This window comes from Gadus morhua, chromosome 11, assembly GCF_902167405.1.
Source record: "Gadus morhua chromosome 11, gadMor3.0, whole genome shotgun sequence".
Lineage (NCBI taxonomy): Eukaryota > Metazoa > Chordata > Actinopteri > Gadiformes > Gadidae > Gadus > Gadus morhua.
The window spans coordinates 28533484-28604433 of NC_044058.1; the positions used below are offsets into that span (position 1 = coordinate 28533484).

Sequence of the window (70950 nt, forward strand, 5' to 3'; positions counted from 1 at the left end):
AATCAATACATAATGACCTTTAAAGGAAACACAAGTGTCAACCAGGGCTCGGAGATACATAATATGAAGACGAACTAGCCACTGACATCCAAGGCGAACGAAGAAAGAAATGCATTGGCTTTGTATCATTTGGAATTAAATTAAATGGACTGGTGGAGGGTCCTTTGCCACCACCCCCCAACCGCGGATGGTAGATTAACTACATGCTAGTCTCCTCTGCATGAGCCGCACAGATGGGGATGGCGGCTGCTTGTACTTTGTTCCTCCTGCTCTTGCATGCCGGGACATTGCGACTTCAGAGCTCTCCACAGCGCGCATCGAGGCGCTTATGTTTGATGTGAACTCAGTAACACCCTACAAGGGTTTTACCACAACATTACCTTTAGCACCCTCAGATATTAATAAGGACCATAACCCCTTTGCAAATTAAAGTAATGCTTCACAAGGTGTGTATCTTAATCTTAATCTTTTATCTAAAGTGACCTACGACATACTATTTGAACGACATTAAGGAGCAGAGGATTAAGCATCTTGCTCAACTTAATTATAATATATTTACAGTATGTCCTTTATAGGTCTGCCAATGTCAATTTCACTCCAAATTGTAGATTGAGCCAGCGTGGCAAATGAAGAACATAACAATATTCATTGCAAAATATTGATAGACAGAATACAGAGAATGTTATTGTGTACGTGGTGGTGAACTGTGATATTAGGGTATGATTAAGTAATTGAGGGATCCGAAAGGTAGTGTATTGATCTTTCAGAATTGATTTGCAATAGTGGAATACTTACAGGATGGCCCCACAGGCTAATCAATCATCCCATTTCTTAGAAAAAATAAGCTGACCAGGTAGAAGGGATTGTCTTAGTTCCGTGTTTCGTTAAACAACTCATGTACCTCGAAGAGAAAAACGTGTTTAAATCCTTATTTGTTGCACTGATTTTATGTTCTACGTGGCTGTGAGAGCAGAATAAAATGAGACCATGAATTATAACAGTGTATACATTGTACTAATTTATATAGTTAACTGTGTTATCTCATCTATGCCAAAGGTACAACACATGTATTACAGCCAAGTTATTTCATTGTTTTGGTGTCTCTTGTTTGGCGTATGCGTGGACCTGTGTGTATGTACTGGGTAGCCAAAGGCCGGGTGTGTGAGCAGTGCCTTGTGTGGTTTGTAATCTGTGTATCTCTTATGCTTATTGAGTCTGGTGGAAGCCAAGAGGCACACTGGTGGACAATAAATCCATATTTTACAGAGAGAACCAAACAAATGGATGACTAAAGACGCCTGAATCCATGGCATTGCTTTGGTCTCCTTTCACTGTGCGTCGGGCACAACTGTCAGAGGGAATGAGAGAGATGGCGTGTGAGCCCTTGGACTATGGAGAGTTTTGGGAAAATGATTCAGCAGAAGTTGGAACGCAAAGGCGTGCCCATAAAAGGAGGAAATGTATTTGGTCTACAGAACAGCACCATGTTAAAGGGGGACTGTCAAAATCAACAGTTTTATAATAGAATAGAGCACAGGTACAGAAACCTGTATAAATAAATTGGTGGTTTGCAACATGAACCCGGTTTCTACAAAATTGGACCATTGATTTTTTCCAGATTTGACCAATGGAGAATGCAAATACAGGAACAATGTTGTCAATGGTCCAACTTCTCCATGATGCTTTTGCGAGTGAATGATGCAGATAGCCATATTCGCACAACAGGCTTTTGAGCCATTACTTTTAGACAGCTGAGCGTTACAGCGAAAAAGGAAAAGAGGCTTTCTTGAATCCGCATCAGATTGGTCACAAGGTTGAAGTACAGCAAAGTGGACGCCAAGCAGAAGCATTCTGGGTTTAGGCCAACCCTGTAGGCCTGAGAAAGATGCCACCGCCCTGCTCGTAAATCACCTGTAAAGCATCTGAATTTGCTACAAGTCCCTTTGAATATAAAAAACGATTTCTAAATGACTAATAAATCCGAGGACTGAACAGTCCATCAGATTACCAAGTAGACATCAACCCTGATGGAACATCAATACGATAGACCTTCAGCCCCGGGGGCTTGGCCTTGGTTGTCTGACGGACAGGGAGAACTGTAGTCCTCTAATCCTTAGCAGGAGCCTCTTGGGAGATAGATATGGCCCCAACTATACTGATTGCGTGACCCTAGTTTTGGTTGTAACCTTGGGGAGATAATCTCACTCCTAAAATAAGAACCTTTTTTCTGAATGACAAGTCAATTCAATTGTATTTGTATTAACCTAATCCAAGTAAGGTCTTCATAGACCACATTATACAACACCCCTTAACCATTAACCCGCTAAAGAGCATAACAAGCAAACGAAGTAAAGTAAAACAGTCAAATTAAGTTTGTCAGAAAATAGATCATTAGTCATGTCCATGTGGTGGCTTGTGATTTCGCTGGTGCTTTGATGACGATGACGTCGAAAGTATCAGGGAGATTTTTGACAAATGATCCCAAACCACAGTCAGCCATAGGAGCCTTTTTACCGATTCCTTTGGGAGCTGGAGCATGGGGTTCACCACACACTCACAGACACTCAGCTCAAGACCCGAGACCCCTCGAGAAGGGAGGCTGGAGCTCGGTTAATGTCGTCCCTTGGTGTCTTGCCCTCAGAGGCGCACTTCGTGCTCAAGGACCCGCTGATTGAATGCTGCTCGATTCGACTCGAGGCTTCAGTCTTCTCCACACGCTGGGACGGCGCTGGAGCTTTTGTTCAGATCTCCCCCTCCTGCTTCAATTAGGAGAAGGGAAAAAGGGGCCCACAACCGCGGTGTGGCCTGTTGTGGCATTCAAGTAGACGGGACTAGAGTTGATGAACTGTAAGCCCTGCAGGACCTGTAGGCTAAATACTGATGGTTGGTGGTGGTGGTGTTGGTCAACCCGGTATCACGCTTTGGCGTGATACCGGGTTGTGTTGGTGGGGGCGCTGGACCTCGTTAATCAACAGCGGGGGACGTAGCCGAAGGACACCAATGGATCCAAATGAGCTGTCGAGATGAGCTGAGAGACTCGGACAAAAGAGACGTGCAGCCCTTTGGGAGCAGCCAAGAACAACAGGAAGGCTGGATGGACTAGTGGCATTGATTATAGAGGTCGGACTTTCTGGGGTCAAAATTCCCTGTCCACACTATAGAGGCCACCGGTTGGGCGTTGAGTGTTGAAGGTAAATTCGTAATATAAATTAAATGACTTGCGTATCATCAAGGTTGGTATTGCTAACAGTGTCGTTGCCCCAAGTCCTCCTCCGTACCTGTGTCTTATCTAGAGAACATCTATGTTCTCTGGCAGGACTCTGGCTGCAAGTCTACATTTAATGGACATACCGAGACTGAAAGATGCACTAAATAGAATATCTCGTCAAACGTTATGACTTGATATGGATGAACAATCATAGTGCTATATTCCTTCATACCTCCTTTCTCTATAAAATAGGGATATGTCCTGTGACTCATGGCCATGCTCTTATTAAACATCTACTTCAATGCTTTAACAGCCCTCTAAAATAGCAAGAGACCAAGAAGGAAGGTGTTAAATATATAATACTTTATATCCATTATATATATATAACTCTTTATATATGAGGGGAGAGAGATTGTCACAGAGGAGACGGTGCGGTAGATAGTCTTAAGTGTTGGTTCGTTTAGGAGCCCTGTAGGGAGTTCACACAATTTAAACTCATGTTGGTAATGAAATCCGTCCAGTGAGAAACTGGCTGATTGATATTCACTGTGCAATTTGTTTGAGAAAATAAAAAGAAGTAATTAAATAGCAGGTAGAGATAAAGAGAAAGAAAAGTCACAAAGCAGGAAACAATAATAAACAGATGGAGCCTGAAGGGAGTCGAAGGATAAAGCCAGAGAGAAGGCCTTATACAGCTTGAGTAAGATCATCTTTATTTACAATTTCAACCAACGGTTCATATCCAGCCACTCGGGACATTCAGCCGGTTTCACACTGGACGGATTTCATTACCAACTTGAGTTTAAATTGTCCGAACTCCCTTTCTACCTTACTGAACCAGCCTCCATAGAAAATGGTTTGAATGAAGGAAGTTTCTAATGGCCATTGGAATAACAACTGAGGAGTTGGAGATTGTCATTGTCTGTCTTTTTATTCTTTTACTCCGACAACCATCAAAGTTGCATTGATACAAAACAAATGCAGGAACCTTGGGTTTGGAGCACAGAGATTGATTGGTTCGGAACAGCACATTTTGTTTGTGCACAAATCAAGAAAGGCAAGGAAAAAATAAACCAAGCGGGGGAATTGTTATGGAGAAACATTCATTGAGAAACCAGTAAATATATAACAGCAGAAAAAAATATTTTAAGCACAGAAAAACCTCACTCTACAAAAACGATGTTCATAGATCTGGAATGTCCACAAGGAAAATAGGTCTCTCTCAAATAAGTCCTTGAAATGTTTTGAAAATAACAAACAAAGTATGAAAACTTCAAGGAAAGTTGATTTTGAAGTCACAGTATTGTAGGCCTACTGTATATCCTTCACATCATATGTAGGCCTATACTGTTGAAGTAGGCCTACACTAGTGCGATTTTTGCATGGCTCTTATTAAGAAATAAATTATCTTATATATATATATATATATATATATATATATATATATAGTCATGTTCGAAATTGGATTCATATTAATCATAGCTGTATAATGAATTTGCTCCGGACCGTGCAGACTCAATGAGCAACGGTCGCTGGTAGTAGGCTACGAGCCCCAGCACAAAGAGATCAGGTATGGATGCCTTGGAACTGGCTATGAAACACTTTCTTTACGTCTGCCTCCAGGCTAAATCCCATCCGTGAAAGGTTGAAGAAGCAGGAAGCCTTTCCACTAAGCTTTAGAAGTCTGGGGTTCCTGTGGTATTTAAACCAGTTGACATTGTAAAGAAGGGAAAAAAAAATCACTTGGAAAGGGTGATGTGGACAATCATATCCACTATTCTATATTGGGGGATTGATGCTGAATCATGTATGAGTCAAGCCTGATATACAATTATGATGGGACATTGATTGGCAGCTGTTGAATTAACCATGGCATGAAAAAGCGTTGCGATGCCACTGTTCTCCTATAACAACCAGAATATCGGCTGATTGGTAGAGGCTTCTTGCGTTACATCTGGAGCAGGTCAAGCCCTCATAGAGACTCTCAAACACACTCCCTAATCATCTCCTTTCCTTGCATGCTGTTTTTTTTCCATTTGTTTTTCGTTGTGTTCCATCAACGGAAGGCCTTCCTGATTGGTCCGTGGTGGTTATTCGTGGTCGATGTCTTCTTCCACAAAGCCGGCTAGAGCTCCCATCTCCGGAGTTATAGTTAATCCACAGGTTCATCCCTGGGCTCCTTCTGGACATCGAAAGCAAGGGGGGGCGTGCGAGAGCCGCGTACGAGAGGGGCGTGCGAGAGCGACGTGCGAGAGAGGTGCATGAGAGGGCGTGCGAGAGAGGTGTGCGAGAGGGGCGTGTGAGCATGCATGCGCACAGCGTGGAAGGGAAGTGAGGAGGTGAATATTTTAACGCACCCCGTCGATGGTTGCGTTCTCCCGCTCAGACTCAAAATCAATAGGGAGGATGATTGACACAAATTACACCCCGCTCGCAGTAACGCAGATAGAACCAGAGATCTCCTTTAGCACGGCACATCGTCGAACAAAATGCTCCAATTAAGGCATAACGACCTGCCATATACAGATCCAAGTTGTGACACCTGTGTGTTATCTGCGGAGAGCAGATAACAGCTGTCCTGTGTTACTGGACTGCAGAGCCCGTGGTCATGATATTTATCTTAATAGAGATTCATCAGTGCATGGTGAACCATCTTTCTAGCTCCTCCTCCCACTGACTCTTTGAACAGAACATTTAGGATGAATATATTGAGAGTTTCTGTCATCCAATGGGATTAGGATGAAGAAAAGATGGTACTTTATGATCCCAAATTGGAAAGAGACCCAGAGAGAGCTCTAACCTGAGTCTTCGCCTCCAGCATTGCTTCCAGGCCTCATTGCATTCAAGTCCTGAGCTAAAGAAACCAATTAACGGTATGGGGAGGAGCTACCAACCGTCACACAGAAGATGTGGTAACTGTGGATGTTTGACATTGATGTCAGCTCAGTAACAGCATTTGGGGTTCAACCACAGTATAGCATTTATCAAGAGGTGATACATTTATAAATCAACACTTTGGACTGTAAAATTAATTCTGAAGTGACGGGGGAAATGCTGGCATGAATACCCTTCCCCACTTACCACTGCGAGAGGTGAACACGCACACACACACACACACACACACACACACACACACACACACACACACACACACACACACACACACACACACACACACACACACACACACACACACACACACACACACACACACACACACACACACATTCATGATCAAGATATCATCAATTAAATATTACTTATGCCAAGAATAATAGAGAGTGTCACCTATAAGTAGAGGTAGGTCTATATCATTTCCGAGATCAGAAAATTACATTCCCGCACACCTTCAAAGGCTATTGAGACACTGCACTCTCTTTCTCTGTCATCTAATTCGATTCTAGCTTCACCTCAGCCTGCTGGAACAACAACATATTGTGCAATCTGTCGCCACTCAATTCCCAAATCCCATGTGAATACCCTCACATCAGACATTGCCCTCCACCATTGGTACCCTGTGATCCTCAAGCCATCCAATAGGATCCAACATAAAGCCTTTTATCTTTCCACAGTGACCGGCTCGTTTTAAGCGTCGCTCCACAATCTGATCCTCCCGTTTTCTCCCATGACCTGCAGATCAACCTGCTTCATGGGACGCACGCTACACCACACAGGGGGAAAGGCAGGTGAAAGATGCATTTGATCATGGAATTCAGCAGGTTGATCCGTCATGTTTGGGATCAACTGACCGTATGAGTCGATATCAGACTCGCAATACTTGATGCAAGCAACGTGAAAATCTTTTCACACGTTCTCATGGTGTTTGAAGAAGAAAGTAAATGCACTCTTTTTCCTCATTCCATGCTATTGATAATGTTGATTATTATGGAGTGGTTCATATTTTGATCCTGATTATGTCATATTGGATGTAAATGTTTTATTGGCCTCATAAAATGGCCCAATGGCAAAGAAGAAGGCCCCAACAGCGAAAGACCAGTAGACACAGTCTACTGCAAAAGCGGGAAATGCAGCAAAAAAAGTAAGGTGTTTTTTGTGTTCATAAATTTGCTCTTTAAACTTTTTTTTATCTCAATTATATTTAATTTCAAAAATAAAATTGGTCTCCTAAAACCTATAAAGATTATATTTGCTTTAAAAAAAAATATTTTGATTATAATGCTAAATGAACAGTCCAAAAAGCACAGGTTGCGCACATTTCGTCTAATTTTTGTGGCGCAAAAAGAATGATTGAATTGTATTATTCTATGTGAGCACATTATCAGCAGGCTGTTTCTGATTATTATTAATATATAAGTTTGTCCCGACATGGCTGTGTGCTCTGCGCTTCAGAGTTAAGGGAATGGTGTTTTGGACCAGCACTTCCTTTACGTAAAGCATGTCAATTATAAAGCGCCTTGATCAGTTCAGCTAGGTCCTGCACATCTGCACCAGGTCACTTTACATTTTACGCTAAATTGAGCTGACACAAATGGTGAAAGATCAATCGCGAGGTAACGCTCGTACTGCATCGCTGATGAAGACGAATGTCGTCTGCATGTAACCCCACAGGTCTCATCCTCGAGTGCCCAATCACGAGGCCATCGCAATTTGTTCTGTTGGTCAAGTGATGACGGAGCCTCTTGTGTTGACCCAGGACACGATCAATATGGAGAGGCCGGTGAACCATGAAGGCTGTTTGATTGGACTGACAGCGTTAACATCACAGACAGGCTGACGCGATACACTGTTGTCTCTCTAATGAGGTTCTATACAGAGACGCCAAGTGGGAGGCCAGCTCCGGAGTCTCAGAGGGCTTTAAATGCCACAAGCTTGGTAAAAAGTTTCTTTATTTCAAACTCACCCAGACGATTCCGAAGTGCCAGATGACCAGCACGGTGTGATCCACAAGCTGTGGTTATTTATTGATCCATTGATTTAGTATAAATGCTGGCAGTGGACACAGCGGAGGGAATCATCACCCCCTAGTCACAGACGGACCTGTTAATCATTCATACTTCCAACAGTTCCAACTCGTCCAACCCTCTTGTTCCTGCCAGAACAATCCGCACTGGCAGCCAGGTACATCAATAACCACGCATAACCACAGTAGCCTCTCTCCCGGTAACAGTGGCCCTTTCCTCGTCATAACCAGCACCCCTGCCTTCATAACCAGCACTGCCATCACTCAGAGGAGAGAAAGGGGAAAAATGAGGAGGAAGAGTAAAAGTTAGATGAAGGGGTGATAAGGAGGGAGGATACAGGGCCAAATCGTACTACTACACCTGTCTCAGGAGATATAGCTCATTGGGTTACTGACCGGGATATACTGAGTTACACGAGGTTTGGTTTTCAAACAGGTGAACGCAGTGAGGCGGTACAGAGCTGTTCTTTATTTCATTTGCAAAGTGACATATAAGCACTTTTACTTGAGCCTCGCCACAACGTGCCGCATGATTTCCACGTACATATAGCGGTATCCTGCGGCCTCCGAGAGCCTCAAAGAAACCCAAAATAACTTTCAGGTAATAACCCACTTCACAAACACAGGGGACCTTTTTTCCTCTGAAATGGGAAATGGTGGCAGTTGATAAAAGTAGGGATGCGGTCGATGGCAGTAGCTGCCCTGAGGATGTCAATACCATCTGGAGGTGAGGTAAGATGGACTCAGAGCTCCCTAAAAGGTCTTCAGTTGCACATACAAAGGATCGGCTCCACCGCATCCTTTGCTTGTCCATCTTTCTTTTTACTGGCCTTAATACCTTTAAGGGAAGGACAGTGATGAGAGACAGGTAATTGGTTTTAAAGAGAAAGGGAATGACATGTAGCAATGGAATGCAGAACTAAAAACAATGCCTGGAGTTGAATGGTCTCAAAGGATTCTAGGAGGTTTCAAGTAGGGATGGGCATTAGAATTTGACTAGTAGAAAAAACGAAATACGAGCAAACGTAGACAGAACAGAGAAGAAGTCAACCGTTGTCTATTTTGATTGGTGCTGGGGGATCAATGTTACGATTTTTAAGGTTAATATACTCCGTGGCTATACCGTATGCAACTTTGGTCTAGGCTACTGGTTCATTTTATAATTCTGGTGGCAAAACGTAGGGAGGCCTGATAATATTTTAATCAAATCGAAAACAACAAGGTTGAGTCTAAGCTATGCTGCATGAATCTTAGCAACCGTGCACCACGCTATGAGTGCAAGGCATGGCCACGTACAACTGAGGCACAGGGACATTTCACAGGTCTAGACAACAACAAGGTAAGCGTAATTGGCGCAAGCCAGAACAATGTAATCAATCAACGACCCTAACCCTAACTCCAAATTTGACTTGATTAATTATATATAACTAAAATGACCGAGCCAATATGGCCGCTAGTTGAACGCGGTCTACTTTAAGTCTTCATCGAGCAATTGAGATGCACACTGCCCCTCGAATGTACATCTGCCCCTCCAATCTTTCAGACACTTTAGGTATCTCTGTAGGATTTGGCTGCCAGTGCCACATGCCACAAATAGGTCAAGAAAGGAAGTCGATGTGCGGAGTGTTGGCATCTGGCTGTTTTGGATGCACCATCAGTATTCATGGGATGCCTGGCCGGGGGACGCAGCTGGAGGTGAGGGCCACACCGGGGCCGTTACGCCGTCCTCAAATCAAACTCCAAACTTTCCACTGATGGACTGCGATGAGTTAAAAATGCTTAATGCATCAGATATTGGTCCTTACATTTTTTATGGATTAGAGGATCTTTCAAGGTTGGACATCGATTAAGAATTAATGCTGTAGAAATGTTTTGCTGTGTGTGTGTGTGTGTGTGTGTGTGTGTGTGTGTGTGTGTGTGTGTGTGTGTGTGTGTGTGTGTGTGTGTGTGTGTGTGTGTGTGTGTGATGTTTCTGCAACCATCTTGATATTCTATGAGAACCCATCAGATGATGGAAGAGATGGAAGAGGAATTTAATTCCTGAATACTCACAAGTAGGGAAATACATAATCATGTACAATATTCAATCAGCTTCCTTCTATACACTAAAATACATCCTAGGATTCAATCCTTGAATCCTCAAACACGCTCTCAAATTTAAACTATTATTTGCCAGGTATTAGTAGTGCAGTGCCAGATGTGAAAGATTACTAAAGCATACATTGTCCTGCTGCCGTTGCCTGCTGTTGAGACAATCAAACGCCTGGAAGTCAACATACTGAACACCTTCAGTAAACAGGGACAGTTACATGTGCTGCTTCTCCAAACAGACTAATTTAATTGAAAATAATGGTCACAGAAACCACCAGATGCTGAGATTGTTAAAGCAATTGGCTGTGGGAATTGTGCTAATCCCAGTTGAACAAAGCGAGACAAACAGAATCCCGCTAAGTTACTATATTCATCTTTAATGCATAACAATGAACACTGGCAATTAGCAACAACCAATCAGGAACCGCATTGGGTGACATGTGACCATTGCTCTTCTTTTCCCAGGACCCCTGGGAAAAGGAGAAGGGCTGCCTCTAGAGATGCCTGCTAGGGTACAATATAGTATGTGAGAATAGCATGTCTGAAATCATAGAGAAAAGTACACGAAAAGTATCCAGATGGCGTACTATTATGGGGCCTATCTGTAGCATGTGTCGTTTGGATTACCCACAATAAGGTTTAATTTGTAGCCCATTTGAACTGATAAAAGGCAGACCTATCGTTGAGGAATCAAGCACACCCTTGAAACGATATTGACCAATCAGGCTCCGGTATTTAACTATTTTGTTGCATAAGTAAGGATAACTACTACCTGGTTGAAATGTAGCGTTTCGTTATCTATTGCCTTTGTTAGTTTGTAAAATGGTGACCAAAAAGTGTACTTCTGACTTTTACACTAATAGTACACCCGCAAAACAGTACACATTAAGCATCTTCAACCCGGGTACAGCAGTCGTCCATTAGACCGAGGAGTATAAACAAAACCACAAACAATATTTGATTCAGTGGCAGCCTAATGATGTACCGGGAAAACTACATTGAATGACATTGCCATGACTATATTGGGTCATGCCCTTTACTACCCTGGTTCCAATCAGTAATGTAATTTCACTAAAAGCACCGCACTGATACACTGTATGAGGATCTAGTCCAAGCTTGGACCCTGGCCAGACCTGGCCACTACCCTGATGACAATATGTATTGGGTCTCCGTCTTTATCGTGAAGCGATTCCCACAGCCAAGAGTCGTTTCTCCAATTAACCTTAACAGTCAGGGACATGCTGTCTGAGTAACTAAGTGCTGAGTTGAGTGGGCTCTGTGGTCGGGGAGTCTCCAGCTTTTGGTTTCCAGAAAGGGTGAGGATACAAATGCTCAGAGGAACCGATAAGTGTTGTGCTTGCAATGACAGATGACACAAATCTAAGCAATAAACACATGGCCATCGTCAAAACTAACAGCACACAGATACAAGATAAGAAATTAGGAAATCTGGAGGCATTTCATAATGTCACTGTCATTTTCCATCACTAAGCTACAGCAGAAAATCAATACTGCACTTTTGGCTGATTCAAATGAGCAGGTGCATTCGCTGTAGAGATAAATTTTCTCTCTACTCCTATGTGTGTGCATATGCGTAATGATTAATGAATGTGTGCATGTGTGAATTTGTTTGTGTGTGTGCATAATATGCATATTAATATATGAATGTGTGGATATGTCTATGTGTATGTATGTGTTTCTATGTGTGTGCGTGCAGTGTGTGTGGAGACGTGTATGAATCCATGTGTGCGTGCGCACATTTGCATGTTTGTGTATTTTTGTGTGTGTGTGTGTCTTTGTGTGTGTGTATGTGTGCGTGACTATGACTATTCTCTGTTGAACACAAATCTTGACACGCACATTAGCTGTCAAAGTTTATTTAGGTTTTCCAGCCAAAGCCGTGCATCACAGCGAAGTGCTTCACCTCGGATGCATTAAGGAGATTATACAGCGACACACACACACACACACACGCACGCACACGCGCACACACACACACACACACACACACACACACACACACACACACACACACACACACACACACACACACACACACACACACACACACACACACACAGCTCCCAGGGAGCTGACAGCTTTGTGTTAGCAGATCATCTCACTCAGGACCAATACACAAGCAACCATCCAGAACTAGGAATAATCAGGGTTTAGACATACAGAGGGGTTTTTAGAACATAGATAGATCATTCCAAATATGTTTAAAAGCTTCCAAAATATCACCTGAAAATATAGATGAAATATTCATTCATTCACAAATATTAATTTCTGCTTGTAACATACCCCATCTCCTCTTGTCATAAGAGTAGAAATATAGTGAATTGTTATGTTAGGGAACATGTTGTCATAGTGGTTAGGTTAGGGAACAACACGTGGTAATATAGCGTGGTTATGTTAGGGAACACCTAGCAATATAGAGTGGTTAAGTTAGGGAACAAGATGTAATATAGAGTGGTTATGTTGGAGAACAAGATGTTTATAAAATGGCGAGGCATGGTGCCAAGACTTGTTAGGTGGACTATGTGCTGGCTTTTGTCAACATGGATTAGGAGAGAGCCAATAGCAGAAGCAAGACTTGGCTTTTAAAACTGAGAGATGGATTATTGTTAGTTAAAATTTCTTAATTTGGCGTTACTCAATTTAAGTAGCCGATTTTTTTTATCATGCATCCACTATCGACGACCTAAATATTGGATGCAAGGTTCTGAGCTTTTGTTTTTAAAGGCTGTATGTGTCTGATCTTGTCAAAATTAAAGTCCATATAATGATATTAGTTCCAGCTGTCAACATCGATTTTGGAGACGATTCAACTGTTGAGTGGAGCGCAGCACGGCTGAGCACTGTGGGCTTGCTTGTGTCCTTACCTCTTTTAGACTGGCCTTTGAATCCTTTACGATCGAGTATTCCACCCCGATGTTAGTTTCCTGAGGATTCTCGATGGACGTGGGATCAGTCTCCGTCTTTGTCTTACATGATTCCACCGTTAAGAGGAGGGATGGGTGGACTTAAGCATAGACACACTGCAGTTGACCTGAGGTGGTAATTAAATGAGTTATAAATTGAAGGGAAAACCAATATGTAATATCTTACAGCCTGATGAATATGCCGATCAAGTCATTTAATTACTGGAAGGATGGCTGGTTCAATTAAGATTCGATAAATCAAGTTGTCATATCTTATGTTGCCTATCTATGTGAAAGACTTTAGACAGGGGGTAATATACCAGATTTTACCATGGAAAATCCATTGACTGACTGCATTACCAGGAATGGCCAGGTTAATCTAATAGGCTCTCTATCGACTTGGACCCTGGTTCTTTACTGCCATCTAGTGAGTAGGAAAACAACTGTCGATTTTGTACATTTATACGCTCAGCTGCTTCTGTTCCTAATTACATTTTCAATACAATGTGCTAATGGAAAAATAGCATTTTAATGCAATTCTTATGCAAATATGTCATGACTTACTTCCATATACTCTAACACATTCCCATTTAAGTGAGGACTAAAGTGTGGATGGAGGTGTACTATCCCTTTCAATAAGATCATCAATAAATATATAAATAATCTCGGAATTTACCTCGGAGGTTATGTTATTTCATTTTATCTAATGTTTGCATCATAGGCATATGCTGCGTACATTTAATTATTATCTATAACGTTAACGTTACTGATATTAAATCTAATATATTTATATTTTATTATTATGCATCTTTTTTTTATCTTGATGAAAATGACTCTAAAATAGGCCCAGGGCGGGTACACACCAGAGTGGGCGTGGTTTGGCGTAATGACGTCAGGGAAGGCGTAAACCGTTGGCGCAATTTTTTGAAAAGCGAGCCGGAAGGAGCGTCAAGCGTGCTACCGCCTCCGACACAAACACATCAGTTCATCAGAGTTATCAACATCAAGGCTATTCTGGATTAAAATCCTCGTCCAAAACAAGGTGCGTAAAGCTACATTGTGGTGTACGAGCTCTGGACCGGGTGTTCAAAGTGACGGGACGTTTTTCAACCTTCTAGATAAAGTAATGTAGAAAAACAAAGATCGTCAAACGACGGAGACGGAGAGCGACTTTTCATCGTATTAAAGCGTTTGAATCGACATCGTCTTTGGGTTATTCAATTAAAACTTGCATATGCAATGCATTAACGCTGTCAGTCTTGTTGCGTTATAAGTAGCGTGTTACTGTGTTATTGGTGAGTGCTTGAATTAGACTTTTGGCCGCGCAGGCTCTTCTTCCTTGATGGCCTGACGTCACAGCTCTGATAAACACATTGATGCTCTCATACGTGTGTGTGTGTGTGTGTGTGTGTGTGTGTGTGTGTGTGTGTGTGTGTGTGTGTGTGTGTGTGTGTGTGTGTGTGTGCCGCTCTCTTGTTCCTAAATGAAGTTATATATATATATATATATGCACACTTTAGAGACATCAAATCCTGCTTTATTGTTTAAGTGCATGAGGGTAATACCAAGAGCTTGCAAGTGAAACAACAGTAACAAGAAAGTGCCAATCATCTGGGATCCACCTAAATCAGGGTCTTAAAGCCCCAGTCGTTTGGCGGCAGGATCTCAAGGGGGTGCCCAGGCTGAGGTTCTGACTATTGGGAGGATGCGCCCCAACAACAAGCACCGCCCAGCGTGAGCTCTGACCCCGCGATAGAACTGCTGTGACTGGTCCTTGGGTCTGCGTCTCCGCCCCAGCTAGGATGAGCGTCTCCCCCTCGCCCGCCCCGCGGTGGACCCCCTCCCTGAAGCACGTCAGCAGGGGTGTGTCCCCGGCGTCCTGCAGCACCCCACTGCTGGCGGCCTTCCACATCAACGACGACGAGAAGGAGCGGCGACAGCGAAGGAGGTCAAGGGTCATCGACCTCCAGTCCGCCGGCGACTCCTCGTTCAACGAGTCTGCGTCCCACAGGTAAGGACCGGGGCCTCCCCCCACCTGTAGGTCCACCTTGTTCTGCCGAATGGTGGCTGTTCCCATACTATTTGTTCCTTCCCGATATCGGTCGATGGCGAGTATGTATCGGTACGGCAGCTAGCATTGTAACTGAAGGGTTACGCTGTAGAGGATGTGTTTAAGTAGCGTGTTACTGTGTTATTAGAGAGTGCTTGAATTAGACTTTTTGCCACGCAGGCTCCTCTTCCTTGATGGCCTGACGTCACAGCTCTGATAAACACATTGAGGCTCCCACACGTGTGTGTGTGTGTGTGTGTGTGTGTGTGTGTGTGTGTGTGTGTGTGTGTGTGTGTGTGTGTGTGTGTGTGTGTGTGTGTGTGTGTGTGTGTGTGTGTGTGTGTGTGTGTGTGTCGCTCCCTTGTTCCTAAATTAAGTTATGTATATTCACATTTTATAGAAATCAAATCCTGCTTTATTGTTTTAGTGCAAGAGGGTAATACCAAGAGCTATAGTCCACTTACTTTCTACAAGAACTTTAAATGACAACAACTTTCCAACTCGGACCATTGACAAACTCAGCATAACACCGCACTTGTTAGTGATATTCTTTGCCTGTGTAGTGAATGAGTCACGTGATGTCGTCGGTTCGGTGCATAGACTAGATGTTGGTAAACCGTGTGTGTGTGTTTTTATACAGTGCCACGGGAACACCCGCTTCTATTCCCAAGTTGTCGAACGCACAGATTTCGGAGCACTACTCGACCTGCATCAAGCTGTCCACTGAGAATGTAAGTGTTGTCCGCACTCGTTGGCCATTGAGTTTAACTCCAACATTTTACCATAAGAATATTTGTCCTCGACTAATATGAGTAAGTTAGCAGACACTGTGGCGCTAAGAACAAAGACATACAATATGAACAGTGGATGGGAGCTTTGTTTACCAAACATTCAACATGTCGGATGCCTTCCTCAGAAAATCACCACAAAGAACGCCTTCGGCCTTCACCTGATCGACTACATGGCCGATATCCTCAAGCAGAAGGACTCAGAGATCACCAACTTTAAGGTGGGACTTGACCCGGTTCATTCACTCGCTGTTTCCTCTGCATCCACGTAGGCCTGCAGGATAAATCGTTATAAAATTGCGATCGCGTTTCACCCCTGTGTGGATTTAAGTTAAAAAACTTTGGAGCCTTCATCTAAAGGTGTGTAGAGTTGGTTCCGTAGTCTTAAAAGGCCAGCATTTAAAGACAATGTGCTGCTATATGTACAAAATAAATCATTCTGTTTTTGATACTGCACTTTCATCAATTATTAAGGGCCATATGAAATGCAACGTGCTAGAGGTGCCAAAAAGCTATATTTGGTACTCATTTTTTTCTTCATGCTTCATGTGTGCAATACAAATTACATTTCGTGAGAAAAAAAAAAGAAAAAGAGAATCGTGATATTAATTCTAAGCTAAACATTCGTGATTCATATTTTTCCCCGAATTGTTCAGACCGACATCCACACACAGTACCCTGTCTGCTGGTGTCCGTTCCTTTAAGGTGTGTGTGTGTGTGTGTGTGTAGGTGGCCGCGGGAACGCTGGACGCCAGTACGAAGATCTACGCGGTGCGGGTGGACGCGGTCCACGCCGACGCCTACAGGGTCCTGGGCGGGCTCGGCTCGGAGACCAAACCTGGAGAAGGTCAGAGCCGCTACACTGACCGCTGTCGCCAGTCCCACGCTGTTGATTCACTGATAACATTAAGCCTTGGTGTCCCTACGCCAACGCAACGATGGACGAGGTAGGGGTTAACTGTGTGTGTGTGTGTGTGTGTGTGTGTGTCCTCAGCAGCAGCGGGTGAGGAGGGGGGTGCGGAGGGCGAAGTCGCGGCCCCGAAGGCGAAGAAGAAGAGGCCCCCCAAGAAGACGGTGGAGCAGAACCTGAGCAACATCAACAGCTCCGAGGCGGAGAGGAAGTGTGAAGTCAGTCTCTAGGTCTATCGAAGTATCTATTAGGCCTAAAACATTTTTTTGTTTGGTTCCGGTTTCCGACCGACCCTGTCAATTTATGTGCGACACAAATTATTTTATCAGCTTTAAAAAAAAAACAATTCTTTTTTTATTGTTTTTATGCAAACTATAACCTCTTTATTCTACACAAGGATGAGCGAATTTTCTCGCTTTTAAATGAAAACAACCTACCTATCATTCGCTGCCGCTGTAAAAAATAAAATAAAAAAATAAAATAAATTCCCTACCTACCCATGACCTCGACTGACAACCAACAGGAACCAAACTTTTTATTTTTTTAGGCCTTAGTATTGTTTCAGCCCACACATGGTAACAGTTAGCCTTGACAAAGGGCTTGAAAGGCTTTGTGCCCCCCCCCCCCCCAAAGTGCGACAGAAACTTCTTCTAACCAATGAAAGCAGCCGAGCTGAGGCGCTACTTTGAACACACGGACCCCCGCGGTGGAGATACCCGCTGACGGCCTCCTGTGTCCCCCCCCCCCCCCCGCAGGTGGACCCCATGTTCCAGCACATGGCGTCGTCCTTCGACGAGAGCAGCACGGCGGGGGTGTTCCTGTCGGTGCTCTTCAGCGAGGACAGCCGCTGCGAGCTCCTCTTCCCCTCCAGCCTCGTCCTGCTCCGCTCCGGCGCCCCCCCGGCCCCCCAGCCCCCACAGCCCGTCCCCGCCACCCCCTTCACCGGTACCCCCCCCCCCCCCCTGTCTCTCTGTGTCTGTCCGCGTCTCTCTGTGTCTGTCTGTCTGTCTGTCTGTCTGTCTGTCTGTCTGTCTGTCTGTCTGTGTCTTTCTCTGTCTGTCTGTCTGTCTCTTTCTCTGTCTGTCTGTCTGTCTCTTTCTCTGTCTGTCTGTCTCTCTGTCTGTCTGTCCGTGTCTGTCTGTCTGTCTGTGTCTCTCTCTCTCTGTCTGTCTGTCTGTCTCTTTCTCTGTCTGTCTCTCTGTCTGTCCGTGTGTCTGTCTGTCTCTCTGTCTCTCTCTGTCTGTCTGTGTCTCTCTGTCTCTCTGTCTGTCTGTCTGTGTGTCTGTCTGTCCGTGTCTCTGTCTGTCTGTCTTTCTGTCTCTCTGTCCGTGTCTCTGTCTCTCTCTGTCTGTCTGTCTGTCTGTCTGTCTGTCTGTCTGTCTGTCTGTCTGTCTGTCTGTCTCTCTCTGTCTGCCTGTCTCTCTCTCTCTGTCTGTCTGTCTCTCTGTCTGTCTGTGTCTCTCTGTCTGTCTGTGTCTCTCTGTCTGTCTGTGTCTCTCTGTCTCTCTGTCTCTCTCTGTCTGCCTGTCTGTCTCTCTGTCTGTCTGTGTCTCTCTGTCTGTCTGTGTCTCTCTGTCTGTCTGTGTCTCTCTGTCTCTCTCTGTCTGTCTGTGTCTGTCTGTCTGTGTCTCTCTGTCTCCCTCTGTCTGTCTCTCTCTGTCTGTGTCTCTTTCCTGTACTGCTCTGTTTCTTCTGCCATGGAGACATGCAGAGGGAACGTCTCGTCCTCGCTCCTCTGATCACATTAGACGGTGTTTCCTTCCCGGAGGGGAACAGGCAGCACGCGTCGGTACAAAGGCCAATGTAATACAAATTAGAATTAAAGATAGACCGCAAAATCAATCCATGAAACGGCCACCTCTGACCTCAGTCTGCCGATTCTCTGTTCTCCACAGGGGGTCTGCGGCAGGTCTCGGAGAAGGCCTCCATCTGCCCCTCGCTCAAGGACTTCTCCTTCACTAACTGGAAGCCCGACCAGGTCAGTCCAAATAACAACGGCCGGGAACGTTTCCTCGGTCCACCCCTTCTGGAGCCCAGTAGTGGTTTGGTCCGTCTCTCTCTTGTGTCGCCGGCCGGATGGTGAAGAGGCGAGGTTGTTCGACTCCGTGTGTGTGTGTGTGTGTGTGTGTGTGTGTGTGTGTGTGTGTGTGTGTGTGTGTGTGTGTGTGTGTGTGTGTGCGCGCGCGTGTGTGTGTGCGTGCATCACACAGCTGTTGAGACCTCAATGTGCACAGGTTAAGCAGGCCATCACCACACACCCTCAGTGAGAGGTACTGCATGTAACACCGTCTACAATGAACCGGGTTTCCGACACCACCCCCCGTCCCTGCCTGGAGGAGCCCAGTAGAAGCGATGTCCTCACCACAGCGAGACGCTCCTTACTGACCCCGGTTCAGCGGTCTCTGCGCGGCAGCGTGTGGGCCTCACGCTCCTCTCTGTGATCCTCTCCTCCCCAGACCATGAACCAGATGCTGGAGCAGATCAAGCAGGGCGAGCACGTGTTCGACCTCAACGCCGAGCCGGAGCCCGAGGACGAGGACGACTGCGCCGACCCGGGGCAGGACTTCGACGGGGACTTCGAGGAGGGCGACGGCGGGCCCTCGGAGTTCAGGGAGGGCTGCGCCTTGTCGGGCTCCGGCAAGGGCCGGTGAGCGGACCGCGCCGTCTCCGTCTGTTAGTCGTGGATTAGTAACACTTTGAGAACGCGCTTTGTGGAGGAAACCTCGTAACTTTGAGATGATGTGATCATAACTGAAACTGAAAGCGTGTTATGTAGATGCACTCCCAGCCGACGCGTCCTGGGGTCAAGCTCTAACCACAGCCTGTTCTGATCCTCAACGACACGCTTCTACAATTTAGTTCGGAGAATCTGATCAGATAAATGAGCTGAACGACCAGATTATTAGTAATGTCCTCGTTGGTTGACCTGAGGTTCAACTGTGGAATGGAGTATAGGCCGCGGTTAAAAGTTTAAGCCTGGGGAAAGTTTAAAACGAGCCGGCGGAGTCTGTTTGAGAGGCGAGCGGCAGTGCTGTGTCTCCAGCTGCCTGTGGCGCGCGGCGTCCAGCGTGGTTTAATCAGCCGGGCCCCTCGTGGTCTCCTCTCCGGCCCTCCACCTGCAGGGGAGAACTCCCTTTAGAACTTTAAATTGTTCTCTCTATCTTTCTTATCAGAGAGTGGGGGGGGGTAAATTAATTGGCACAGTCACCAGCGATGAATACGTTTATTAATTTGTGTGTGTGTGTGTGTGTGTGTGTGTGTGTGTGTGTGTGTGTGTGTGTGTGTGTGTGTGTGTGTGTGTGTGTGTGTGTGTGTGTGTGTGTGTGTGTGTGTGTGTGTGTGTAGGGACATCGTCCCGATCGGGGAGGGGGACGTGGCCACCATGTGCCTGCAGCTGTCCTCTCAGCCCCGGGAGTACTCGTACTTCAGCCCCCGCACCATGGCCACCTGGGCGGGGCCCGGCTACTGGCAGTTCAAGCCCAAACACAAGCGTGAGTCTGGGGGGGGGGGGTATGGAGAACAGCGCATTAGGGCTGCTCCATTACGGGAAAAAATCATAATCACGATTATTTTGGTCAATATTGAAATCACGATTATTATTTTCATTTTTGAAACTATGATTTCTTTATTCAATCTCTCCCAAAAAAACCTTTGTAGCTGAGAACTTTGAAATTATGCCCTCAAGAAATAAACAAAACGATGAAAAAGAAAATGTTCAAATCTAAAATAATGTACAGATAATGTATGCAGCTGTTCTATTAGTTTGGTGATCGTTTGACGCTAAACTCGAAATCACGTCAGATTAATCGCCCAGCCCTACCACACACGGAGAACGGGTCTGATGTGTACCGCGGCCGCTGGTGTATTTAGATCTCTTTTTTATTTAGACTTCTTCTCAGTTTTAACCATCGGGTTTATCCAGTATTCTTTGTGTTGCAATTGGCACCCAAATCAAAAGAAACCAACGCCTTTTGCATGATGAAATGCTTTAATTATTCAGTTTAATAATGATTTTCAGTTATTTAAAAGGTGGATTTCTCCTGAGGGCTATAAAAGGTTCTGATGTGGTTGATTTAAGGCGTTTTGATAAAAGGTGATGTTGGTGATGGTGGTGGTTAATTAAAGGTGGTGTCTTGAGGTTCTGGTTGATTTAAAAGTGGTGTTTTGCGGTTGCTGTTAATTAAGGTCTCATTATTGCTCCCCTAGTCGACCACCTGCCTGAAAGGGAGAAGAGCAAGAGGAAGTGCAAGAAAACCTTTGAGTTGGACTACAACGAGGACGTCAACCTCGAGCCACACTTCCGCAGCACCAGAGTAAGTACCGGCCGCAGTCCTGCGGTTCACCCCCTCCCCTGGCGGCCCAGCAGGGGGCAGACTGTCCCCTACCTCATGGGTCTCAAACGGGTGTTATTCTACCCTGATGCAGTAGTAAGCCAGGCTCGCTGTGAAACCTGCCGGTCTCCCCATCCCCCCCCCCCCCTGTTTAGTTGTACTACGGGTTGCTGTGGCGACGGTACATCCGGGTCACCGCGGTCTCCTGTTTGGGTCGACCGATGTGGACTTTTCTTTAGGGCCGATACAGATTTTCGTGAGCAGATATTTGGAGCCGATACGGCTTTTGCTCACTCAATTTACAGCATAAAAATGACACTATGATGATAACAAGTATTACTTAGAAAAGGACAATTTATTGAACTGTCCATAAATCTTTTTTTTTTTTTTTTTTTTAATCGTCCAATGCCGTTACTCGTAAAAAAAGGCAAATATCGGCCGATATATCGGTCGATCACTAGTTTCCTGCACAGAGGGGAGAAACCCTTTTGATGGTTGATTCCATTCCTGACCTGAAGGCCCGACCCATCGTCGGCCCGTCGGGGGGGCTTCTGTCGCCCTGGTGTCCTGGGTAAGTCCCGCAGCGTTGGAGCCAGTCAGCACTACTCCGCTGTCTTTCAGCCAATCAGCTGAATGTAGAAGTGGCTGTGATTGGCTTCTGAGATTCAGAACGCCCTCTTCACCAAGCGGGCACAGACCAAAATATCTTATTTTGTAGATGATGTTTTAGACCAGGGATGCCAGGGTTACGGCCCGACTGTATGTCACATCCGGCCTGCGGGTGATAAGGGGAGAATATATGTATTTTTTTATTTTTTTGGGAATCCGTCAGTTGGTTTGTTGCTGCTGGTCTGTTACGATTCAATAACTGTTCATCCCCCATTCTCCATTCCATTTCGAAACGTGTTTAGAAAACATGCTTGTTTCATTAAAATTAATTCATTTATTAAGGCCGCCACCAGGGGGCGCCCCCAACACTTTTGCCGCCCCCAACGCATTTGCCGCCCTAGGCAATCGCCTAGTTCACCCATGCAAGCCTTTAATAAATAAAATAAAAGTAATTAACAGTTTACACTTACACTTTTACAGTGTTTTGTCGGCGCCTAGTCTATTTTGTTGCATTTCTCATTCATAACTGTAGGCTACTTGCATGGATAGGAAAATGTTACGTTTTTAGCGGGGAGCTGTCTCCTGCTTTAGGCTATGTAATTGTAAGCCTCATTGTGAGGCTATTTTGGGGCCAATGCAATTTATTTTTGAGCGGTAGGCCTTCAAGCATAATTTAAAATAGCCTACCTATCCATGACTTGAGTCAGTGTTTGGCCTTTTCAGGCCTTTTCAGTCCGATAGTGTAATCAGGCCCCCTGAGGTCTCACTTGAAAAAAATCTGGCCCCCTGACCAATTTCACCCTGGCATCCCTGTTTTAGACCCTTAAGCCGTGTTCTTTTTATAAATAAATAAAATTGAGTCTGGTAAATCTCCAGTAGCCAGAGCGTGTGACGCAAGGCTGACCTCTGACCCCTGCCTACCCCTGCTGACCTCTGACCCCTGCTGACCTCTGTCCCTCAGGCCGCCACCACCATCAGCAAGTCGGCCCTCCGCTCCAGCAACAAGAAGACCACGCTGCCCTCGGACTTCCAGTTTTCCCCGGAGACCCTGTCCCAGCTCAACCTGAAGCCCGCCTGCACGGTACGGCCCGCACCGCCGCAGTACTCTGTGTGGCCTGTAGGGGCACAACAGCGCCCCTATGGGTCCCACACCGCCGCAGTACTCTGTGTGGCCCGTAGGGGCACAACAGCGCCCCTATGGGTCCCACGCCACCGCAGTACCCACTATGACCCGTAGGGGCGCTGTTGTTCCAGTTAGCTTTTGGTGTTGGCTTGTCTCCTGATTGTCTAGCTTTTCAGATAAATAATATATATTTTTGGACACAATGACACTTTAACAATGTCAATTAAGTTAATAACAATTCCAACCTCAGTTTGGTATTATATGCCATCCTAATTTAGAGTACTAACCATATTTCAGTCCTTTAATTGTGGATGGCAACAGTACGCATCAGTCAGGCTTGAATGTGTGTTCCCTTTGGAAACTTATGATAATAAGATAAGGGGGCAATAATGACCAGGTTAATTAGTTATGCTATGACTTTATTCCATAACCCATTAAACCTCTTTCAACTGGACCCTTGGAGGACGGGGCCAGCCCTCGCTGTGGGGACAGGACTCCTCATCCTGGGTCTAACCCTCCTCGTGTGTTTGCCTCCAGCTGCGGTCGGAGGGACAGAAGCGTCTCTCCGGGGACCTGGGCGAGGGCATCGGGGACTACGACTACAACAACGCCAACGACACCGCCAACTTCTGCCCCGGCCTCCAGGTCAGACTCCCCCCACCCCCCCCACCCCCCCTCATGTTGGTGGTTATGAAGGGCTGGAGAGCTCCGACACATGGTCACACACACAGGGAGGTTTGACATTCGGGGCGTTCAGCAGACGCTTTTATCCAAAGCGACTTACAATAAGTACATTTGTTGTGTGCACATTTAAAACGACAATATTTCGCTGTCGGTACTGTAAGGATCTATAGAACCAGGCACTAACGATCGCTAGGTTAACCCATTCCCTGTATAATATATTTTATATGCATGTACGTACAGGGCAGTACGCTTACTTTTTAAAATGGTAGCACTGTTGCTAGCAAGCAAAACAATTCAGTAGCACAAAAATAATTTTGGTAGCACACATACTATAGTCAAAAAAAATATTTCATTCAGATGTAACTATATGAACAGAATAGGACGTATATATACAAAAGTAACACAATATGAACAAATTTAACAACAGTAAAGTGACAATGAACATATTAAATAGTAAAGTGACTATGAGAGCCTTTTTTTAAACATCAGCAGCCAGAAGTGGTGAACACATTCAACAAAATTATGAATCAAACTCATGAATCAATGTTCCCTGTTGTCACCTAGGATCAAAAGTGCAAGGTCTGCCCCCCCCCCCCCCCCCCCCCTCCCAATCACAGCACTGGGAGATGTTTAGCAGATGATCAGAAATATTTTATTGCCCATGTGATGAATTTGTTTCAGGTCGTAGTGCATAAGGGGTACGACCGCTTCAGGTTTAAAGTGGACAAGGGATCCTGCTGTTCAAACATCAGCCTCAACGTGAGTTCATGTTCATGTCCCCCCCCCACTCCCTCCACCAGGGCGGCGACAGCGACGACGACGGTGAGGGTTTGGGGGCGGCGGACGACAGCCAGCCCTCGCTGGACGGGGACCCCCAGTCCACGCCGGACCCCGACGGCCTCGCTACCTACGGAGAGAACGACCTGGTGCCGGAGCCGCACAAGGTGAGAACCAGCCAGCCAATCACAGGGCTCCTCTCTCCGATCGCCGTGGAAACGGTGCCTCATACATTCATACCCTCCAATAAACAGCCGCCAGGGTTGGGGGTTGATTAGGTTAGGTTTCTTGCTCAAGCACTCCTTGACACCATACAGGGCTTGTTCATTCTCTCACTGGGAGTCACCCTGCCCAGCCTGAAGGCGGTCTAGGGAGGGGCTTGGTTCACGGCCTTTGAACTCGTCCGTGGTGGTCTTCACACTGAACCTCTTTAACCTCGCTCCTCCAGGTGAGCAAGATTGAGATCAACTACGCCAAGACGGCCAAGAAGATGGACATGAAGAAGTTGAAGAACAGCATGTGGAGTCTGCTGACCGGCAGCCCGGAGAAGGCCAAGGAGGTATGCTTCAAATGCCCTCAGAGGGGACGTCTGTCCTTAGGAGATAGGAAATGAAAGCAGGGAGAGGAATCCTCCACCCACGGCTCATCCTGACGCTCCTGTTTTCATCTCCCCAGGACTCCCAGCCTGCAGAGACAGCAGAGGTGGCCGGCGAGAAGGCCTTCAGTCAGACCACAAAGAGCTTGTTAGAAAGGTATGCCCACCACCCATACCTCCACCACCTCCCCCACCTCCATCCTACACCCCCCCCCCCTCCTCCACCCCCATCAGAAATGGACGATGTAACTCATAAAGTCAAAATACCGAAATTTTGCTGCTTCAGAAATGCAGCAGAGGAAACGTCATCATTTGAACACTGAAGAACTGACAAGAAGCACAGCACGCGGTCCCCTTAAAGGGCAGCCGAGTTCCTTGAGTCTTTGTCGAAAGTTAAAATATATCATGTTCTCAATGTTGGGACCAAATCTTCCTGCTAAGATAGCGCTCCAACGCTCAACCTCCAGACCAGATGAACCGAAGCTCCATAGAGCTGGAGTAGCTCACTCAAACCCAGTCATGGTCTCTAGGTAGGGCCTAAGGTCAACATGACACCCAGTTATAGTCTCTAGGTGGGGCCTAGAATCATCTAAACCCAGTTAAAGCCTTTGGGTCGGGCCTAGAATCATCTAAACCCAGTCAAAACCTTTGGGTCGGGCGTAGGATCATCTAAACCCAGTCAAAGCCTTTGGGTCAGGCCTAGAATCATCTAAACCCAGTCAAAGCCTTTGCGTCGGGCCTAGGATCATCTAAACCCAGTCAAAGCCTTTGGGTCGGGTCTAGGATCATCTAAACCCAGTCAAATTCTTTGGGTCGGGCCTAGGATCATCTAAACCCAGTTCAATTCTTTGGGTCGGGCCTAGGATCATCTAAACCCAGTTCAATTCTTTGGGTCGGGCCTAGGATCATCTAAACCCAGTTAAATTATTTGGGTGGGGCCTAGGATCATCTAAATCCCTGATTCGCCCATAGATCAAGCTCAGACTCCCAAGACATCCCCCTTCTGCTCTGTAGGTAGAAACCTGATGAAACATTGATCTCTCTCTCTCTCTTTCTTGTTCTCTCTCTCTTTCTTGTTCTCTCTCTCAGCCTGCCAAACGCCATGGCCCAGAATCTGTCGGTTCCGCTTGCTTTTGTTGCTTTGTTACACTTGGCCAACGAAAAGGTGAGTGCCATATTATTTTTCTCATGCCATTGTATACCATACATGTATACCATACCATAAGGTGAATGCTTCTCTTCCAGACGTCTTGAGATAACATGCAGGGCTCAATTGTTCGCAACATTATTTAGTGCTACGGCATTTTGAAAGAAGGAAGATCATTTTTATTTATTTTTTCATTCACCGAGATGCAGTCTGAACAGATTTCAGCTGTCCTGAAGTTAGTGGGGAGCTAGAATAGGAGGTGGCCATGTTGGTTTATTGTTTAAATATCATTTGTCCTTCTTTGTTTTCGTAGAATCTAGAGCTGGTGAAGGTGGATGACATGTCTGACATCATCATCAAGCAAGGCCAGTGAGGGAGGAGTTGTAAAGATATTCCATTCTTCTTTGTCTCTTTGTCTTTCCTGTGTTTGTATCTGAGCCCTTTTTCCCCGGTCAAGGTTTTACTTTCCTCCTCCTTCTAGAAGGATGGACAACGGAGTCATGGCCATTTAACTTTTAATTAGAAAACATGAAATCCTCATTAAATTGTTTTTTTTCTGTATCTTTTGCTGCCCTTTAAAATGTATAGACTATAACTCGACTGGCAGCTTCATGCTCTCTAAACATGTACATTATGAACTGAAATAAACCAGTTTTTTCTAAAACCCTGTTTGGAGTCTCATTAACCCGGCCCAGAAGGTGGTTTTAGGCCCGTCTGAGTAAGAAGGGGTTTGCCTCTCATGCCGAGAGGTCACGTGTTAAATCACAACAAGGTGCATCACAAAAACATGATCCTGAAAGGGTAGTCAAGGGCTCATGACGATTGGGTGACCTCCCCCAGCCCCGCCCATGTCCTGTCCTCGTGAGGATCCGTACGCGAGTCATGTGGAGTGGCATCCGACTCTGCTCAAAGCAGCCAATGGGCTTCCTCAGAGCGAGGCCACTTCTACCAAGCTGACTGTTTGGTGGAGGTCTGTGCACTAGTGAGCACAAGAGGGAAACATAAATAAAGCTTAACTCAATAGCCTGAGCATTCATAAATAGAGTGAAATATATCTGTAAATCTTTCCCTACATATAACATTTCTTTTGGGCCTTAATGCATCATTTATATCAAATAAAAACGATATACTGTAAGGGCTGAATGTACCAATTAAAATCCCATCAACACTATCCATAATGTTGGTCTTTTATTTACCCTTTATTCTATTTTTGTCTTTTGGTCGCTCAGAGCAGCATACTTCAATTACATTCCTTGGCCTCGATGCTGCACCCATCTTGCTTGAACCGGTTATGGGGTGAAATTGATGCCAAAAGTGATTTAGTTTTTTGAACTTCTTAGTCACTCAGGTTTACGGACAGTGCCTTATTCCTCAATGTGATGCCATAACCGGTATGTTAAGGCCTGGGACGGTGAATCCAGAGGAGGAGGAACAAACTTGAGGAGTTTGGATTTCAGTTTGAGAAAGAATATTTACCAGGAAGTCACCGAAGAGAGAAAAAACAATCTGTTTCATACCAGGATCACCAATCGATTGGTGCAGGACTCCAGCGTGTGAATAATGGATATTGATCCGGTAGGTGACTCTGGCGTGGAGGTGTTGAGGTGATCTCGCCGCTCTGCTTCGATGGCCCGTTTTCTACATCCAACAGTTGTCTCTTAGTTACCTGGAATGTAATGCTTCCAGTCAAATTATATGTATTACAATGTGTTACTTTATTGATTATTTTATTTGCTAACGCTTATTCGGTGCCCAGCAAGCAGAAGGAAATTACCAAATTTTACTAACTGGTTATAAACCCATTTAAACTGTCAGAATAAGTTATAATAGCCCATTTAGACTAAGTTTACATTAACTACTAAGTATGGTAATGACTTGTTTCATAAAGCTCCTCACTTCTCCTGTATTTGGTGTGAATGATGGAAGCATTCACAACATATGTTCTTAATTTTTTGACCTTAACTACTTCTAGTTCTTACCTGAAGGACTCGAATGGAATTGACGGCTACTTTTTTTCTAGTAATTATAGTAATTTCTATAATTTTTTAATTTTATAATTCTTTTAAAATACTCTCTCCATTCCACTTTTTAGTTGGTATTGCAGAGAATATTTCTTCGATTTTAAAATGTAGTGAGCGGGTTTGTGTGTGACAATGACATCACTTATTGTCTTGAAGACTAAGAATGCCAAAAGAAATGACGTAGGCGGCCAGACATGCTTTTATACGCTGTTGGCCCGTCACTCATAATCACACCGGCCACGGGAGTGTAGACTCCTGAGAACACCAGCAGCCATGCAGACGCACGGCTCTAGTAGTCGCTCCATTGAGAGATGGTTATTGGTTTGAGCCCCACTCACCACCAGCATGAAGGCTCTCTCTAGATTTCTAAACTGTCTGTTCAACTGTCTCTTTTACATATGTCTCTGTTCACCTGTCTCTCTTACCTCTGTGTCTCTGTTCACCTGTGTGTCTCTCTCACCTGTCTCTCTTACCTGTGTCTCTGTTCACCTGTCTCTCTTACCTCTGTGTCTCTGTTCACCTGTGTGTCTCTCTCACCTGTCTCTCTTACCTGTGTCTCTGTTCACCTGTCTCTCTTACCTCTGTGTCTCTGTTCACCTGTGTGTCTCTCACCTGTCTCTCTTACCTGTGTGTCTCTGTTCACCTGTGTGTCTCTCACCTGTCTCTCTTACCTGTGTGTCTCTTACCTGTGTGTCTCTCTTACCTGTGTGTCTCTCACCTGTGTGTCTCTCACCTGTCTCTCTTACCTGTTTGTCTCTCACCTTTCTCTCTTACCTCTGTGTCTGTTCACCTGTGTGTCTCTCACCTGTCTCTTACCTGTGTGTCTCTCATCTGTCTCTCTCACCTGTGTGTCTCTCACCTGTCTCTCTTACCTGTGTGTCTCTGTTCACCTGTCTCTCTTACCTCTGTGTCTCTGTTCACCTGTGTGTCTCTCACCTGTCTCTCTTACCTGTGTGTCTCTCCCCTGTCTCTCTTACCTGTTTGTCTCTCACCTGTCTCTCTCTCCTGTGTGTCCAGGAAGTGGCCCCTGGGCTGGAGCCCGCCCCCCAGAACAAGTTAGAGGACGCAAAGAGGCAGACTGACGGGGTGATCAAAATCATGGGAGAAAACATCAACAGCCTGATAAAACGAGAGGGCAACCTGGAACACCTGGAGGAAGTTTTCGAGGGGCTGGAGAAGGAGGTTGCTTACCGCATCTTCTGTTCATAAAGTTTAACGCACTATTATTTTTATACCGAAATTTGTATTCTTGAATTACAATTCATAAACCAGTTTTTCTTGTCAGTTGTCAGAGAGTGTGCTATTGCTAAAATAAGAATTGTCTGTAATGGATAAGAAATAAAAAAAAATAGGGTCTGGTAAAGATCTTGAGCATTTTTATTGTTATAATATGTTCAAAAAATATATATGATGCAATAGAGCCCAATTCTTAGTATATCCAAAGCATGGACAGCAGTTCCATCCTCATTTGACGTTTTTGAGATTAGTAGTTGGTGAGTAAATACACTGGACCTCTCAGCTGACCTCCCTCCTCTCTCTCTCTCCCAGGCCAAGGGCTTCAGGCGGACGGCCCAGAAGGTGGAGCGCTCCTACTGCCTGAAGAACGTCAAGCTGGTCGTGGTCATCGTGGTGGTCGTCCTCGTCATCATCCTCATCATCGTCCTGCTGGCCACAGGGGTCATCCCTGTGGGGTCCCCCTCCACGCCCCTCTCAATCCCCACCACCCCCAAACCATAAACAAACACACCCTCACATAGACACACGACACACCCTCACGTAGACACACTCGCATACACAGACCTGTTTGTGTTAATTGACATGTACAATATTGCAGGCACACCGTACACGATCATTCAAACAAACATTCAGGGCATTCAGCAGACGCTTTCAATCAAAGCGACATACAATAAGTTTGCCAGAGGAAAGAGAAACAACAATATATCGCTGTCGGTACAGTAAAGATGTTCATAGAACCAAGTGCCAAGCACTAACAATCGCTAGGTTAACCCATTCTCCGTATACAACAAAGATAGCTAGGATAAGATGCTACACAATGCTACGTACTATTTTTTACCTGTGAGGACGTACAACATGCAATAAGTGCATAAAAGGGGTGGGGGGGGGGGTAAGGGGGGTGGCTATGCAGAGTCTAGGTGAACTATGAACAAGTGAGGTTTAACTCTTTTGCGGACATACATCCGTATAAATCCGAGATTTGAACGGTAGCAGTTGAAGATACTCTATGGCCCCAGAGGGTTTGTGTCTGTAAGATGAAGGAATAGGAATACAATTCCATTAATGTTAGGCTGGACAATTTTCACAGGACAACCGAGGAACCACATCAAGGGCTCAGCCAGCTGCCCATGGCAACGATTACCACTTCCTGGTAAAGAGTAGGTCAGCAGCCTTGTTACCACCCTGAGGTAGAGTGATAGTCTGGGAATTAATCTGTTTAATCAATCACAATCAGGTTGCTTTGTGGTCAGTGTACATGGTGAAGGATAGCGCAAAGGTAGGTCTACTTAATAGGCTATTAACACAGTCCTCTAATTACAACCGTGGTGGTAAACTACATTTTTGGACGCATTATTATGGCTTTTATCTGAATATATAAAGAATGCATACCCCTTTACCATAATCCACTTCTTATGGGAATAGCCATTCGCTACACTATTTTACGCTCAGATTAAAAAGTGTGTGAAAAAATTGTATAAATGAATTAACATAAGCTACACAGGTTAGGGGTTGAGTCCATCCTTTATTTCAGTTGTGTGATTCTTATTGGAAAATGCTGCATATTCACATATTTGCATCTGATTCCTTTTTCAGTTCTCCCCTCTTTTTCAGTGTGCTTATCTGATTGGTGCCAATTTACCGTTAGTCCTCTTCGAAGGCTGACCAATCCCAGCAGTTTGTTTGACTTCCTTCCCGCTTGTTTTCATGGACGTGTGTTAATGACGTTATAAGTATTAAAACACTTTGTTCCCTTTTCTGTATCTTTCTCTGCTTTTGTCTGTAACCCATCTATAAACTGTGTGCTCACAAAACATGAACATGAAAATAAATGAATTTTTTTTTCTCAATTACAACGTTTAGATTCTCATTACCTCCAGAGTACAGATGTGACCCACTTGTGGTGGGAAGGAAGTGATTCACTTCTTGTGCCAACGGCTCAAAGTTGCATCAATTTGAATCCTTAGCGGTTGGTTGAGGTCTGGAATTGAGACGGGGAGACGGCTTCAAGGTGGACACACAGGACCTACACCTTACAATAGGTGCGTACATCAAGTGCCAGAAGGGTGCAGAACAACCCCAGAAGCTCAGGCCCCAGATGTGTGTCCCATGGTTCTCTGATATAAGAGGGAAGTTGTGTTCCCTCACACCTGACCCCTGGCGTTCCTCCTTCTGAATCCCTCTCCCCGTCTAAAGGACATTCTAGTCCATATTACTGATTCTCCAACCCTCGGTTCCTCCTAAGCGGGGTGCATCTACAGACCTGTTAACGACATGCTGTAGAGGCTGAATATACCAATCAATATCCCACCAACACTATCCATTAGATAGTAGGTATTTTATTTACTCTTTATATGTTTGTCTCTGGTCGCTCAGAGCAGACTACTTCAGTTACAGTCCTTGGCTTCGATGCTGCCCTCATCTTGCTTGATTGGGTGAAATTGATGCCAAAAGTGATTACATTTTTTGAATTTCTTAGTCACTCAGGGTTACGGACACTTCCTTTTGCATCAATTTGACACCATAACCGGTCGGTTAAGGCCTGGGACGGTGAATCCAAGGACACACACGACCCGTCTGCTGAGGAGGAACAAACTGAGGAGGTGGATTTCAGTTTGAGAAAGAGAATATTTACCAGGAAGTCACCGAAGAGGGAACACACACAGAAGAAAGAACACACACTCCGTTTCAAACCTGGACCACCGATAGATTTGTGCAGGACTCCACCGTGTGAATAATGGATATTGATCCGGTAGGTGACTCTGGCGTTTACATTAACTACCAAGTATGGTAATGACTTGTATAATAAAGCTCCTCACTTTGTATTCATGGGATAGCGAGGAGTTTGAAAGATGAGCGCCCTAATTCACTTTCTCCTGTATTTGGTGTGAATGATGGAAGCATTCACATCATATGTTCTTAATACTTCTGCTTCTTTTTTTAGAGCTTAACTACTAGTTTTTACCTGAAGGACTTGATTGGAATTGACGGCTACTTATTTTCTAGTAAAAATACTAATTTCTATAATATACTTTTAAAATGCTTGGCCCGTCACTCATAATCACACTGGTCATGGGAGTGTAGACTCCTGAGAACACTAGCAGCCATGAGGACGCACGGCTCTACAAGGGGTCGCTCCATTGAGAGATGGTTATTGGTTTGAGCCCCACTCACCACCAGTATGCAGGCTCTCTCTCTAGATGTCTAACCTCTGTGTCCTTTTACCTGTCTCTCTTATCTGTGTCTGTCTGTTCATCTGTCTCTCTTACCTGTGTGTCTCTCACCTGTCTCTCTTACCTGTCTCTCACCTGTCTTTCTCACCTGTGTGTCTCTCTTACCTGTGTGTCTCTCACCTGTGTCTCACACCTGTGTGACTCACCTGTTTCTCTCACCTGCGTCTCTCACCTGTGTCTCTCACCTGTGTGTCTCTCTTACCTGTGTGTCTCTCACCTGCCTCTCTCACCTGTTTGTCTCTCACCTGTCTCTCTCACCTGTGTATCTCTCCCCTGCATCTCAATAAAGTTGTATCTAATCTTATCTTATCTTATCTCTTACCTGTCTGTCTCTCACCTGTGTGTCCAGGAAGTGGCCCCTGGGCTGGAGCCTGCCCCCCAGGACAGGGTGAAGGACCTAAAGAGGCAGACCGACGAGGTGATTGATACCTTGGAACAAAACATGAAGCGCCTGGTTAAACGGGAGGAAAAACTGGAAGGCCTCGAGTATATTTCCATGGAGCTGGAGGAGGAGGTGACTGTTACCGCATCTTCTGTTAATAAAGTTGAACGCATTGGTATTTTTCTACCAAAATATGTATTCTTGAATTACATTGTAATTCGATGCTTTTAATAGTAATTTTTGTAATTGTGTGACTCAAAAAAATGCATTTTGAGTCAATGCAACAATATAGATATTTGGTTATAATGTATTCAAAGAATATATGTGATTTAATAGAGCCAAATTCTTAGTATGCCCGAAGAATGGACAGCAGTTCCATCCTTATTAGACGTTTGTGAGATTAGTAGTTGGTGAAAAAATACACTGGACAGAATCATCCAGAAGAACCCGCACAAGGCCCGCCTAGCGCCAGAGGGTGCAGAACCAGCGCAGAACCCCCCCCCCCCGGTGTGCCCGGGCCTCCAGCTCTCCCCAGGCTGCTGGGCGGTCCCAGGGGTACCCCCCCATCCCTGGAGGACCCCTCAGCTGACCTCCCCCCTCCCTCTCTCCCAGACCAAGGTCTTCAAGCAGACGGCCAAAAAGGTGAAGCTCACCTACTGGTGGAAGAGCGTGAAGCTGGTCGTGGTCGTCGTGGTGGTCGTCCTCGTCATCATCCTCGTCATCATCCTCGTCATCGTCCTGTTTGCCAAAGGGGTCATCCCCAAACCATAAACAACCTCACCCTCACGTAGACACACTCACATACACAGACCTGTTTGTGTTCATTTACATGTACAATATTGCTCGTACACCGTCATGATCATTCTAACATACATTCAGGGCATTCAGACGCTTTCATCCGAAGCGACTTACAATAAATCCATTTGCCAGAAGAAAGAGAAACAACAATATATCGCTGTCGGTACAGTAAGAATGTTCCTAGAACCGACCAGGTTTCTTTGTGGTCAGTGTACATGTTGAAGGATAACGCAAAGGTAGGTCTACTTAATAGGCTTTTAACACAGTTAATTAATTACAACCGTGGTGGTTGACTACATTCGTGGACGTATAATCCTCGTTGTTATATGAATATATGAAGAATGCATACCCCTTTTCCCGAATCCACTTATTATGCGAACTGCCATTCGCTACATTATTTTACCGTCCGATTAAAAAGTATGTGTAAACATTGTATAATTAAAATAGCATAGGCTACACAGGTTGGGGGTTGAGTCCATCCTTTATTTCAGTTGTGTGATTCTTATTGGAAAATGCTGCATATTCACATATTTGCATGTGATTCCTTTTTCAGTTCTCCCCTTTTTTTCAGTGTGCTTATCTGATAGGTGCCAATGTACCGTTAGTCCTCTTCGAAGGCTGACCAATCCCAGCAGTTTGTTTGACTTCCTTCCCACTTCTTTTCATGGACGTGTGTTAATGATGTTATAAGTATTAAAACACTTTGTTCCCTTTTCTGTATCTTTCTCTGCTTTTGTCTGTAACCCATCTATAAACTGTGTGCTCACAAAACATGAACATGAAAATAAATGAACATTTTTTCTCAATTACAACGTTTAGATTCTCATTGCCTCCAGAGTACAGATGTGCCCCACTTGTGGTGGGAAGGAAGTGATTCACTTCTTGTGCCAACGGCTCAAAGTTGCATCTATTTGAATCCATAGCGGTTGGTTGAGGTCTGGAATGGAGACGGGGAGACTGCTTCAAGGTGGACACACAGGACCTACACCTTACAATAGGTGCGTACATTAAGTGCCAGAAGGGTGCAGAACAACCCCAGAAGCTCAGGCCCCAGATGTGTGTCCCATGGTTCTCTGATAAAAGAGGGAAGTTGTGTTCCCTCACACCTGACCCCTGGCGTTCCTCCTTCTGAATCCCTCTCCCCGTCTAAAGGACATTCTAGTCCATGATACTGATTCTCTAACCCTCCGTTTCTCCCGAGCGGGCCGCATCTACAGACCTGTTAACGATATACTGTAGAGGCTGGATATACCAATCAATATCCCACCAACACTATCCATTAGATAGTAGGTCTTTTATTTACTCTTTATCATACGTTTGTCTCTGGTCGCTCAGAGCAGCCTACTTCAGTTACATTCCTTGGCTTCGATGCTGCACCCATCTTGCTGGAACCGGTTATGGCCCGGTGAATAACTGAATCCGAAAGTGAGTTATTATTTTTCTTTTTGTCACTCTGGTTTATGGCAATGCCTTTTGCATCAATGTGACGCCATAACCGGTCGGTTAAGGCCTGGGACGGTGAATCCCAGGACACACACACGAGCCTTCTGCTGAGGAGGAACGAACTGAGGTTTCAGTTTGAGGAAGAGAATATTTACCAGGAAGTCACCGAAGAGAGGACACGCAATCCGTTTCAAACCGGGATCACCAATCGATTGGTGCAGGACTCCAGTGTGTGAATAATGGATCCTGATCCGGTAGGTGACTATAGTGTTGAGGATATAACCCATTTAAACTGTCAGGACAAGTTATCATAACCCGTTTAAACTGTCAGAACAAGTTGACATTAACTACTAAGTGTGTCCTCACCTTGTATTTAGGGGATTGAAAGGAGTTTGAAAGACAAACTCCCTAATTCACTTTTTCCCTGGCTTGTTCTTCATCAAATTCTTTCTGCTTCTTTTTAAGACCTTAACTACTTCTATCTTTACCCTAAGTGCTCCATCGGAATTTTAAAATGTTCAGCCTGTATTGGAATTGATGGTTACTTATTTTCAGCAGTATGAAGGCTCTCTCTCTATACACTATTAATGTAAACACCAATTTAATCTGTGTGTCTCTCTTACCTGCGTGTCTCTTACCTGTTTGTCTGTTCACCTGCGTGTCTCTTACCTGTTTGTCTGTTCACCTGTGTGTCTCTTACCTGTGTGTCTGTTCACCTGTGTGTCTCTTACCTGTGTGTCTGTTCACCTGTGTGTCTCTTACCTGTGTGTCTGTTCACCTGTGTGTCTCTTACCTGTTTGTCTGTTCACCTGTGTGTCTCTTACCTGTGTGTCTGTTCACCTGTGTGTCTCTTACCTGTGTGTCTGTTCACCTGTGTGTCTCTTACCTGTGTGTCTGTTCACCTATGTGTCTCTTACCTGTGTGTCTGTTCACCTGTGCGTCTCTTACCTGTGCGTGTACTCACCTGTTTGTCCCGAAACAGGCCAACAGGGTGCAGGCCTTGACGGTGCGAATGGAAGAGGTTGCTCTGATCGTGAGGAAGAATGTGGAAACGGTCCAAGAGAGAGCTGGAAAACTGGCCGACGTCGACGAGAGGGCTGAGGCATTGAAGGAGTCGGTGAGCGTTACTACATTGTTGGTTCATAAAGTTTTGAGGCATCGTTGCAGAGTGCAGGGCTTGTAGTGTCTGGTGGTCGGCTTGACAGAAGACATAAAGAACCTCTTCATCCGGCAGGGAAACTTGGAAGAGCTCCAAAAGGGTTCCAAGGGACTGGAGGGGATGTTACCACCTTTTCTGCCTGCCTAGCGTCAGAAGGGTGCAGAACCAGTTCAGAACCTGGGGCCCGATGCTCACCACCCCCCTGGTGTGCCCGGGCCTCCAGCTCTCCCCAGGCTACTGGGCGGTCCCAGCGGTACCCCCCCCCCCCCCCCCATCCCTGGAGGACCCCTCAGCTGACCCCCCTCCTCTCTCTCTCCTAGTCCAAGCAATTCGGGAAGACGAGCATAAGGCTGAAGCGCTCCTATGACGAGGAGAACAGCTGCTGCAACCAGAAGAAGCGTAAGCTGGTCTTGGTCATCGTGGTGGGCGTCCTCGTCATCATCCTCATCATCGTCCTGCTGGCCACAGGGGTCATCCCCATGGGCTCCTCCTCCTCCACGCCCCCCCCAATGCCCATCGCCCCCGAACCATGAACATGCACACCCTCACGTCTGTAGCGGCACCAGAGAGTTATGCTTGTGGGAGGTATGGGGGAGCTAGATCGTTTATAGCAGGTGCTAATAAAAAATGTTAACGCAACAACAAATAACAAATACAACTGCATGTGTTATTGTGCGAATCGACCAATCAAATCACACAACAAGCAGCAACGGTCATCATCACTTACGCAAATGAAAAACATGATTTCATAATCCAATTTGGTTTCATATAAGTCAGTCCGATGACTTCATGTATGTCTTGTTTTTAATATTATTGTGGCGATCAGGGCTGTGGTCGCCAAGCGCCACAAAGGATCCTGGGAGGGGCGGCGGTACCGCCACGAGGCGGTAGTGGGCAATGTGATGCGCGTGCGCGTGTGTGTGTGTGGCATTTACATAAATGCAACTCTCGGGGTCGTGCGGAGTGTGGCGACCCGGCCCCAGGAATGTCTCTCTTACGTAGCAAACACGACACTCCAAGACCCGTTCAAAGCCCGGTGGGGCGTTTATTCATTAATAACGGTATATAACCTGCGGGGTCGGTACCCAACGCAGGAAAAACAAGTGACTGTGAGCCACAGTGGCGTCCAGGGAATTGTCTCTCCGGCCGGGCCGGTCTCGACCCTGGCAAGTGAGGTCACTCCCGTCGAGTGATGCCGTCCCGGCGGGTGAGGGTCCTCTCGTGGCCGCTGGGGAAGTCCGTTATATCCAGGAGTCTGCTTCGCCGTATCGGGTCCTGGAGGTACTCTGCTCCGCTCGGTGTCCCGGTTCCCCTATCTTGGAAAACAAACAGCCTTTTAAAGGGTACCTGATCTTCCTCACCCTCTGTCACAGGTGTTCTCCTTTTCGTTGATTGGAGTTACGCAATGGATGCTCTCTGGCGCCGACTGGTGGATATCGGCGTACACGCCCTCCACCACCTCTCCCTCGGGCCGCCTGGCCTGAGGGTTTGGGGCCGGGTTGCCACAGGAGTTTGGGCCACGAGAGTTTCAACCTCCTATAACTGGGGCATCCGTCTGGTCATTCCCGTGCTGCTTGCCCCTTTATTATTAAAAACATTTTTTCCATAAATATCTTTCTTAACCAAACGACATTTGGTTTTTGGAGGGGGGACTTATATGAAGGTATTATTGTAGCAAAAGTCTTTAGCACCTGTAACTGCAGAATTTGAATGCGTACACTAAATTAACAGCACATTTGAAGTCGTGTATATTTATTTTGCATGTGTACTCTAAAGTCACAAATGTGTAACAGTACATTTGAAGTCGTAAAAAAATGTATATATATTTTTTATACCATTGTAAACACAAAATAGGGTCTACGAGTACGCAAATCTGTGTTACAGGTGCACAAATCCTTTTGCTACAATTATTGCAGCGCAGTTGGTGCAAAACACATTCGCACACCCGTGTTTCATAATCTGAGAACATGCCCGAAAAGATGTGCATTCGTAAACCCAAATTTGAACTAATGCATCAGAAGTTGCACATCTGTGAAAAATTTCCTCACAAATAAAATGATAAAGAACGCTATGTTAATTCAGCATTTTAATGAGCGAGCACAAATCCATTTTACAACTGCTCGAATATGCTCCTGCAAGTCTCAGCTGTGGGGTTTTTTGCAGGTTGTTTTGCACCACGTCTAGGTTGTAAATGTGTAGCAAAAGTATTCGTATCCGTAGATGCCAGAGCGTCCGTGGGCGGGACAAAATAGTCCCTCTGCGGCGCGGGATATGTTTCTTTCTGGAGAAGTGGAGAGGGTGTCCTACTAAACGGAGGTGGGTATCCTACATTATGTTAAATGAAATGACTTAGTTCAAGTGAATTCCCCCCAAAGTATTTCATTAACATGCCGCAAATGTCCTTCAATGTATTTGAATGGTCGCCATAACATAAGTTCAGAAATGTTAATGCAATTCTTTGGGGAGAATTCACTTGAACTAAGTCATTTCATTTAACATAATGTAGGATACCCACCTCCGTTTAGTAGGACGCCCTCTTCACTTCTCCAGAAAGAAACGTATCCCGTATGTATGCTGTGATCTTTATAGCTCCATGGCTGGCACGCAGTGGGTCCCAGTGCAATTTGAGAAACGCATCCCTGCCGGCGATTTTCATTGGATTAGGAAATTATGGGCGGGACTATTTTGTCCCGCTCACGGACGATCTGGCATCTACGGATACGAATACTTTTGCTACACATTTACCACCTAGACGTGGTGCAAAACAACCTGCAAAAAAACCCACAGCTGAGACTTGCAGGAGCAGATTCGAGCAGTTGTAAAATGGATTTGTCTCATTAAAATGCTGAATTAACATAGCGTTCTTTATCATTTTATTTGTGAGGAAATTTTTCACAGATGTGCAACTTCTGATGCATCAGTTCAAATTTGGGTTTACGAATGCACAACTTTTGGGCATGTTCTCAGATTATGAAACACGGGTGTGCGAATGTGTTAGCAAAAGGATTTGTGCACCTGTAATACAGATTTGCGTACTCGTAGACCCTATTTTGTGTTTACAATGGTATAAAAAATATATTATTTATTTTATACGACTACAAATGTACTGTTACACATTTGTGACTTTAGAGTACACATGCAAAATAAATATATACGACTTCAAATTTACTGTGACTTTAGTGTAGGCCTACGCATTCAAATTCTGCAGTTACAGGTGCTAAAGACTTTTGCTACAATAATACCTTCATAGACTTAAGGTAGGCCTACGGCCACACCAACCGCGTTGCTCGCGTTAGGGGCGTTGAAAATCGGCATTTTTGCATTGGGAACCATTGGTCTAGGCGCGTTACACGCGTTGAAGCGTTGAAGCGTTGCGTTGGGGGCATACGGAATTCGTATGCAGTAATGCAATTCTGCTGAATTATTTGGACGACTTATAGCCTACTTGTAATGAAGTAGTTTTTAACAATGTGTGGAATCTACAGCTGATCACTTTCACTGGCTAAGCAAAATGAATCCCGAACAGTTGAACCTCTGAATTGATCCTGAAAGCCTTTGTCCGAGAATAATTCATTTGTATTCCGTTTTAGGCCATCTCACTAAATGTCACTTAAATGTAGCCTTTAAGCTACATTTAAGCTCACCAAGTCCAGTATTCAGAATTCAAAGCATTTATTCACAAATAGGCCTACCTTCTATTTTTTTGACAAGCGGAGCCGACAGTCCTGTGGAAGTAGGCTATGCAAATTAGCCATGTGCGCCAAACAGAAGATAGACGCAATGAACTGATTGTTGTGCATTGTTGTGGATATGTAGGCTGGTTAGTTGTGGTTGTTTGTGGTCTTAGTGAAACAGCCTTGCCTTGGAATTGGAGAAGTTGGAGTGATTGTGTGAATGTGCGAGAGAGCGCACCCGCCGTGGTGATGTTTTGCTTGTTGTGGGCTTATATGTGATCAATGATGTATCTGTCTGATCGTATAAGCTGTAGATGGATGGTTAAATAATGTCACAAGATCGGTCATACTGCAGGCTCTCATTTGCAAATGCACTGATTGTGTGCCCGTCTCCGATATGCTATATACCTGGCATTTATTCAGTTCATGTTCTTCTGAGTGCGCAAGAACGGTGCCAATTATTGTCGTGTTTGCATTGTTATGCAAACTTTGCACCTCCCTGTTATAAAATAACGTGCATCCCAACAACTTTAGCCAATGCAGGCTCCTATTGCTTTACCAGTGTGTTTAAAGTGTGTGTGTGTGCGTGTGTGTGTGTTGTCATTTGCCCGTCTCCGATATGCTATATACCTGGCATTTATTCAGTTCATGTTCATGTTATGTAATGTTATGGCCTAGCTGGCTACTGCATATCGAGAACAATCTGGGGATGAGGACATCCCCGAATATTGTCGGGTATTTCGCACACTGCCATCTCAATATATAGCCTAACATATACTTATATCACTGTACTAGACACAAATGTATTTTTCCACTAGCTAATAATGGTGTTCATTACATTGTAGTGAAACTGGTAAAGACAACACAGCTTTATGTTACAGCGAAACATGGAGGCACTGCAGCTCTGATTGGTTAGACAGCCTTCAAACTTAGTGGTCAAGCAAAGAAGAGGGAGGGGCTCGTTCTGCATACCTAATAGCCGGAGTGAATGACTAATAGCCGCGGCTATTAGTCATTCAAAACCGTACGGAATTCTTGCCAAACCGTACGGAATCCGTAGGCTACGGTTTCCGTACGGTTTCCGTGCGGTTTTGCACTTTTACCGCGCCATTCTAGGGCCGGATTATGGCCTTCTTGGCTTTCCATAGAGATGCGCTCGTTACGTGAGAGTCAAACATAGCGCATTCCAACAGGAACAGGTTAAAAATCCACAGGTTGTGAAGTCGGAAGAAGCCAGCGGTAGATCCAGGCGATTATGGTGAAGCCACAGAGCCAGCACAGCGGAGGCAGAGGAGTGGAGCAAGCCGGTTGTAGCTACGCTGGAGACGGGGAAGCCAGTTGGACGGCGCCGGGGGTTAGCAGCAGTCTAGCCGGCCAGCAGGTGTCATCCACCAACAGCTGCACGACTCCACGCACAAAACACAAAACAAAACACGCAGACGTTTAACGTTCAGAAATAAATAAATAAATAAATAAAGAAAACTGACGCAGTTACTTAACTTAACTTTGTAGTCCGATCCGAGGTCCAGAAGGGTTTCAGACAGAAGGTGTTGAAAGTAAGCAAAAGAAAACTGATAAAAAGTTAAAAGACTAGTAAGAAAAAGAAAAAGAAAATCGCGAAAGGGTTAGTTAGGGTACGTTCAGAATGACGTTCCGGTGAGCAGCAGCAGCAGCAGCATTCAAAAGGCAACAAGCCATACAGAGCGGCGACTCGCAGCGTCCCCGTTACTAGGCAACTGCTGCTGAGGAGGAACAAACTGAGGTTTCAGTTTGTGGAAGAGAATATTTACCGGGAAGTCACCGAAGAGAGGACACGCAATCCATTTCAAACCGGGATCACCAATCGATTGGTGCAGGACTCCAGTGTGTGAATAATGGATATTGAACGGGTAGGTGACTATAGTGTTGAAGATATAACCCATTTAAACTGTCAGGACAAGTTATCATAACCCGTTTAAACTGTCAGAACAAGTTGAAAATATTTTATACTTACATGGACATTCAAGGATCAACCCGATCTGCTTCCATATCGACTTCTTGTGGTGGGTGTTGTGGTAGAGCCCATTAGACATGTCGTATATCTCGATATGTTCCGTTATTAAAACGATTAACCGCTCCACCGGCACTTTCCCGACTGATAATTTCGCCATTGTTTCTTGTTTTGGCAGTTTGACAGTTGACAGTTTGACAGCTGACAGTTGACAGTTTCGTTCGTGACAAAGTGTCAATGTTCCACTTGTGATTGGTCAGTTGTCCAAAAGACGCCTGACGTCGGCCGCTTTCTTCTTGAAAGTTGAACTTTTTTCAACGCTCCGTATGGCAGAAAAAAACGCTGGGAGAGGCGTTTAAAAAAGCGGCCTTTTGACTTTTTCCAGAAACGCTCTGCTCCATAGGAATATAATGTAAAACAAGCGCTGGCTGATTTAAAAAAACGCTAGATGTGAACGCGGCCTAAGTGTGTCCTCGCCTTGTATTTAGGGGATTGAAAGGAGTTCCCTGATTCACCTTTTCCCAGGCTTGTTCTTCATCAAATTCTTTCTGCTTCTTTTTAAAACCTTAACTACCGGTACTTCTATCTTTACCCTAAGTGCTCCATCGGAATTTTAAAATGTTCAGCCTGTATTGGAATTGATGGTTACTTATTTTCAGCAGTATGAAGGCTCTCTCTCTATACGCTATTAATGTAAGCACCAATTTAATCTGTGTGTCTCTCTTACCTGCGTGTCTCTTACCTGTGTGTCTGTTCACCTGTGTTGAAGAATGTGGAAACGGTCCAAGAGAGAGCTAGAAAACTGGCCGACGTCGACGAGAGGGCTGAGGCATTGAAGGAGTCGGTGAGCGTTACTACATTGTTGGTTCATAAAGTTTTGAGGCATCGTTGCAGAGGGCAGGGTTTGTAGTGTCAGGTGGTCGGCTTGACAGAAGACATAAAGAACCTCTTCATCTGGCAGGGCAACTTGGAAGAGCTCCAAAAGGGTTCCAAGGGACTGGAGGGGATGTTACCACCTTTTCTGTTACCACAGACATTATTTTCAATCTTTTTATCTGAGCTGAGGCCCGCCTAGTGTCAGAAGGGTGCAGAACCAGTGCAGAACCTTGGGCCCGGACGCTCACCAACCCCCCGGTGTGCCCGGGCCTCCAGCTCTCCCCAGGCTACTGGGCGGTCCCAGCGTAACCCCCCCCCCATCCCTGGAGGACCCCTCAGCTGACCCCCCTCCTCTCTCTCTCCTAGACGAGCATAAGGCTGAAGCGCTCCTATGACGAGAAGAACAGCTGCTGCAACCAGAAGAAGCGTAAGCTGGTCTTGGTCATCGTGGTGGCGGGCGCCCTCGTCATCATCCTCATCATCGTCCTGCTGGCCACAGGGGTCATCCCCATGGGCTCCTCCTCCTCCTCCTCCTCCACGCCCCCCCCAATGCCCACCGCCCACCAACCATGAACATGCACACCCTCACGTCAGTAGCAGCACCAAAGAGTTATGCTTGTTGGAGGTATGGGGGGGCTAGATCGTTTATCGTTTAGCTAATCGTTTTGTCGCTAATAAAAAATATTAACGCAACAACAAATAACAAATACAACTGCATGTGTTATGGTGCGAATCGACCAATCAAATCACACAACAAGCAGCAACGGTCATCATCACTTACGCAAATGAAAAACATGATTTCATAATCCAATTTGGTTTCATATAAGTCAGTCCGATGACTTCATGTGTGTCTTGTTTTTAATATTATTGTGGCGATCAGAGGGGTGTTCCACGAACGGAGGTTTAACAAACACTGAGTTAACGCTGAACTCTAGGTTGATTGACCCTGTGCCGACCAACCCAGAGTTTTCGGTTCCACAGCAGCGGTTATGCATTAGTTCAATCAACTTGGGGTTGGTTAACACAGGGTTGTGCGCGTCCACGCCAAACTTAAAAAGACGTGATGTATGGATCATGGAAACCCTGATCGATATGGCGAAACGGGCCGCTTATTTCAATGAAATGGAACTCCAGGTTCTCCTGGAGAGCTATGACGAGGAGAAGGACATTATCACAAGAAAAGGGAACGCTAAAACCTCTGGAACCCGGAGAACCAACGCCTGGCAGCGGATCGCTGACCGCGTAAATGCGTTAATTACACGTCAAAAGCATGATCCTTAATATTTGAGCCATATAAATATCCCAGTTAAGCATTCTTAAAGATCCTACCACATAACCCCTTTCTTCTAAAACAATATGTACTCCGATTGATTCCAAGCAGTCAGAGGATCAAGTATAAAAATGAAGTATAAAAAACATAGGCCTACAAACTGGTAAGCTTTTCCCACCATCGTATTGGTATAAATTTAAACAAGCCATTTTTTTAAGCCAATCGTGAAAAGGCCGACAGTCGGCAGACTGGATCTGGCCCTCAAATGGTCTTGACCCCGGTGGAGGAGCTGTTAATAAACATAAATTCAGGGCGCCCTGGCATGGAGGGGGTACCTGGAGGTTCCTACCACCTCAGAGAGTCATGGGCCATACCCCACACTGGTTGAATGTAGGTTTTTGTGTTTTCTTGTATTTTTGATTTGTTTTGCCTTCGAAGTAACACATGCAAACCGTGTGCTTGCCACAGCGCATACTAATCCAAATGTTTCTTTTTTTGGTAACTGGGTAGAAAACCTAAAAGTGACAATTCATCAACTTCACAGATCAAGATGGATCAGTGCTTGTAATGAAGCCGCCGGCTACGATCGAACATTCTCCAGTGGATGCATGTCCGTTGGTGTGGTATTTGTGGGTATCGTTTACTTAGTTTAGAATGAAGAGACGGAGCTTCGCAGTATGTTGCTTTATTTCTGGAGAACTAACAGAATCTGCCACGTACACATCACATCCGGTTCCCGCCTCTACTACCGTAATGACGTAAGCAGTACGTGCAAACTTATGGTAAATATTAACATGTATTCAGACTACTGGCATGATCTGAATACTACATCACTTCTTTTTTTTTTTAACTTGAACTCAACGTTGTCTGTTACTTCCACTTCTGGTTACTTTGAATATTCATTAACTAACTAATTAACGTCCACTTGGTCTGTAAACAACAATAAACCATTAGGCAAACAACTGGATTGCTTCAGTCTAATGCATCACATAAATGCTTTCTCAAATATCATTTCACCTATGGAACATAGAATTAACTTTGCAAACACTTTCAAATACAAAATTTGTCTGGAGATAAATCTCTTTTTTTTTCATTGCTGAACACTCTTTTCAAACTTTAGAAAATTCAGTCCATTTCACAGTCCATTTTTTTTTTTTTTTAGGCCGTATCAAAGTCCTTGAGGTACTGTGGAGGCAGTCGGTGCCTATCAGGGTACCTTCCTAACACTGGGATTGTGTCAGCGGTGACTTCTCCATCCTCTACTTCTGTTACAGATGTGTCGCGCAGGCCATGGTTGAGCTTCTTGAAGAATGAGGAGTTTCTTGTCACTCTGTGTCCAGTCCGCTCAGCTGTGACCATAGAGCCTTTGACGGTGGTCACTCTGTACGGCTTAGGATTGTAGGCTGTAGTAAGTTTATTGTGTCTGGGTTGAGAGCACAGCACCATGTCACCAGGTCGGAGAGGGTAAGGCGCAGCGTGACGGCAAGTGTCTGAGTACGCCTTCATTTTGGTTTTGGCCTTGCGGTCTCTCCTGCGAAGATCCTCGTCTGGTCTGATAGGTGTGCTCATTGAAGGCATCTTTGTGTGCATCCTGCGGTTGAGGAGCAACTCAGCAGGTGATGTTGTTGTTGTGCTGTGTGGTGTTGCACGGTACTCCCGTAGGAATGTGTAGAGATGCTGCTTCCAGGGGATGTTTTCCATGTGGGCAACACGGAGGCACTTTCCAAGTGTTCTCATGAACCTCTCTGCAGTTGCGTTTGCCTGGGGCCATAGTGGCGTGATTTTCCGATGGTGAAACCCCATGTAGGCTGCAAACTTGCTGAACTGCTCACCGTTGAAAGGGGGGCCGTTGTCGGTCTTCACCGTTCTGGGGATGCCAAGCATCGAGAAGATCTTGTCCATGACAGGGATGACCGAATTTGCAGAGGTGGAGTGCATGACATCCACTACAGGATACCGGGAGTACTCGTCCACGATAACTAGCAAATGTTCACCTGTCGGCAGTGGGCCGTAGTAGTCTGCACTGACATCTTGCCAGACTGTGTCGGGGAGTTCTGACATCTGCAGTGGTTCGTTGTGTGTTTCTGGTGTATTAGCTTGACATGCCAAACAGTTTCTCACCATCGCCTCAGCTTGTCGATCGATGTTTGGAAACCACACCCTCTCTCTCAGGAGTGCCTTTGTCTTTGTGATTCCCTGATGCGCCTCGTGTGCGAGCTGGAGGACCCTGTGCTCGAGTGCGGAGGGAATGACGATTCTGGAACCTTTTAGTATAATGTCATTTTCATGTAACACTGTGAGCTCGCTCTTCACATGTTCATATTGTCTCAGTACAGTGTCTTTTGTGACTGTGTGCCACGTATTGTTGCGTATGAGAGTACTGACCTTTTGTAGTGTTTCATCTTTGAGTGTCTCACACTTGATTTCATCCAGAGTCATTGCTTTTGGTGTGCTGTTATGCATGATGAAGTTCACGTATTCTTCAGCTACTTTCGTTGCACGGGTGTTCTTGGTAGGTGCTTGTGCTGGGATTGGGTGACGGGACATGTAGTCTGCCGGATTATCAGACCCTTTTCTGTATTCTACTTTGAGGTTGTACGGCTGCAGTCGAAGTCCCCATCTTTCGATGCGGGCGGGCGGCTTGGACCTCGGGTTGTTCCAGATGAGCTCGAGTGGCTTGTGATCCGTCACCATAGTGAACTCTTTGCCGTAGATATAGAGATGAAAATGTTCACAGCTCCATACGATTGCAAGCGCTTCACGCTCTGTCTGAGAGTAGCGCCTCTCTACATCACTGAGCGCTCGGCTTGCATATGCGATGATGTGTTTCTTTTCTTTGTTCTTTTGCAGCAGTATTGCGCCAAGTCCTACTGGACTAGCGTCAACAATGAGCTCTGTTTCCCTGTTCGGGTCGAAGTACGCCATCGTGGTCTCACTGGTGAGACTCTCTCTCAGCGTGCTCAGCGCTGCGTCCTGTTCCGCACCCCACTGCCAGGGAGTGCTCTTCCTCGTGAGCTTTCTCAGCGGCTCCGTGACTGTAGCGAAGTCGGGAATGAAGCGTGAGCAGTAGTTCGCCATGCCCAAAAGGCTCCTTACCTCTGCTGCATCCTTGGGTTTGTCGGCTTGGCGTATACTGTCAACCTTCTTCGGATCAGCTGAGACGCCGCCATCTGAAAATATGAACCCGAAGAACTCTAGTCGAGTCTTGTTGAACTCGCACTTCTTGCGGTTCAGTGTGAGGCCGCGCACTTTTAGTCGCCGGAACACAGCAGTCAGGCTCTTGTCGTGATCAGCCTGTGTCGCCCCGTAAATGATGATGTCATCGCTGAGATTCTTCACCCCAGCGATGCCCTGAAGTGTCTGATGGATGGCGTTCTGAAATACCTCAGCAGCTGAGGAGATGCCGAAGTTGAGGCGCTTGTACCTCCTCAGTCCCAGGTGCGTTGTGAATGTGGTAATGTACCTGCTGTTGGGATGTAATTCCAGCTGGTGGTATCCCGACGTCAGGTCCAGCTTTGAGAATACAGTTGCTCCATTCAGTTCGTGTATGACGTCGTCGATAGTGGGAGTCAGGTGGCGCTCTCTTTGGACGGCTGTGTTTGCCTGCCGCATGTCGACACATATGCGCACCTTGTCTGGATCCTTGGGCTTTGGTGGTGTTACGATGGGCGAGACCCAGGGCGTCGGGCCTGTCACTTCCTCGATGATGTCCTCGGCTTCGAGTTTGCGTAGCTCAGCTTCAACTTTCTCACGTACATGAAAAGGAACTCTGCGATGTGGCTGACATGTTTGTTGTATGTCTGGGTCGATATGTAGTGTGACTTGAAAGTCTTTGAGCTTACCAATGCCATCAAACAGCTCGGGGTGGCTGTTCACGAGCTCATCCGCCACTGTGAGCCTCATTGGGGGAAGGCTGATAGAATGTACAATTTTGATCAACCCCAGTTCATCAGCTGTCTGGTAGCTGAGTAGGGAGCAGCCATCGCCTTTGATCACGTAGAACGTTCCATCTGTTTTGTTCTCATTCCTCGCCTCCACGCTGCCTGTGAACTTCCCCAGGATGGGCAGCGCGTCTTTGGATCCATAGGCTAGTATTCTGAGATCTGTGTGTTGGAGGCGGGGCTGGATACTCAGGTTATTAAATGTCTTTTCACTGATAATGTTTACTGCAGCACCGGAGTCAATCAGAGCTGGCACTGTGTCTCCGTTCAGCTTGATTTTTGTCAGTGGCTGCTTAGTGTCTTTATTGCTTTTAACAGTGTACGCATAACATTCATCACTGCTTGAGGATAACTCACGCTGAGCTGGTTCACTTTGTGTTTCTACCTGGTTGACTCTTTTCCTGTACTCTTTCTTATAGGTCCTTGTGTCCGTTTTCTGCTCAGTGTGTTGTGGTTTCGACCTACACTGTCTTGCAAAGTGGTTTTGCTTGCCACACGCTTTGCACTGTTCGCCTCTTGCAGGGCATTCGTTACTGTGTGGCCACTCGCCACCACAGTTCCTGCATAGGGTGTTGCTGCCACCTATTGGACGTTTTTGGTATGCCTCCTTCTGGGGTCGTCTATGCACTTGATTCACTGCCACAGCGAGACTAGAACCCTGTTCAATTCCTTTTGACTGTAATTCAGACAGTGCCATCGTCCTGCCGTATTCAAGGAGTTCTTTTAATGTCTTATTTGTCTCCCTCAAACCGTACTTGCGCACCCTGGAGGACGTGCAGCTTTGAATGATCTGTGATTTTATTTCATTGCCTACATCACCAAACTCGCAGTGTTTTGCTAGCATTCGAAGTCTGGTATTATAAACATCTAAATTCTCACCAGGCAGTGTGGCTTTCCTGAAAACGTAGACCTCGTACTGGACATTCTTTTTCGGGGAGAAGTAGTCGGTGAGTTTCGTCTTCACATCTCCATACTTGTCTCCTTCCCCCGCCACCGTATCGTATATGTCGTGCACTCTTTCGCCGGCTAGATGCAGTAGAAGGGCTTTCAATCTTGACTCTCCGGTGATATTCACAGCCGTGGTGTAGTTCTCGAATCTCCGAAGCCACTTAGTCCATCGCGGTCCGATAGAGCTATGTTCGCTCTCGGTATCGAACGGTGGTACGGTCGGGCCATGTGCTAACATCATGTTGCCTGTCTGGATGCTAACTGACTAGCACACTTAGCAGCTTGTTACCGTAGTCTCTTTCACTCCGAACTTTTTTCCGCACGCAATATTCCACTCTCCGGGGAAACGTGTAGTACTTCTCCTGTATCCTCGTCGCCAGTGTGGTATTTGTGGGTATCGTTTACTTAGTTTAGAATGAAGAGACGGAGCTTCGCAGTATGTTGCTTTATTGCTGGAGAACTAACAGAATCTGCCACGTACACATCACATCCGGTTCCCGCCTCTACTACCGTAATGACGTAAGCAGTACGTGCAAACTTATGGTAAATATTAACATGTATTCAGACTACTGGCATGATCTGAATACTACAGTTGGGACTATTTTATACTTTATGTTGTAAATGCCTCTCGGCATAGTAGCCTACTCAGACAATATTGCTCTTTGTATGATAGGAGGCCGATACAAATCTTGGATGGGTCATCTGAAACGACTGGAATGTGCTCAGCATCTCCAGCATTATAGCCATTATAGCCTATAGATAAAACTACCATTTGAAAAAAACGGGGGGAGGGCTACGCAAATAGTCTGGAGTGAACTGAGGCCAGGTCCTCGATTGGTAGTGTTGGCTATGTAAGGCTATTTTAATATATTAAAGATTTGCGCGAGAATCTATATCTCTCCACTCCAGCAAAAAGTCATCCAATATGCCAAGATGTCGAGCCGTGGTCTTATCAATCGCTCCCGGTGGATTGCATGTATAATTTGCGCTCTGATATCAGCAGTTCTTTCATCAAAAGGGCATGCCATTGTGAACACATGAAATCTGCGGTGAACGCCGGTGGAAATACCCAAAACCGGGTTATGTTTAAAACTTAACCTGCGCAAAACCTGGTCCGACCAGGTTTGATTCAGAGCATATGTTGCTATAGCAACTAACATACCGTGATCCTTTTGGAACGGAAAACCTAGGGTTACAGCAAACCCTGGGTTAACTTACCCGGTTATGTGATAAAACCGGCTTTGTGGAACACCCCACAGGGCTGTGGTCGCCAAGCGCCACAAAGGATCCTGGGAGGGGCGGCGGTACCGCCACGAGGCGGTAGTGGGCGATGTGATGCGCGTGCGTGCGTGTGCGCGCGTGTGCGTGCGTGTGCGTGTGTGTGTGTGTGGCATATTTACATAAATGCAACTCTCGGGGTCGTGCGGAGTGTGGCGACCCAGCCCCAGGAATGTCTCTCTTACGTAGCAAACACGACACTCCAAGACCCGTTCAAAGCCCGTGGGGCGTTTATTCATTAATAACGGTATATAACCTGCGGGGTCGGTACCCAACGCAGGAAAAACAAGTGACTGTGAGCCACACTGGCGTCCAGGGAATTGTCTCTCCGGCCGGGCCGGTCTCGACCCTGGCAAGTGAGGTCACTCCCGTCGAGTGATGCCGTCCTGGGGGGTGCGGGTCCTCTCGTGACCGCTCGGGAAGTCCGTTATATCCAGTAGTCGGCTTCGCCGTATCGGGTCCTGGAGGTACTCTGCTCCGCTCGGTCTCCCGGTCCCCCTCTCTTGGAAAACAAACGGCCTTTTAAAGGGTACCTGATCGTCCCCTCACCCTCTGTCGCAGGTGTTCTCCATTTCGTTGATTGGAGTTACGCAATGGATGCTCTCTGGCGCCGACTGGTGGATATCGGCGGTATACGCCCTCCACCACCTCTCCCTCGGGCCGCCTGGCCTGAGGGTTTGGGGCCGGGTTGCCACAGGAGTTTGGGCCACGAGAGTTTCAACCTCCTATAACTGGGGCATCCGTCTGGTCATTCCCGTGCTGCTTGCCCCTTTATTAATATAAACATTTTTTCCATAAATATCTTTCTTAACCAAACGACATATGGTTTTTGGAGGGGGGACCTAGGGGGGACCTAGAAGGGCTTTCAATCTTGACTCTCCGGTGATATTCACAGCCGTGGTGTAGTTCTCGAATCTCCGAAGCCACTTAGTCCATCGCGGTCCGATAGAGCTATGTTCGCTCTCGGTATCGAACGGTGGTACGGTCGGGCCATGTGCTAACATCATGTTGCCTGTCTGGATGCTAACTGACTAGCACACTTAGCAGCTTGTTACCGTAGTCTCTTTCACTCCGAACTTTTTTCCGCACGCAATATTCCACTCTCCGGGGAAACGTGTAGTACTTCTCCTGTATCCTCGTCGCCAGTGTGGTATTTGTGGGTATCGTTTACTTAGTTTAGAATGAAGAGACGGAGCTTCGCAGTATGTTGCTTTATTGCTGGAGAACTAACAGAATCTGCCACGTACACATCACATCCGGTTCCCGCCTCTACTACCGTAATGACGTAAGCAGTACGTGCAAACTTATGGTAAATATTAACATGTATTCAGACTACTGGCATGATCTGAATACTACAGTTGGGACTATTTTATACTTTATGTTGTAAATGCCTCTCGGCATAGTAGCCTACTCAGACAATATTGCTCTTTGTATGATAGGAGGCCGATACAAATCTTGGATGGGTCATCTGAAACGACTGTGATGTGCTCAGCATCTCCAGCATTATAGCCATTATAGCCTATAGATAAAACTACCATTTGAAAAAAACGGGGGGAGGGCTACGCAAATAGTCTGGAGTGAACTGAGGCCAGGTCCTCGATTGGTAGTGTTGGCTATGTAAGGCTATTTTAATATATTAAAGATTTGCGCGAGAATCTATATCTCTCCACTCCAGCAAAAAGTCATCCAATATGCCAAGATGTCGAGCCGTGGTCTTATCAATCGCTCCCGGTGGATTGCACGTATAATTTGCGCTCTGATATCAGCAGTTCTTTCATCAAAAGGGCATGCCATTGTGAACACATGAAATCTGCGGTGAACGCCGGTGGAAATACCCAAAACCGGGTTATGTTTCAAACTTAACCTGCGCAAAACCTGGTCCGACCAGGTTTGATTCAGAGCATATGTTGCTATAGCAACTAACATACCGTGATCCTTTTGGAACGGAAAACCTAGGGTTACAGCAAACCCTGGGTTAACTTACCCGGTTATGTGATAAAACCGGCTTTGTGGAACACCCCACAGGGCTGTGGTCGCCAAGCGCCACAAAGGATCCTGGGAGGGGCGGCGGTACCGCCACGAGGCGGTAGTGGGCGATGTGATGCGCGTGCGTGCGTGTGCGCGCGTGTGCGTGCGTGTGCGTGTGTGTGTGTGTGGCATATTTACATAAACGCAACTCTCGGGGTCGTGCGGAGTGTGGCGACCCGGCCCCAGGAATGTCTCTCTTACGTAGCAAACACGACACTCCAAGACCCGTTCAAAGCCCGTGGGGCGTTTATTCATTAATAACGGTATATAACCTGCGGGGTCGGTACCCAACGCAGGAAAAACAAGTGACTGTGAGCCACACTGGCGTCCAGGGAATTGTCTCTCCGGCCGGGCCGGTCTCGACCCTGGCAAGTGAGGTCACTCCCGTCGAGTGATGCCGTCCTGGGGGGTGCGGGTCCTCTCGTGACCGCTCGGGAAGTCCGTTATATCCAGTAGTCGGCTTCGCCGTATCGGGTCCTGGAGGTACTCTGCTCCGCTCGGTCTCCCGGTCCCCCCCTCTTGGAAAACAAACGGCCTTTTAAAGGGTACCTGATCGTCCCCTCACCCTCTGTCGCAGGTGTTCTCCATTTCGTTGATTGGAGTTACGCAATGGATGCTCTCTGGCGCCGACTGGTGGATATCGGCGGTATACGCCCTCCACCACCTCTCCCTCGGGCCGCCTGGCCTGAGGGTTTGGGACCGGGTTGCCACAGGAGTTTGGGCCACGAGAGTTTCAACCTCCTATAACTGGGGCATCCGTCTGGTCATTCCCGTGCTGCTTGCCCCTTTATTAATATAAACATTTTTTCCATAAATATCTTTCTTAACCAAACGACATATGGTTTTTGGAGGGGAGACCTAGAGGGGACTCAGCCTTTTTCAGTCCATCACACTCCCAAACCCCAAGATGGAAGTCTTTCTCAGGCTGAACTGAACAGTTTTGGGCAAGGCTAATGGGACCTGGATGATGGCTCCCTTCAAATCAGAAACCATCTTCAAACGGCCTTCAAACTATGAGTCAGCCCCTACAGTATGTAGTTTTACAGGTCTGTAGATGCGCTTCGCTCAGGAGAAACTGAGGGTTAGAGGATCAATAACATGGACTAGAATTTTCTTTAAGACGGGGATTCAGAAGGAGGAACGCCAGGGGGAGATGTGAGGGCTCCTCGTCTCAACAAAAAGAACACAACTTCGCTCTTATATCAGAGAACCAAGGAACGTATTTCCCCGTCCCCCTCCCTGCATCGTGACGCCTCATCAACGGTTTATTTACCTCCTCAGCTGGAGGAGAGCACAACTCCAGTTCAAAAAGGCTATACCAATCAATATCCCACCAACACTATCCATTAGGTAGTAGGTATTTTATTTAGCCTTTATTATATGTTTGTCTTTGGTCGTTCAGAGCAGCATACTTCTGTTACATTCCTTGGCTTCGACGCATCACCCATCTCGCAGTAACCGGTTATGGGGTGAACTCAATTCCGAAAGTGATTTAATTTGTCATTCAGGTTTACGGTGAATGCCTCAATGAATGCGTCAATGTGACGCCATGACCGGTCTATTTAGGCCTGGGGTGGTGAATACTAGGACATAAAAACGACCGTCTGCTGAGGGGGAACAAACTGAGGAGTTGGATTTCAATTTGAGAAAGAGAATATTTACCAGGAAGTCACCGAAGAGAGGGTACACAATCCGTTTCAAAGCAGGATCACCAATCGATTGGTGCAGGACTCCAGCGTGTGAATAATGGATATTGATCCGGTAGGTGACTCTAGTGTTGAGGTTATAACCCATTTAAACTGTCAGGACAAGTTGTTCTAACCCATTTAAACTGTCAGAACAAGTTGACATTAACTACTAAGTGTGTCCTCACCTTGTATTTAGGGGATAGAAAGGAGTTGCAAAGATGAGCTCCCTAGTTCACTTTCCCGCAGGTTTGTATTTCGTGTGAATGGTGGAAGTATTCACAACATCAAATTCTTTCAGCCTTTTTTTTTTACACCTTTTTACTTCACCTTTGCTCTTTAGTTAACCTTTAACCTTGGTTCCAACATTTAACAAATTACCACATTTTGATCTTTTTACTGATCCCAACAGAATAAGTAAGGACATTTGTGTATGGTAGATATTTTTTTTGTTGTAACAATGCTTCTTGGCAATGAATCTTATATCGTTGGAAAGCCTGAAGCCTCCCGTTTTAAATGGTATCTCATGTGTAAAAAACATGCATTTGTGTAATGAGCAGCAGAGCTGAGTATGTAGGTTGTGCCGAAGAAAAATAGGCCAGATCTTCTATGCCAATGCCAAATAGCCTACTCTGCCATTGACTCTTGTTTGGTGTTTGGTGGATTGGATGATTGAGGTTCGAAGAAACAAGACATATTGGCAATTTAACACTTGATACGAAATAGGAGCCTTATTAGCGTGTGTATTAGTCAGTTTGTTCTTCCCCAGCAGACGGCTTGTTTAAGTGTCCTGGGATTCCTGTCACCGTCCCAGGCCTTAACCGACCGGTTATGGCGTCACATGGATGCAAAAGGCATTCTCCGTAAACCTGAGTGACAGGGGAAAAAATAATAATAATTAAATCACTTTCGAAATCAAGTTCACCCCATAACCGGTTCCAGCGAGACTGGTACAGCATCAGAGCCAAGGAATGTAACTGAAGCATGCTGCTCTGAGCGACCAAAAACAAATTTATGATAAAGGGTAAATAAAAGACCTACTACATTATGGATAGTGTTGGTGGGATATTGATTGGTATATTCAGCCCCTACAGTATATAGTTGTACAGGTCTGTAGATGCGCCCCGCTCAGGAGAAACCGAGGGTTAGAGAATCAGTAACATGGACTAGAATGCATATACAGCCACAACAGCCTGGCACCTCCTCCTAGATAGAGTCACATGTTTTGTTGGAGGCAGTGTGATGGTGTGGGGCGGCATCTCCCTCGCTTGAAAGATGAGGCTCGTCATCATTGGAGGCAACCTCAATGCATGAGCTGTAATGTCATCCCGAATTTGAGTTGTGTGTTCCGCGTCCCGACAAAAAGTCGGCTCGCTAAAATTTCCAACCACTATGAAATGTCCCCTGTTGTCAGCGAACATAGCCAACGTGGTCTTATTATCGCCAGATCATTGACTAAAAGCCACATAGAAAGAGTAAAGCATCCAGCATATGATTTCAACAAAGTGTGAGGGCATATGCAGCAGGGATGATCGCACAGTGGAATGCTTATGGAAAACCAGCGAACGAGCGCTGGGCAGAGATTTCAGAAGCAGGGAGATGAGGAGGGGGTGCAAGGCGTTGATGGCTGTATATGGTTATTCCACATGCTATTGAGAAACCTGTTTCTTAAATTAATCAATTATGAAATTGCCAATATGTCTTCTTAATTCAAAATTCAATCATCAGGCTATCCTGTTCAGCGTCAACCACCGATCATAACGCAATTTGATCAGAAGGTGCCTTTTTTAGTTCCATTAGACCTTCACAACTTTTTCTTTTCTTACTGGTGGAAAGTGTAACCTGTGGTTGTTAATTCTGACCATTAATGATGGAGAGAGTTTAACCGAGAGAGGACAAAGGGAATTAAAACAAAGGGACCACTTTCAGTATCGGTTAACATGAGCATGGTTTCATAGCACCTTCATGGTGAACCATGTTCTTGAGTTTCCCACGGACGGACGGACGGACGGACGGACGGACGGACGTGGGAAACTCAAGAACATGGTTGTTTTTTGTTCCCTCGAGGTTCCTGATATGTATAAGTTTTTTATATTTTGTAATGCTATGTTAATGTGTGTGTGTCATTACCTGCCATATAGTAGATATGTTATGCTGTGTTATGCTGTTTTCTTCCGTCCGGACGGACGGTGTTGTGGCTGTTGTGGCTCTCCATGTGAACATATGTGAGCCATCCCTTCCAAATGCACGAGAGGGAGAGAGTGACTGTGTGGCGGTGGCGGGGGGGTGTCCAGGCAGTGACACTCAGCCACCATCCACCCATTTCCTGGGGATGGTGTTTATGTTATGAGAGAAAGAGACTCATTGGACACCCACACCAGCTATTAGAGATGACTTTAGTACTGTGCATATCAATTATTCTATGCATAGTAACTTAAATTTTAAGATATAGGGCCCTATTTTAACGGTCTTGCAATGTACTTCTTGGAAAGAGGGGTCGAATCCAAAGGAATAGCTTTAACGAGACTTTATTTGTATAAAGTATTTTCGGTATGGTAAACTGATGCTCTGAAGTAAAGAGAGATTGGAGATGTGCCTTAGCACGTGCGAGAGTGTTCTCCTAGCTGATCCTAACCACAAACCCACGTATGGTAATCGCTGCCGGGAGAGTTCTAAAGTTTGTGGCCAGGTGGTCTTCTTTATGGACTCAGCGAGGACCGGAAGACTTGGAGAGGAACCGGTGTGACGTAATCCTCGGTTTTCCTCGCCTGGTCTGTGATGCTGCCCTCTGTGGCTAAAGTATCTATTGCAGCCTTCAGTAATGTCCTGCTTTCCCTTGTGGCTATGTGTAGTATTTACGGCTTATATATTTGGTCCTACCCCCTATTGGTTAAGTGAGGGAAATACAGCTTGTGTTCCTAAAATACGTAACAGTCTGAAACGCAAGTGAGAAGTGCCAAGCGCAAGTAGCTTTGTGGGCGGTTCTGCGGCGATGTCGCTTACCGGCGCGAAAATGATTCTTGCGCCCGGCGCATATCTAAAAAGGGTTGGTCTGAAGTAGCCTAATTTCCCGTAGGTGTGGTTTGGGCGTAACGTGCAACAAACCAATGAGAGTGCCAGCCCCCATCCCCTTTAAGAGCCATGAGCGCATTTGAATCTGACGAGCTGATATTTTGACAGCGCGTCTGCAGTCTCCCATGAGACAGATGCACATGAATTTCAGACTTCAAATGGCTCAGTTTATGGCCAAATAATATGGCCTAATTCACACATGGAATAAGGTTTTCTTCCACAACTTTGAGTCCTCAAATAAATATTGAGTCCTCAAATAAATATTGAGTCCTCAAATAAATTTCGGCAAAGAAAACGTATATGATATAACATATGATATGCGGTAACTGTGGTTCTATTTAATGATATAATACATTATAAACATCGTTTCTTATCAGTATTGTATGCATTATCGTTATCGAATTGTGTTCCTAATATGCATGTGTCCCTCCGTTAATATACAATGCCATGGACTGTATTATGCGTTACGTGTTTAGTTTGCGTGTGTTTAAACAGTTAAACACACGCAAAACAGTTTAAACAGTTAAACAGGCGGCTGCATGCTTCAGCGTTGGTTTTACGTTGTTGCGCAAAATTTACTCAAAGCAATTCATGCTCCCTTTTAGGTTGCGCGTGTTCCCAAGCAATTTACCGCCAGAACAGTAGGTGGAGTAATATGTGGAGTAAAGTTTTTCGTTGAAGACGACCTCGAGAATGACGTCTTTGTCTGTGGGAGTCGTTGGTTTGTTTATGTGACAGATCGTGTTCTCCCCATACACAGTGAATGATGGCAACAGACAGAGGAACAGGGGCAGTGGTGTAGTCTACGTGATACGCAGGTATACGCCGTATACCCACTAGGAACGCACCAGGATTTGCGTATACCCACTTAAAAATATGCACGGATACGTATCAATCGTCTTGTGACAGATCTTTCACTTCTGTGTTTATTTTTCGCAAATATCGGTTGGGTATAAATGCAATAAAATACTCTAAGCAGGGGAAGTTATCTCCTACATTCACACATTCATAAAATTCCCCCTGCGCGCTCGCGCTCTGCCCTGTCTCTGTGCGCGAAGCTGCCCCTGCATCTCTGCACGTTAGTTGGCGGGCCGAGCCCCTCCTCCTCGCGTGTGTGTGTGTGTGTGTGTGTGTGTGTGTGTGTGTGTGTGTGTGTGTGTGTGTGTGTGTGTGTGTGTGTGTGTGTGTGTGTGTGTGTGTGTGTGTGTGTGTGTGTGTGTGTGTGTGTCCAGTCCTCACATATTAATGTGTAAACCACATAATAAGTAGTCAACAGAAGACAATGTTTTAATCCCACTTTATATCTCCTTGTTACTTTTAGATGAGAACCCCCTGGTCAGCCTTTCAGACTGGGTGTCAGGCTAGGGAATTTAAAAACAGGCACCCTTGGTTAGAGTGGAGGGAAAACAAGTTAGGTAAATGTCAGCCAACATACAGTTGGTATACACAATTGAAATTCATAATGTTAATCACTATGCAAATGAGAGTATAGCTAATTCATGCTCATTTTTAAGGTGCAGTAATTTCACACTTTTACACAATTCAATTACTGTATGGTATGTTAGATGACAACAGTAAGAGCTCAAATTAGAGCAATTGAAAAAGTGAAACATTAGTCTCCTGTCATCTCCTTCTCATAGCCATGGTTGTAAACAGTTCATTAAATTATTTTGAGTAGATTTTGTCCTTGTTTAGCATGTGCTATTGCTACTATAGATATACAAAGCACAACTTGTCCTTTTTGTCTTCTATTTGTTCATACTGTTATTAAAACTGATAAACCTACTCAGCATTACATGATTGTTGATAATCGTTAAAGGTCAGCGGGTTGTAGACCCCTGCGTTGGTGAGTGTGGTGCGACATCCCATAAGTGCCACACACGTACACGTACCGGTGGGACGGGTTTGTACGAGGCTGGGAGGGAATCATCACAGTATACCCACTACAATAAAATAGACTACACCACTGAACAGGGGTGATGAAGTTGTTGATCATTGGGGTTGTATAAATGTGCATATCTCTCTACATTTTAAAACGACATAATGTGTTGGCAGCAAAGTTAACTTCACTTCACGTTAATGCTTTTGTATATGAGCCTGCCGGGTCGTCCTTGCCTTCTGGCTTTTAAAAATGGCGGTATGATAACAGGAAATGTGATACTCCAGACAGGAAGTAGTAACCAGACCAGCAGACCAATCACAGCCTTGCAGGCTGCGCGGCTCGCGTAAAAGCTTACGTAAAAAATGACGCAAGTCTAGAAAAATCGCCCGACGCACGCAAGACGTGAGAAGTCGCGCAAGGGGTGCGCAAGGGCGCGCAAGGGCCTCTTGCGCTTGCGCTTACGCTTAGGTAACTGAGCATAAATCGGCGTTTTATAGACGCACACACGCGCGCCCGCGCTCGCGTGTGTGCGTTACACGTACGCGCCCGCATTCATTCATTCTTTTTAACACTCACTCGCGGTAAAACAATGTTTTCTCACGATCAAATACTTATCAATCCTAAAAGTTATGGGCGTGTACACGATGTCTGGGTCAAGAAAATATGTGTTTGGTGTACGGTGTTTGCAGATGCATTGATTTAAAAGTACAACTTATTACCGCTGTATCAGCTGTTCGTTCCCAAATAATTTACCAAGCATGTGTGGCTATAAGTAGATGAGAGAAGCAAAGTGTATGCACGAGGTGCACAAGCAACATTGTGCATGCGCCCTTAAAATAGCATCTGAACAACACGCCACTGACTTTAAACCAGGTATTTTCTGGTTTGTGGCGCAAGTGGTTTATGAAACGTCAAAATAGCAACAGGGAACATTTGCGCCAGAACACGCCTCCTCCTTTCGCCGAGCCGCCCCTTGGGGCAAGATCATTCCGTAATTTATCTACGCGTGGCGTATGAGCCCTACGAAGATAGGGCTCATAGTCTGTGTGTGCTTGCGTGTGACTATGACATCATCACTTTTTTTTTTATCATTTAGTCTTAGAATGCCAACAGAAAGACGTAGGCAACCAGAAATGCTTTCAAACTCTTTTGGCCTGTCACTCATTAGCACACACACACACAAAGAGCAGGGGAGTGTGGACAACGCTAGCGGCAATGCAGACGCAAGGCTCTAGAAGTGGTAGCTTCATTGAGAGATGGTTGTTGGTTTGAGCCCCACTCAGCAGTATGCGGGTTCTCCTTCTATACGCTATAAATATAAGCATGAATTTGACCTTTTTTTGTCTCTCACCTGTGTGTCTCTTACCTGTGTGTCTGTTCACCTGTATGCCTCTTACCTGTGTGTCTGTTCACCTGTGTGTCTCTTACCTGTGTGTCTGTTCACCTGTGTGTCTCTTACCTATGTGTCTGTTCACCTGTTTGTCTCTTACCTGTGTATCTGTTCAGCTGTGTGTCTCTTACCTGTGTCTGTTCACCTGTATGTCTCTTACCTGTGTGTCTGTTCACCTGTATGTTTCTTACCTGTGTGTCTGTTCACCTGTGTGTCTCTTACCTGTCTGTTCAGCTGTGTACCTCTTACCGGTGTGTCTGTTCACCTGTGTGTCTCTTACCCGTGTGTCTGTTCACCTGTATGTCTCTTACCTGTGTGTCTGTTCACCTGTGTGTTTCTTACCTGTGTGTCTGTTCACCTGTGTGTCTCTTACCTGTGTGTCTGTTCAGCTGTGTGTCTCTTACCTGTGTGTGTACTCACCTGTGTGTCCCGAAACAGGCCAATAGGGTGCAGGCCTTGACGGAGCATACGGAAGAGGTTGCTTTGATCCTGATGAAGAATGTGGAAACGGTCCAAGAGAGAGCTGGAAAACTGGCCGACGCCGACGAGAGGGCTGAGGTGTTGAAGGAGTCGGTGAGCGTCACGACATTGTTGGTTAATAAAGTTTTGAGGCATCGTTGCAGAGTGCAGGGCTTGTAGTGTCAGGTGGTCAGCTTGACAGAAGACATAAAGAACCTCTTCATCCGGCAGGGAAACTTGGAAGAGCTCCAAAAGGGTTCCAAGGGACTTGAGGGGATGTTACCCCCTTTTCTGTTACCACATTATTTTCAATCTTTTTATCTGAGCTGAGGCCGGTCTAGCATCAGAAGGGTGCAGAACCAGCGCAGAACCTGGGCCCCGATGCTCAACGCCCTCCCCCCCCCGGACCTCTCAGCTGACCTCCCTCCTCTCTCTCTCCCAGTCCGAGCAATTCGAGAAGACGAGCATAAGGATGAAGTGTGTCTCCCATGTCAAAGAGAACTTCTGCTACATCGTGGTCTTCGGTCCCCCGGTGTTGTTCCTCAGCGTCATCCTCGTCATCGGCATCCTGATGGCCACAGGTGTCATCCCCGTGGTCATCTCCAACTCCACCCAATCCCGGACGCCCGACCGCATAGACCATTTCGACATCCGCCAGAACCATCCTAGATGAGGCAAAGGAGGCAACGCCCCCTCGTGATTTAAAAAAATGATTTACGTGATTTATTATCAAAAAATATATATTTTTCAAAATTATCTATGTGCAATGTGTGTTTATTACTGAATAATTACATGAAAAAATTGCCAAGTGCCTTTGCAAGGCAGGAGGCTGGCCGACGTAACTCTGAGTATGTAACTCACTATGTAACTCACTTTTGCCGCCTTTGTGAATAAAAAATGACCAATCACGATTCAGTTTCACTGTTGCGAGGTAAATCATCCATACTTTTTTAAACATAGGGAGGAAGGCCAGCCGCATCTACTCCTTGCAACCAAACACATATCAGCTATTTCTTCTTTTAACGTTCTGAGCCTTCAGTTGCCACCTTGTGCGGCTCATTTGCATTACATTTAAGCAGCACGCACCATGAATGAACTTTAATTTATGAAGTTGAATTTTGCGCGTTCATGTTTGCCTCATGCCTCATGTTTGGTGAGCTCGGCAAGGAACCGCACCAGAGAACTATTTTTGGGAGGAATGGGGGGGGGGGGCTAGATCGTTTACAGCAGGTGGTAACAATTTTTTTAACACAACAAATAATAATAAAAAATGCTGCATTATGGTGCAAATCTAGAGGCGGCGTTACCGGTCGTGGGCGATGTGATGCGTGTGTGCGTGTTCGGTGTGTGTTTGTGTGCGTGCGTGCGTGCGTGCGTGCGTGTGTGTGTGTGTGTGTGTGTGTGTGTGTTTGTGTGTGTGTGTGGCCGCGTGCGTGCGTGTGTGTGTTTGTGTGTGTGTGTGGCCGCGTGCGTGCGTGTGTGTGTGTGTGTTTGTTTGTGTGTGGCGTGTTTACAAAAAGGCAATTCTCGGGGTCGTGCGGAGTTTGGGCCCCGAGAGTTTCAAACTCGCTTGCCACTTTATTATTATAAACATTTTTTCCTTAAAGGGACTCTCACCTTTGTTGCATTTTTACACTTTTTTTGGATAAGGTTAAATTGGTATTAATAAGGTAATAACACTCTAATATGCAAGACAGACCCACCAGGAGTAAAAACAAACAATTATTTTACTCTCATAATATTTAGTGAAAACTTCAACCAATAAAATTCTTCGGACCGAAGGACCTTATTGGCCGACAGACCTGTCTGTTTGCTGCATGGATATATAAGGTTTTCCGTCTGCTTATTGTGGCGCATTCGGGCCCGCGTCATCAAGGCGCGTCCTCAACTAGAGGGTTTGTTTTGATTCCACGGCAGACAGTAGCGAGTAGCAACCGTAGCGACTGACGATGGCAGACCAAAGTGGTCCCCGGCGTACTGAAACTGCACCATTCAGTCCGATTAGGGGACTCATCTCGGACTCGGACTCACAGAGTTACCCTCCTCTGGAGCCTCAGGAAGACCTCCAGACTGTTGGCCACCAACTGCACCATTCAGTCCGATTAGGGGACTCATCTCGAACTCAGACTCACAGAGTTACCCTCCTCTGGAGCCTCAGGAAGACCTCCAGACTGTTGGCCACCAACTGCACCATTCAGTCCGATTAGGGGACTCATCTCGGACTCAGACTCACAGAGTTACCCTCCTCTGGAGCCTCAGGAAGACCTCCAGACTGTTGGCCACCAACTGCACCATTCAGTCCGATTAGGGTACTCATCTCGGACTCTGACTCACAGAGTTACCCTCCTCTGGAGCCTCAGGAAGACCTCCAGACTGTTGGCCACCAACTGCACCATTCAGTCCGATTAGGGGACTCATCTCGGACTCAGACTCACAGAGTTACCCTCCTCTGGAGCCTCAGGAAGACCTCCAGACTGTTGGCCACCAACTGCACCATTCAGTCCGACAAGGGGAACCGATTCGGCCTCAGAAGCCAAGTGGTCCCGCTCCCCTGGATGATTCTCAGGACCTCCAGACCGTTGGCAACCAACCGCACCACTTAGTCCGATTAGGGGACCCGTTTCGGACTCAGACGCGACGTTGTCCTGCTACCCTGGAGCTCCAGGAAGACCTCCAGACCGTTGGCAACCAACCGCACCACTCAGTCCGATTAGGGGACCCGTTTCGGACTCAGACGCGACGTTGTCCCGCTACTCTGGAGCTCCAGGAAGACCTCCAGACCGTTGGCAACCAACCGCCACACTCAGTCCGATTACGGGACCCATTTCGGGCTCAGACGCTACGTTGTCCCGCTACTCTGTTTGTAATGCTCAAACACCTTTCTTATACTCAGTGGGACCACTGTCCTTCAACATGGGGCCTCAAAACAGTATCACACGAAGCCCATAAAATTACAGTGAGCCACCTGCTAAATTTCTTGTTTACTAGACCCCTGGTAGATATTATGACCCCTGGGAGTCTAAACATAACCCATGGGAGTCTAAACATAACCCATGGGAGACTAGAACTTTTGTACTGTAGCGACCCTGGGACAGTTAAATAGTTTGTGTGTTATGTGTTACATTATATTTCGTTGTCCGTTATGCCAGTTGTTCTACGTGCATGTATTGTAATGTTCTTCTTGTCAATCAGTGTCGGGGCGAATCATTAGGTCAGCTGCGGGAGGGCCTTGGAAGAACAGGAGGGTGGGGACCTGCACGCGAGTGAGACCGTGTTGGGGGTTGCCGGGGTAACCGGGGTTTGTTTTGTGTCGGTTTTCTGTCGTTGGTTACAATGTTACGGGTTTCAGTGACCTGGTTTTGGTTCATTAAAACTACCTTCAACTACTAATGACTCGACATCATTATGTCACCGGCGAGGTCGTTACAGTACTCTACAGTACTAAAAAATAACGCTTAGTTTTGTACTAAAATAACGCTTAGGGGGTGGGGCATTGGAGGAAGGCGGGATGATTTGAATGTGCTGTAATTCTCAAATGCAACAAAGGTGAGAGTCCGGAAGAAGATGCTTGTCCCAGTAAAACTCAAGATGGCCGCCATTTTTAAGATGGCCACCGTTCCTGTCGAATATTAATTATTTGAATTGTTCAAATGGTGATTCAAGCATACAATTAGGCAAAAATACTCTTCAAGGAACACTCTTTTGGAAAAAGGTATGTGCCACTCAAAATTTCAGGATGGCAACCATTTTCAAGATGGCCACCATTTCTGTACAAATAGTCATAATGTCTGCTTTGTCTGCCTCCTCTCCTTTGACCTGTCTGGCCTAGTTAAACTTGCCAGGGATATAAAATCCCTGCCGGCATAGCTCTCAGGTTCATTGGAGTACACAAGCCTCTCCACCACGGCAAGGTGCAGTCCGCAGAGAGGAAGGGCCACTGGGAAGTGGCCAGTAAAAATTCAGGATGGAAACCATTTTTCAAGATGACTGCCATTCCTGTCCTATGTTCATTGCCACTGTTTCCAAATAGTGATACAGAAAATATGCCTATGTTAAGGCCACTTTTTGAAAAAGTTGTATGGCCAATAAAAAATTCAAGATGGAGATCTTTTCCAAGATGGCCGTCATTTTTGTAGTATGTACACTGATGCACAAATGCATGTTAGCAAAATAATCTGACAGCCACACTTTTAGAAAAGGGCAATCGCAAAAATTCATGATTCATTTTTCAAGGTGGGTGTTGCTTTAATAGTGTACTCTGTTGGGACTGAGTTAAAAAAAAAAAAGTTCACATTTTAACCAGCTCAAAGCTGGCTTCTGGTTAGATTGTCGAACCTGAGATTGAGAGGTTGTGCCCTGTCGAGTCATAATAAAGACTGTTAAAAATGGTAGCCAATGCCTTCCCTACTTATTTTTTTATTTACATTTGCAATTGCACAGTTCTGTGCAAGTGAACCCCAATCTAAAACATTTGCATCTTCCACGGCACTCTTATTTGAAGCCACACTTGGCTAGTTTTTTGGTGCATTTGCTGTCCAAAATAACCCCCATTGTTCACCAATCTTTTTCCATCCCCAGTCAGCATGACTCTTTGCTTCTGGCTGACACTGGGTTGCTTGACCCCATATGCAGCCTGCCTGATATGCAGCACGTATAGTGTGTTGAAGCAGAGCTGCTCTTGTTGGAAGAATGGCCTCATATGGCCTCTGCTTTCGGGCAAACATGTCAATTCTAGCCTCATCTACACTAACAGCTGTGCTTGATCAATCATACAGTAGGACCAAAAACTGCTCAAGGATCAAATGAGGGCTTTCTGGGAGGTATATTTTGGTATACTTTTAGTATGTTATCCAGCACACCAAATACTACTAGAATCCATTGAAAAACCTTTTGTATAATTTTTTTGGGGGTTAAGCCCTTTTTTTTTTTATAGATTGACTCACCTATTCCTTAACACATTACATGTGTTAAGGAAGAGGTGCCATGAGTGGCACACATCTTTTTCCATGAGAATGTTCCTTGAAGAATATTTGTACCAAATGTGATGATAGCATCACCATTTGAAGAATTGATGTAAGGATTCAAGAGTAATGGCAGCCATCTTGAAAAATGGTTGCCAACTAGAATTTTCGAGGGCCAAGCACCGTTTTTAAAGACAAACATTCTTAAGAGAGTATTTTCCCTAAATGTTATGCCTACATCAATGTTTGAACGATTTACACAACGAGCATTTGGCAGAAATAGTGGCCATCTTGAAAAAATGGCCGCCATGTTGAATATTTGGTGGCCAACGCCTTTTTTCCCAAAAAGTGACCCTTAGAGAGTATCTGTACCAAATTTCATGCTTGTATACCAATTTGAACGATTCTCTTGAAATATGCCATTCATCTGCTCCACTAATGAGCCTTTTTGAGCTGGAATTTTGCTCTCCAGCTGAGGAGGTAAAGAAACCGTTGATGAGGCGTCACGATGCAGGGACGGGAACAGGGAAATATGTTCCTTGGTTCTCTGATATAAGAGCAAAGTTGCGTTCTTGTCGTTGAGACGAGGAGCCCTCACATCTCCCCCTGGCGTTCCTCCTTCTGAATCCCCGTCTTAAAGGACATTCTAGTCCATGTTACTGATTCTCCAACACTCGGTTTCTCCTGAGTGGGGTGCAACTACAGACCTGTAGTCTTCAGACAGCATTGTATCCAAGCCTGCATCTTTTCTCACTCTGGCCACTCCCCCACCAGTAAAGAAACACTATGATGTAGATGCAACGCTCGGGAGAGTGGCGGGAAAGAAGACTGAAGAGATCAGAACCCAGCCCTGGAGTATGTTTAGATGTACTCACAGAAATCTATTACACCTTACAACACTCACTTAGAACCTGGACTGGCAACCATTAAAATCAGACGCTTAAGTAGCCAATGCACTAATAAAACATCCTTACTACTCAAATCAACCTTCACCTGACGGTTAACTGAACTCAACCCACCTGGAAGCTGAAATACATCAACTATCCAAGAATAATGCAGAAACTAATGACTTACAGGTCGCATATTCTTCGTCATGGTGAAATTGGGATACCGAACCGTAGTTTAATCTCAATGATAGACCTGTGAAGGAACTCACACTTTATTTATTCATCCATCCATTCATTCATTCATTCATTCATTTTTGTTACCAAACGTAGGCACTGTCCCACAGTTCAACAGCTACCAACTCTTAAAATTATATAAATTGAAAACATTACAAATTCAGGTTTTTTGGGATCATTCAACTTTTATATAATGTTTAAGATTATTAACATCTAATCCAGTTTTTCATATACAAGTTATACTTTTTCTTTGACTGCCCTTAGGCCAGATTGAGTTACTTCTACTTTATCCAGTTTGAATGTAGGGTAATCCAGTTTGAATGAATGCGCTAAATTGTTAAGCTTTCATATAGAATGTGAAATTAAATCAATGACATCGATTTAAATTTCAAAATATAGTTTAACCACCACCAGAATCCCTGATATCCATCTCACAGTATCAGCGATACAGGGGGAGGGGGAGAGGGGGAGAGGGAAGGTAGAGGGGAAGGCCCAAAGGGGGAGAGGGGGAGGGCCGAAGGTTGGAGAGATGGGGAGGGCCGAGGGAGGAATTTAGTTTGAGAAAGAACGACCGAACCAGGAAGTCACCTACGAGGAAACGTTATCGTCGCGAGTATCCCGAACTTCAAAGTGGTCCAAAAGGTTGAAAACCCCGCGATCCAGTCCCATCAGGATCACCAATCGATCCGTGCAGCCCCCGCCCCAGTGAATAATGGATATTGATCCGGTAGGTGACTCTGGTGCTCAGGGGTGTCGATGTTTTCGGCTCCACTCCAGTGGCCCAGTGTTATTATTTATTTATTTATTGTTAGCATCCAACAGGTGTCTCTCTCATTAACATGTAACGTTGTTATTCAGCTGGATTATGTGATTGTTATGTGTACATTTATTGGTTATTGATTCTATTTCCTAACTCTTGATCGCTGCCCAGAAGGCAGAAGGAAATGACCTAATTTTACTACCACGGTGGAGACGGCTATCTGGTTATTATAACCCATTTAAACTGTCAGAACAAGTTATTATAACCCATTTAAACTGTCAGGACATGTTTACATCATTAGGAATTAAATTAAGCTCCTAATTTTGTATGTGGGGGAGGAGTTTGGAAGACGAACTTCAGAATTCACCTTCTCCGGGCCTATATTTAGATGAGATTGTTGTTCTTACTGGTGGGAACTCGTGCCCAGTTGTACATGGCCCAGTAACGATATTCCCAGAGAGGCTCACCGATAGGGAAATAAAGCCACAGTACCAACTCCAGTATCGGTGTGTTCTGGTTAACCTGAGGGTGGTTTCAGAGCGCCTTCCTGGGTGAACCTCGGATGTCCTCGAGTTTCCCCGTCAGTCTTCAGGCTGATATAGATAGACCGATACGTAGGTAGGTACGTAGGTAGACAAGTGGGCCCTCACAGCAGACCGGCTGTTGTTTGACTCTCTGTGTGAACATATGAGAGCTATCCCTTCCCAATGCCCGAGAGGGAGCGCTGGTTTCGTGCGTAGGGAGGCAGAGACACCGGCAGCCTCCACCCTGTTTCCTAGAGACGGTGGTGTTTACGTTATGGGACACACACACACACACACACACACACACACACACACACACACACACACACACACACACACACACACACACACACACACACACACACACACACACACACAGTGTCGACTGCTGAGAACACAGGCAGCCTTGTAGATGCATCGCTATAGAAGTGGTAGCTCCATTGAGAGATGGTTGTTGGTTTGAGGCCCACTCACCAGTATGCAGTCTCTCTCTATATGCTATGAATGTAAGCACCAATTTGAGCTTCCGTGTGAGGCTTTGTCTTGGCAAGACGCTGTTACACAATGCAAACAGAGTACTGTTCACACACAATAAATGTGTACTGGAGGTGAACACGTTAACACTTAAAGGTCCAGGTGGTGACGTCATTCATCAAAACAGACTAAAGAATACAGAATACTAGTCTTTTACCTGGGTCTCGTACCTGGGCTTTGGTGTTTACCTGTATTATCTGCATACCTGTGTGTCTAGCATCTGTCTGTGTGCCTGTCTTTTATTTAACTGCATCTGTTCACATATGTCTTGCTGTGTGTCTGTTCACATGTCTGTCTGTTTACCTGTCTCTCTTACCTGTGTGTCTCTCACCTGCGTGTCTCTCACTTGTGTCTCTTACCTGTGTCTCTCTTACTTGTGTCTCTGTTCACCTGTGTGTCTCTGTTTACCTGTGCTTGTTCACCTATGTGTCTCTTAACTGTGTGTCCACCTTACCTGTGTGTCCACCTTACCTGTGTCTCTCTTGCGTGTGTGTCTTACCTGTGTCTCTCTAACCTGTGTCTCTAACCTGTGTTTCTCTCACTTGTCGCTCTTACTTTTATGTCTCTCTTACCTGTGTGTCGGCTCACATTTGTTTATTCACCTGTCTGTCTCTCTTACCTGTCTGTCTCTCTTACCTGTGTCTCTCTTACCTGTGTCTCTCTTATCTGTGTCTCTCACCCGTCTGTCTCTCTTACCTCTGTGTCTCCCACCCGTCTGTCTCTCTTACCTGTGTCTCTCTTACCTCTGTGTCTCCCACCCGTCTGTCTCTCTTACCTGTGTCTCCCGCCCGTCTGTCTCCCTTACCTGTGTGTCTCCCACCCGTCTGTCTCTCTTACCTGTGTCTCCCACCCGTCTGTCTCCCTTACCTGTGTGTCTCCCACCCGTCTGTCTCTCTTACCTGTGTGTCTCCCACCCGTCTGTCTCCCACCCGTCTGTCTCTCTTACCTCTGTGTCTCCCACCCGTCTGTCTCTCTTACCTGTGTCTCCGACCCGTCTGTCTCTCTTACCTGTGTGTCTCCTACCCGTCTGTCTCCCTTACCTGTGTGTCTCCCACCCGTCTGTCTCTCTTACTTGTGTCTCCCACCCGTCTGTCTCCCTTACCTGTGTGTCTTCCACCCGTCTGTCTCTCTTACCTGTGTCTCCCACCCGTCTGTCTCTCTTACCTGTGTGTCTCTCACCTGTGTAGGAACGGGCAGATGGGGTGGAGCCTGTCGCCCGGACCAAGGTGGAGGACTTGAGGAGCCAGGTGGACGGGGTGAAGGACATCATGACCCAGAACGTAGACCGCATCCTGGCCCGGGGAGAGAGGCTGGACGACCTCATGGACAAGTCTGAGGACCTACAGGCGGGGGTGAGCGTCACCACCTTGTTGGTTAATAAAGTTTTTAGGCATTGTTATTTCTGTATTAACAACGTCTACATCATGATATATATTTCTTAAATGTGTACTATATTATTTCTCATTCTGATTCTAATATTGGGAACTGAAGAGTCGTTGTTATCGACAACGCTTGGATGATAGTATTTACAGTTACACGGTATCTTCACGTCCCCTGAGAGCCTCCCTGATGACGTGTCTCTCTCTCTCTCTCTCTCTCTCTCTCTCTCTCTCTCTCTCTCTCTCTCTCTCTCTCTCTCTCTCTCTCTCTCTCTCTCTCTCTCTCTTCTCTCTTCTCTCTTCTCTCCTCTCTCCCTCCCTCCCTCCCTCTCTCCTCTCTCCCCTCCTAGGCCCAGCACTTCAAGCAGACGTCCCAGAAGGTGGCACGCACATACTGGTGGAAGAACGTCAAGCTGATCGTCATCATCGTGGTGGTCGTCCTCGTCATCATCCTCATCATCATCCTGCTGGCCACAGGGGTCATCCCAGTGGGCTCCTCCACGCCCCCGGCCCCGGCCCCGCCCCCCCTGCCCACCCCCAAACCCGTATAAACCGCCCCCCCCCCCCCCAACACCTAGACATGCACTTGCATATACGGGCCTGCTTGCATTAGTCACACACACACCTTCACACACTGATTCAAACCTATAATCCTTTTCTCCAGGGGACCCCAAGGTCGAGGATTTGTCTGTTTTTTCCGCCCCTCCTTCGTCGCGTCCCAATACTGGAACCACAAGGTTTTTACTAGTCA

General features: G+C 45.9%; 4 protein-coding genes and 1 pseudogene across 7 annotated transcripts in view; all 5 read left to right on the forward strand.

The window, feature by feature from the left end:
* Positions 1–14054: 14054 nt before the first annotated feature.
* On the forward strand, positions 14055–26825 carry ncaph (non-SMC condensin I complex, subunit H). 3 transcript variants are annotated; one of them, XM_030371560.1, is made up of 18 exons: positions 14055–14186; positions 14942–15155; positions 15835–15925; positions 16111–16203; positions 16712–16829; positions 16977–17110; positions 17648–17837; positions 18788–18870; positions 19349–19539; positions 20238–20383; positions 21099–21205; positions 22794–22913; positions 23493–23600; positions 24440–24583; positions 24865–24975; positions 25092–25168; positions 26101–26176; positions 26472–26825. In XM_030371560.1, exons 2-18 carry the CDS (start codon positions 14947–14949, stop codon positions 26529–26531), a joined length of 2058 nt encoding a protein of 685 aa, XP_030227420.1. In that variant the 5' UTR covers positions 14055–14186; positions 14942–14946; the 3' UTR covers positions 26532–26825. The 3 variants fall into 3 exon arrangements, with proteins under 3 accessions (XP_030227420.1, XP_030227422.1, XP_030227421.1); XM_030371562.1 differs by having other exon boundaries at positions 16980–17110; XM_030371561.1 differs by having other exon boundaries at positions 14069–14186; positions 14946–15155.
* Positions 26826–27476: 651 nt separating this feature from the next.
* LOC115554555 (vesicle-associated membrane protein 8 pseudogene) lies at positions 27477–30286 on the forward strand (annotated as a pseudogene).
* Positions 30287–31962: 1676 nt separating this feature from the next.
* LOC115554749 (vesicle-associated membrane protein 8-like) lies at positions 31963–34538 on the forward strand. Its single transcript, XM_030371587.1, has 3 exons — positions 31963–32164; positions 32995–33159; positions 33640–34538. Exons 1-3 carry the CDS (start codon positions 32150–32152, stop codon positions 33796–33798), a joined length of 339 nt encoding a protein of 112 aa, XP_030227447.1. The 5' UTR covers positions 31963–32149; the 3' UTR covers positions 33799–34538.
* A 782-nt stretch (positions 34539–35320) lies between these two features.
* Positions 35321–37077, forward strand: LOC115554748 (synaptobrevin). 2 transcript variants are annotated; one of them, XM_030371586.1, is made up of 3 exons: positions 35321–35522; positions 36251–36385; positions 36766–37077. In XM_030371586.1, exons 1-3 carry the CDS (start codon positions 35508–35510, stop codon positions 36958–36960), a joined length of 345 nt encoding a protein of 114 aa, XP_030227446.1. In that variant the 5' UTR covers positions 35321–35507; the 3' UTR covers positions 36961–37077. The 2 variants fall into 2 exon arrangements, with proteins under 2 accessions (XP_030227446.1, XP_030227445.1); XM_030371585.1 differs by having other exon boundaries at positions 35341–35522; positions 36748–37077.
* Positions 37078–67542: 30465 nt separating this feature from the next.
* Positions 67543–70950, forward strand: part of LOC115554747 (vesicle-associated membrane protein 8) — a 4902-nt gene continuing 1494 nt past the window's right edge. The window contains exons 1-3 of the mRNA XM_030371584.1: positions 67543–67729; positions 70008–70172; positions 70550–70950. The exon at positions 70550–70950 is cut by the window's right edge and continues 1494 nt beyond it. Coding sequence (XP_030227444.1) covers positions 67715–67729; positions 70008–70172; positions 70550–70750 — 381 coding nt within the window. The 5' untranslated portion in view covers positions 67543–67714 and the 3' untranslated portion in view covers positions 70751–70950. The remainder of the gene's footprint in view (positions 67730–70007; positions 70173–70549) is intronic.

Excerpts from the sequence above, each read along its gene's own strand:
- ncaph (XM_030371560.1), top strand. The coding sequence starts at position 14,947 with ATGAGCGTCTCCCCCTCGCCCGCCCCGCGGTGGACCCCCTCCCTGAAG. Across the intron at positions 16,830-16,976 it reads GGAGACCAAACCTGGAGAAG|CAGCAGCGGGTGAGGAGGGG; the intron begins GTCAGAGCCGCT and ends GTGTGTCCTCAG. Across the intron at positions 20,384-21,098 it reads GTTCAAGCCCAAACACAAGC|TCGACCACCTGCCTGAAAGG; the intron begins GTGAGTCTGGGG and ends TTGCTCCCCTAG.
- LOC115554749 (XM_030371587.1), top strand. Across the intron at positions 33,160-33,639 it reads CCATGGAGCTGGAGGAGGAG|ACCAAGGTCTTCAAGCAGAC; the intron begins GTGACTGTTACC and ends CCTCTCTCCCAG.
- LOC115554748 (XM_030371585.1), top strand. Across the intron at positions 36,386-36,747 it reads CTGAGGCATTGAAGGAGTCG|TCCAAGCAATTCGGGAAGAC; the intron begins GTGAGCGTTACT and ends TCTCTCTCCTAG.